The sequence below is a fragment of the Magnolia sinica genome, chromosome 12 (genome assembly GCF_029962835.1).
Source record: "Magnolia sinica isolate HGM2019 chromosome 12, MsV1, whole genome shotgun sequence".
Taxonomy (NCBI): domain Eukaryota; kingdom Viridiplantae; phylum Streptophyta; class Magnoliopsida; order Magnoliales; family Magnoliaceae; genus Magnolia; species Magnolia sinica.
Window position 1 is genome coordinate 19118771 of NC_080584.1, and position 72089 is coordinate 19190859.

At 39.8% G+C, this 72089-nt stretch overlaps 1 pseudogene; it reads left to right on the plus strand.

Annotated features, from left to right (window-relative positions):
• The first annotated feature begins 17987 nt into the window (after positions 1-17987).
• On the plus strand, positions 17988-27185 carry LOC131221056 (metal tolerance protein 10-like; annotated as a pseudogene).
• The last annotated feature ends 44904 nt before the right edge of the window (positions 27186-72089 follow it).

Below are 72089 nucleotides of genomic sequence, written 5' to 3' on the forward strand. Positions count from 1 at the left end.
TTAGAGAAGCGATGGGACATTTTGTTAGATTGATTAGAATGTCGCGACAACCTGGAAGACTGTTGTGAAATATTTCAGTTGGTGGAAGAGCGGAGTAGACCAAACACATGTTATGTAGCTGTAAAAATGTTGATGGGGTAACCCTTGATGCAGTGGGTGCCTTAGGGGGGGTGAGCTGGTGGCGTCGGATTCCTCAATTTGGTCGAAATTAGAAGCATGTGGTGCATGGGGGCGACTTTAATGTCACTCGATTCTCTTCAAAGAAATTGAACGGAGTAACATAGGATGCCCAAGCTGTTGGTGTCAAATATCCACGGAGGTCTGCTCGCCAATGATGGCTGATGGAGATGAAATTATTGGAGGAACATCATGACATTGGTCTAATCAGTAGAGTCCACCTTCAGTCAGCCCGTGCAAAACCATCTTCCCCTTGTGACGGTCCTTCACAAGAAAAAAGTTGAGGTGAAATTCTATGAAGACGTCATTATCATGAGTAAATTGTGAGACTGATAGAAGATTAGCTAAAATCTCAAGACCATGAAAAATATTATGATGACTAAATGTGTGAAGAGCATTGGAAAAGGTAGACATACCAATGTTGGAAATGGGAAGGCTAGAACCATTACCAATGCATAGTTAGTCTAGAACATTGTACTCTTTCTGAATGTAGAGGTTACTGATGTCACGAGTCACATGATTACCATGATTTTTGTTAGCATCATTAGTTGTTGGAGCTGATGTCACGAGTCACACGATTTTTGTTAGCATCATTAGTTGTTGTAGCTGTTGAGAAGACAACATTTTATGTCTCGAGTCTCATCTCAAAGGCTAGCAAGTGAGACTGAAAATCCTCTATGAGAATGTTCTTCAGCACGGTTGTGAGAGTGGTTATGATCGCATCCACCAAGTGCTTTTATATGTTTTAGGCATGTCTTCACGTAGTTTTAGATGGAATAGCCCACCTTAAATCTCTAGGTATGATTTTCATGGCACACCTCTATTCACACCCCCAAGCAGTAGTGGGATTTCACCTCCGATTGAATACTCAAAACTTTGATATGGTGTTGAAACACTTGTAAGTCTACCAACAGACCAATGGTTTAATCCTTGATCACGGTTTACCTATTTGTTATCTATATATATATATATATATATATATATATATATATATATAAAACCATGATGCCTATGTTCATGATGATCCAAACAATGAATTAGGTGTACTTGGCCACATTATTTTCACTAACCAAAACTTTTCAGGATCGGACTCTCAGTATGAATGGAGCTGTTGACATTCAATTCAAGGGTTAGGATCGTCCATACAGTAAGACTTTTGTTTGATGGCCTATCACCGAAAACCATAATAAATGGCTAGGATCTCATCCATGCATAGGTAGAGAATATCTCCTTAAACGGGTCACATGCATATGAACTCTGTGAAATATCAACATCAATCAAAACAGAATATAGCCATCCTTTCTGGGACCCAATATAAAAATGGATGCAAAGTAAGCAACACGCATTAGGCATGTAAACCTAAAATGGAGATGATACTTAAAAACAAGCTATGGTAGAGCCACTCTCTACAATACACATGGTATCATCATCCGTCAATCTTAGCCGCCCACTTAGTGGGACCCATCATGAGTAGAATTATTTTAAAAAATAACAGACATTAGAGAAATATTAGCGGTACTTTATGTAAACCATTTAACTATTTTTGTTTAACACCGTCCATTTGAAGACCACTGGTTATAACTAAGGAATCATATGATTGATGATTTCCATAAACCACTTTCCATCCACAGTGGGGAAAACTATAGGGACGGTTCTGATTGAAAATTTAGCCTACCACGTGTGCTATTGAAAGATGGATGTACTACATTAAGTGCTACCATATCTACCATATCAGACCCACGTGAAAATGAGAATCTTTATCTTCTGAATGAGAAATTTACGACTGTGGGGCCTACCTTTTATCCAGCGGTTTTTTGGATGCAATACAAACTTAAAATACGCATTTGGACCTCCTCGTACGGAGTCGCAATTTCAGGACGAAAATACCCCTCCTTTTCCTTTTGACGGAAACGGATTCGGTACTCCCACTGCCACAGCTAATGGCGGACGGTCGGTGGCCTGTGGACCCCACCATGATGTATACTTTTCACCCATGCCGTCCATATATTTTTCCAGATCATTTTATGGAATGAGACCAAAAATTAGGTATATCCAAATCTCAACTGTACCACATTACAGGAAACAATTTTGAATGAGCGTCAACCGTTAGAAACTCAGGTGGAGCCCACTGTGATGTTTGTGAGAAATCCTCCCAGTCTAAGTTCATTCATAGGGTTACAAAGACCCGGATGAAGAGGAAAAATAAATTTCATAATAATCCAAAACTTGTGTAACCCCTAAAAGGGTTTCAATGGTAGACGTTCAATTCCTTACTGCCTTTTACAGTGTGGTCCACTTGATAGTTAGATCTGCCTTATTTTTCACCTCAAGCCTTAATTTGAGTTTGCCAAATAGATGGACGGTTTGGATATAACACATACCTCATAATGGGATCCACAAAAATCAGTGGGGATTACAACAAAGAAAAAGAAGGAAAAAAAAAAGAAAAAGAAAAAAGGAAGCCAGCAAGTTGGGGTCGACCCGTTTGTGGTGGTTTAGAGCTGGGTCTATTGCTACGGATTATAACCGTACCCAAAACTGTAGTGCTATGCACTTTTTTTTTTTTTTTACATGGAGAACATTTTCCTCCTTATATTTTTCTATAATACATAATTATGTAAATATGTATATATAAGCATATAAAAATATTTTTCTATCTTTTAATTCATTTCTTTATCTATTTATTTAACAAGCATATCTCCTAAATTAGAATGATTTACTTAACTTACCACATATGATTTTGGGGTAGGAGAAGTTAATTTAGCCAATCAACCTAGTTATTTTTCAAGATTCCATCGGGTCATTGGTCGAAAATCCATTTCATTCAGTTCGTGGTCAATTTGAATCACTTCGTGGTCAAACTAGAAATTCAGCGGGGCAAACATGAAATTGAGTGGGGAAAACTAGAAAGAACTTCATTTTTGTTATATTTCAATATATGACTTATTACATTAGTTTATTATATTTCAATTACGTGCTAATATTTTTGTTATTACATTAGTTTGTTATTTCAATTACGTGCCAATCCATTACGTGCTAATATTTTTGTTATTACATTAGTTTATTATATTTCAATATAGGACTTATTTTTGTTATCTATGATTTTATTAATTATATACGTGATTATTCATCATAAAGAACTTTATTTTTTTCTTTAAAAAACTAAGCTAAAATATAGGACTACTCCTTTAGAAAGTCATGTAGCATAGCACGCAGTCTATTTGGGAGAGAGAGATCCGGCATATCTTGTTAGCTTGAGTCCTTGGAAATGACGTGGACAAATGAGACCCGACATTTGCCCCGTTGTTTTTCTTATTTGCCCCGCTATTTTTCTAGTTTGCCTCGCTCATATTTCAATTTGCCCCGCTCATATTTCAGTTTGCCCCGTTGTTTTTCTTGTTTGCCCTGCTCATGTTTCAGTTTGTCTCGCTGTTTTTCTAGTTTGCCCCGCTCATATTTTAGTTTGCCTCGCTGTTTTTCTAGTTTGCCCTGCTCATATTTCAGTTTGCCCCGCTATTTTTTTAGTTTGCCCCACTTATATTTCAATTTGCCCTGCTGATTTTCTAGTTTGCCCCGCTCATATTTCAGTTTGCCCCGCTGTTTTTCTAGTTTGTCCAGCTATTTTTCTAATTTGCCCCGCTCATATTTCAGTTTACCCCGCTGTTTTTCTAGTTTGCCCTGCTCATATTTCAATTTACCCCGTTATTTTTCTAGTTTGTCCCACTCATATTTTAATTTGCCCCGCTGTTTTTCTAGTTTGCCCCGTTGTTTTTCTAGTTTGCCCCGCTCATATTTCAATTTGCCCCACTATTTTTCTAGTTTGCACCGCTCATATTTCAGTTTGCCCCGCTGTTTTTCTAGTTTGCCCCGCTCATATTTCAATTTGCCCTACTATTTTTCTAGTTTGCCCCGCTATTTTTATGGTTGCCTAACTCATTTTCATGTTTACCCCGCTGAATTTTTAGTTTGCCCTGCTCAATTTCATGTACGGGTGAAAGTTGAGCGGGTTCAATCCGACCGACCCGATATTGGGTTGGGCTCGGGCAGGATATATCGGGTCCGATCTCCAGCTTGGGCTATACAAACACCAACCCGATAAAACTTAGGTTGGGTTGGGTTAGGGTTGAGCACCAGCCCAAACCAACCCGCCTGACTTTCAGCCCTAATTTCATGTTTGTCCTGCTCAATTTCATGTTTGCCTCGCTGAATTTCTAGTTTGCCTCGCTCAATTTCATGTTTGCCTCACTCAATTTCATGTTTGCCCCGCCAAATTTTCAGTTTGACCGCGAAGTGATTGAAATTGACTATGACTGAATGAAATGGATTTTCGACCATCGACCCGATGAAATCTTGGAAAATAACTAGGTTGGTTGGCTAAATTTGCTTCTCCTACCCCAAAATCATATGTGGTAAGTTAAGTAAATCATTCTAGTTTAGGAGTTATGCTTGTTAAATAAATAGACAAAGAAATGAATTAAAAGATAGAAAAATATTTTTATATACTTATATATACATATTTACATAATTATGTATTATAGAAAAATGTAAGGAGGAAAATGTTCTCCATGTAAAAAATAAAAATAAAAAAATAAAAAGAGAAAAGAGAAAAAAGTGCATAGCACTATAGCTATGGCTACGGTTATAATCCGTAGCGATAAGCCAAGCTCTGACCCCATCGACCCCAACTCGGTGGTTTTATTTTTAAGTAAGCTGGCCTATGGCTACAGATTTAGCAACCTCTATGGCTATGGATTATAACCGTAGCTATAGGTACCGCGAATCCGTAGCCATAGGTACCTTGGTCCAGGGACCTGATAAATTAGGTCAGCTAGTTGGGGTCGACCGGGTTAGGACCCGGTCGACCGGATCGGTTGTCTTGCCCACTTGTTTTTTTAGATTTGTCTCATTTTTTGTCTTATATCATAATCAGAGGAGTCAATTCATTTTTTTAGATTTATCTCATTTTTTGTCTTATATCATAACGAGAGTAGTCAAAATGAATTGACATGAGACCCACATAGCTTTCAATAGTAAGGAATTCCTACCCTAAGTTGTCGTGGGCAATCTGCATCCCTTTGGATTATAGGGAATTCATCTAACCCTAGGTTACAGGCAAGTTGCATAACTTTTAGACAATTTAGTTTGCATATGACTCAATTGAGTTTCAAAACTCAAGATAAACTCGACTCGACTCGAACCACTAGCTCGAGTCGAAAGCTTTGGCAAACAAGCCAAGCCTAAATGTTGAGCTCGAGGGCAAGCTCGAGCTCGAGCTCAAACTCAAGTATAGCATGGATGAGTCAAGCCGAGCTTGGCCCACCTCGACTCGACTCGGCTTGATGTACAGCCCTATTTACAAATAATGTGCAATAGTTAGGCCTCAAGTCCAGTTTAGGCATGATTTTGCTGGCATTTGAGTGGTGTAATCATGCATCAGTGAGCTATGCCCTATTCTCGGCAATAAATACTCGAACATGTCCTATTTCACTCGGTATTGGATAGTGGCATATTTGCATGCATGCTTAGCGGGCTCATCTAGCACTACAAGCTTTAGATGTCCTGCTTGTGTAATTCAGATAAGGTATGGATACGAGGAACAAGACATGTAAACTAGACATGACCCATTCATGACGGTTTCCTCCATATCAATGACTTGGATAAATATACAGGGTCAGGTGGAATAGATGGTTCTTGTGAGCTATTTTGGATGCTTAGCTAAAAGCATAGACTTCTTTAACTTAGCCACAAAATGTTGTGGTTAGACTTCTTTCGTTCGTTGGAATTCCTGAAGAAGAGTTTTAATGGATAATTGAAGTCTAAACATTGTAAACCCCATGAAATCAGATTTTTCAAGAAATCATTTTAAAAAAATCTGTTTTATTGAAAGATCAAAACATCTCATTTCCCATTTCCCATGAAATATGAGCGAGGCAAACTAGAAAATCAGCGGGGGAAACTAGAAAATGAGCAGGGCAAACTAGAAGATCAGCGGGGCAAGCATGAAAATGAGTGGGTTAATCATGAAAGTGAGCAGGTCAAGCATGAAAATGAGCGAACCAAACTAGAAAATCAGCGGGGCAAGCATGAAAATGAGCGGGTCAATCATAAAAATGAGCGGGTCAAGCATGAAAATGAGCGGGGCAAAGTAGAAAATCAGCGGGGCAAACTAAAATATGAGCAGGCAAACTGAATTATGAGCGGGGCAAACTAGAAAAATAGCAGGGCAAACTAGAAGATCAGCGGGGTAAGCATGAAAATGAACCGGGCAAACTAGAAAATCAGCGAGGCAAACATGAAAATCAGCAGGGAAAACATGAAATTAAGCGGGGCAAACATGGAATTGAGCGGGGAAAACTAGAAATTGAGCGGGGCAAACTATAAAATCAGCAGGGGAAACATGAAATTGAGTGGGACAAGTATGAAATGCATGGAAATGACCATGAATGAAGTGGATGAAAATGTGGGTTAGCAAGCTAGTAAACCCCCATGCCAGTACACGCCCTCCATGTTAGCCACCCCCACTAGAGATCGATACCAAGGAAAACGTACCTAAATAAGACTTTAATTTCACTACTAAACTATAGAGGTGTCCTAAAAGAATACTTTATGAATCTTTTGAGGAATACTTTGAATCATACTCGAATTATTCGTTTCAATAAGCACATTGCATTGAGATGTATGTTTTCTACTTAAGACTTATTAGATGTTGTAGCTTTAGCTGTTGCATTATTACCAAGCAAGCAAACCATGAGAACATGTTTTTTCCGATAGAAAAAAGTGCAGCAATGCAAGACATTGGGGTAGACTGGAAATTGAGTGGGGCAAACATGAAATTCAGCAGGGCAAACTGAAAATTCAGTGGGGTAAGCATGAAATTCAGCGAGGCAAACTGGAAATTCACATGGTTGGCTTTGGTAGTTCAGTGGGGTAACTTCCATCTGCCTGGCTTCGATAAATGTCCTATGTGATGAATGTTGCTCTGGTTGCTTTGGTAGTTCATATGGTTGGAGTTGGTTATAAAGAGTGCTCCATGTAGAAACCTCTGCCATGTACTTCCTAAAAGCCAACCTAAATTCTTAGGAGAAGACTAAGATAATAATGGTGATGATGATGCATTTGTAAATTCATACACATATACAAACATACATACTTATAGAAATATATAGATATGCATATGCATATACAGATACAGATACAAGCATGTGGTTTTGATTGTATATGGCGATCACACAATGCAATTCTTGAGATTCCGGAGAAGTCCATCTTTTTCATAGCCAACAATCATGGCCACCTAAGACCTATCACTTGCCATGAAAGAGAAAAAGTCCTCAATTTATTTTCAAAATTGCAACAAATCCAAGACATCATTTCAGTAGCAATAGTGTAGGATACGATGTAAAGTAAAAACCCACTACACCTCGTGAATTAATGTAATTTCAAAATGAAATTACGCATGCATATAGGACTGATTTAGATAGTGGACTCAATCCAATTTCAAACAACACATTCCATCCAATTCCATTGCAAAATTCTTTTAAAAAATTTCAAATCAAGTTGAGAAGTATTAACAATATCCACTAATCAATGCAAAAATGATACCTATCAAGTTGAGATGTGACATGCCAAAGTATGCATATGTAACGCCCTGAAAATTGGGGGTCGCGCATACGCTCGACTCCGGAGTTCTCGAGAGTCACTTTTAACTGATTTCATTAATGCATTTAATCAGGTTTAGTTGCGCAGCCTGAAGGTTCCTGGAGCATGAAACATAACCATGTCAGTCTACTGAAATGAGCGAAAAACCAACATACATTCATATACATGTCCAAAAATATGAAAGGGTCGCATATGACGCTATCCAACAAAATTTCAAAAGAATAGCAAGCGCAAAAGAATAGAACTGAGCCCCCTGCTCAGTGATCCAAATCCTGCCTCTCAAGCTGGCGGTGAGCCCTCCATCAACTGGTAGTAGGATAGCTCGTCTTCCTCATCGAAGCTCGCCTCACCAGGCTCCTCTGCCCCTGAACCACCTGCATCTATAAACGGGTCTGGTTGGTGTTTTAAAACACCGTCCCAGAGTGGGAGTGAGTGATCAACTCAGTGGGTACTATTAGTCTCAAGTTATCACAAGCATCAATTATAATATGGTCTTAACGAAAAGCAGACAATCACATACGTCTAAGTAATCTTATTAATGCGCATGTGTGCAACATGACATGATGCATGCCCTCACCACAACGCTCCCTCAAGCGACACCATCTAACGATCGCAAATGACAACACTTCCTCAGTGCGACCTCAACTGCCGAGTCGCCACCCTAACTAGTGCGATGCAATGCGATCGTGTTAGCCGAGTTATTAGTTATGTCCATTCATCTAGCCGATTTGGCAATCTGGTACACCCCACGTATCAACGCCCTAAACGGGTTGCGAGGCCAAGACCCCCCAATGTGTGAAGTCGAGACCCCGCGGTCCGTGATCCCGTCGGGTTCATCATCCCCGACTTCAAGCACATGAGGAGTGCCGTGAGAAAGGGATCGCTCGCGGTCACTACGGGGAGGCGCAGTACCCCAGCATAGGCTGACAGCTCGGACACAGTGTCCCATTCCACAATGCCCGGCTCACGAGGCTATGGACCAATTTCAAGTGGGTTATTGATGCGCTACCACGGTTGTAGGGTATTTCAGGTTCCAAACATGTGTGAGCAAACAGGAAAAAATCAAGATTGGTCAGACGGTAGGCCAGACCTTACGAGTCAGGCGAGCGTGAGGCGTGTGACATCGGGCACGAGGGTCTCATGTAGTCGAACTACAGCCAACCGATCACACCCGCCTAAACCCACAAGTCCAACCATAGCGTAGTCCTACTGATGGGACTACCGTCTCTCCTCATGTTCTTGACCAACCCAAGGGTAGGAATAGTGATTCATAGCATGCCAACAACCAATGCAACATCAAGCATATTCAACACCATGTTCTCATGTTGCTCAACATACCATTCAAATTCCTCTAACAAGCAACTATTAATATCATGAGTAAAATGTAGGTGTGTGGTGTGGGTTTGTGAGGAAGTTAAACGCTTCCTCCATCTCAAGAAATCATATGCACAAGGGTAATAAATCATACACACAATGAAACACTACATGTGAGGAAAAGAATCAAGCAAACATGGGTATACTATCATCCATACATTAAATCATGTGAGAGACAAGATCAACACTATTTTGAGAGCTAACATGCACATCCATACAATTCCAATGAACATATAACTCCTAGGGTTTTCTCTAGAGTTTCAAATACAACATCCGAGCAATCAAAATCATTAAGCTCCTACTAAAATTGGTGCTAGGCCACCTAAAAGTAATAGTCCGTACCTATGGTTCGTTGGAGATTCAGAAAATGCCCTAGGAAAGAGGGCTTTCGGGTCGATCGGCCGGAATCCCTAAAACAAGCTCTTGCATGTTAGAATTCCAAGCCAAACCCACCTTTCTACATGAATTTTAAGAAGAATGGGTGAAAACCTTACCTAGGTAACCCACGGACGGTTGTTGAAGTCAAGGAGGAGAGTTTCTCCTTATAAGAGAGGTAGGGAGTTGGAAGGGTTGACTCTCTTGGGCCCCACTTCGATCTAGGGTCCACCTTAAATCTCCTTCTCTCACACTATCTTCTCCTCTTAGCTCCTTCACTCTCTTTCTCTCTTGGTAGTTGTAGCAATTGAGAGAGAGTTATGAGAGATAGGGTTTATTTCCTAGACTTGGGCCCTTTGGCCTTGAGTTTTCCCAAATTTCCAAAATAGCCTTCTAGGACTCATTTTGGAGTTGGTGTGGCTCTAACTCCCCTTTGGCCACCAAATTTGGTGGGTAGGTGCCTTATAGACTGATTAGGGCCTGTGTAAAATTTGAGAACGAACGGATGGACGGTTGTGGGGTTTGAGTCAACGGTTCTGATCTTTAAACTGCCCTGAGGGGTCCGTTCTGGTGATTGGAGTGGTTCTGGTGGCCCTCTGGCTATGAAATTTCTAGGATAGATGCTGCATGGCCCGATGAAGGGCCATGTGAAATTTGGGGACGATCGGGTCTGAGGTTTGGTCGTACGGGTCCGATTTGTGATCGAAGGTCACCGTTCCACGATCGGGTCCCAGAGTTGGTGGATGGGAGTAGGAAAATTCATTAGACCTCCATCGTAAATGTGGAAGAGATCTGACGGTTGGATAGCCTGGTATCTCGGTTTCATTTGCAAGCGCCAGATTTCGGTCCTGGCATTGGTGGGGTGCATTCAGTCAGTGCTAGATCCCGCTTCTGGGTGTCCGCTGGGTCCATGATCCGCGATTGTCCACAAGCCCAGTGAGATTTATGGTTCCCTTTATTTTTAGAATTTTTTGACCTCCCTGTGTCACGGTGTAGCCCGTACGGGCTGTCGCTAAGGGCAAATGAGCCATTTGGCTCGACAGCCCGCACCGGGTCCTGTCATGATCCGACCGGTTTACTCTAATGGGCTAATCCTAGGTTGATTTGCTTGTGGTACCTCACCGCGCATGGTTTAAATAATCGGTCCTGTGAAAAATTCTACGTGGATGCCCCAGGACACTGTACTAGTTGGACGGGTTATTACAGCATATTACACCATAACTCTTTCAAGTTATTTTGAATTTTCAGTAGCATTCCTCTATATTATCATGCAACAAGAAAGGCTTGTTATTTGATTAGTTGCTCTTGAATTTAATAGGGCCTCAACATTTTAATCATTTTATGAACATGTTTGATCACAAACAAACATCACTGTTGGGCCTAATATGGTTTCAACGGTGGAAATCGTTATGCCCACGGTTTCCCATGGTATGATCCACTTGATCTCTTTATATGCTTCAATTTGGGGCTCAACCCTTTAAATTAGATGGAAAAACGGATGGACGATATGGATATACTACATACATTCAATGTGGGCGTAATTGAGTTTACTCAGTACGATGGGAGCGTACTGACTAACTCAGTATGCAATCCGATTACGCTTGTTACGCCCCACAATGGTGTTTTATTTGTAATACATCATGTTCATCGAATTATATAATACCCCTCCGTTTTCATTGCGATATGTATACACCAAAACCCCATATGTGGAAGGGAACTTAGACATTGAGGGAGGGAACCTAGATTCAGCGGGACAAACATGAAATTCAGTGGGGGAGACATTAAATTCAGCGGGGAAAACATGAAATTCAGTGGGGAAAACATGAAATTGATCGGGGTAAACTTGATATTCAGCAGGGGAAACATGAGATTCAGTAGGGCAAATCATTAAATTCAGCAGGGCAAACTGAAAAATCAGTGGGGGAAACTAGAAGATCAGTGGGGCAAACTAGAAAATCGGCGGGGTAAACGAGAAATTCAGCAGGGCAAACTGAAAAATCAGCGGGGAAAATTAAAAAATCAACGGGGCAAACTAGAAAATCAGTGGGGGAAACTGAAAAATCAGCGGGGCAAACTTAACAAATAATTTTGTGGCTTGAGCCGAAAAATCTAAACATATCCAATGTTCAAATGAACCACACCACATGGAATTTTGAATTGAACTTCTAACGTTAATCATTTCTTAGGAGCCACAGAAGGTTTGAATCAAGCTTATAATTGTGTTTTCTATTAATCCATATCTGTATGATCTTATGAATAGGTTTGATAACAAACAAACGTCACTGTTGGGCCGACTATGGTTTCAGCGGTGGAAATCATTATGCCCATTGTTTCCCATCGTATGATCCACTTGATCTTTTGATATGCTTCAATTTGGGGGCTAAACCCCTTAAAATAAATGGAAAAACAGATGGACGGCGTGGATATACTACATACATTCAATGTGGGCCCAACTGAGTTTACTTAGTACAATGGGAGCATACTGACTAGCTCAGTACGCAATCCGATTATGCTTGCTACGCCCCACAATGGTGTTTTATTTGTAATATATCATGTTCATCGGATTATGTAATACCCTTCCGTTTTCATCGCAATATGTATATACCAAAACCCCATATGTGGAAGGGAACCTAGACATTGAGGGAGGGAACTTAGACTTTCAGTGGGACAAACATGAAATTCAGCGGGGGAGACATTAAATTCAGCGGAAAAAACATGAAATTCAGTGGGGAAAACATGAAATTGATCAGGGTAAACTTGATATTCAGCAGGGGAAACATGAGATTCAGTAGAGCAAATCATTAAATTCAGCGGAGCAAACTGGAAAATCAGCAGGGGAAACTAGAAGATCAGCGGGGCAAACTAGGAAATCAGCGGGGCAAACTGGAAAATCAGTGGGAGAAACTAGAAAATCAGCGGGGCAAACTAGAAAATCAGTGGGGCAAACTGAAAAATCAGCCGGGCAAACTAGGATATCAGCGGGGCAAACTTAATAAATAATTTTGTGGCTTCAGCGGGGCAAACTTAATAAATAATTTTGTGGCTTGAGCCGAAAAATCTAAACATATCCAATGTTCAAATGGACCATATGAAATTTTGAATTGAACTTCTAATGTTAATCATTTCTTAGGGGCCACAGAAGTTTTAAATCAAGCTTATAATTGTGTTTTCTATTAATCCATATCTGTATGATCTTATGAATAGGTTTGATAACAAACAAACGTCACTGTTGGGCCGACTATGGTTTCAGCGGTGGAAATCATTATGCCCATTGTTTCCCATCGTATGATCCACTTGATCTTTTGATATGCTTCAATTTGGGGGCTAAACCCCTTAAAATAAATGGAAAAATGGATGGACGGCGTGGATATACTACATACATTCAATGTGGGCCCAACTGAGTTTACTTAGTGCAATGGGAGCGTACTGACTAGCTTAGTACGCAATCTGATTACGCTTGCTACGCCCCACAATGGTGTTTTATTTGTAATACATCATGTTCATCGGATTATGTAATACCCCTTCGTTTTCATCACAATATGTATACACCAAAACCCCATATGTTGAAGGAAACCTAGACATTGAGGGAGGGAACTTAGACATTCAGCGGGACAAACATGAAATTCAGCGGGGGAGACATTAAATTCAGCGGGGAAAATATGAAATTCAGTGGGGAAAACATGAAATTGATCGGGGTAAACTTGATATTCAGCGGGGGAAACATGAGATTCAGTAGGGCAAATCATTAAATTCAGCAGGGCAAACTGGAAAATCAGCGGGGGAAACTAGAAGATCAGCGGGGTAAACTGAAAAATCAGCAGGGTAAACTGAAAAATCAGCGGGGGAAACTGGAAAATCAGCAGTTCAAATTAGAAAATCAACGGGGCAAACTAGAAAATCAGCGAGGCAAACTGAAAAATCAGCAGGGCAGACTAGGATATCAGCGGGGCAAACATGAAAATGAGCGGGACAAACATGAAAATCATTCCGCCTACTGTTTCTCATAGTATGATCCACTTGATCTTTTGATATGCTTCAATTTGGGGCTCAACCCCTTAAAATAGATGAAAAAACGGATGGCTTAGATATCAAACTTATCTGCCATATAGGCTCTTGTGGGGGTGTGTTGATGGGTGGCCAAAGTACTCGGGGACCTAGGAATTAATAATACAATTGCCTCTACATACTCGATGGTTACTATGGTGTGGTGGTTAGGATTTGATCTAGCATGTAGTGTTACCTGGTTTCTACTCCCAGCAACCCCTATAACAGCAATAACGATAATTTTTATTAGTATATACTGTAAAACACTTATATATACAATATTCATATTAAACTAATCAGGTATCCAATGGGTAGCCAATTAAGTATTGTACCTGACCAAATTTACAGTGTTCTAAAAGTGATGGACTGAAATCCGACCAAATCTTTAAGTAGGTCTAGAAAGTGGATCTAGATCTGTTTAAATTGGGTTGGGTCCTTTAGGTACTTGAGTTTAGGGTACCTGCTGACAGCCGGGTTCTCTACCATATCCTAGGCTCAAAGGGACAAATGCATGGAGGGGCAGTTTTTTGGATGATATCCTTCTGACTATGGCTCGAAGCAAAACAGGTAAGGCTATCCCTATCTGAGTGGGAAGAAATTTCAGTGGACTTCAAGGAGTATTTTGCACAAATTAAACCCCCAGGACAAAGGAGGTCACCTGGAAGATCCAAAAAGCTCAGAATTTCATTGCGTGGAGAGGAATCGATGGTTACTATGGTGTGGTGGTTAGGATTTGATCCAGCATGTAGTGTTACTTGGTTTCTACTTTGTAATTTATTTAGTGTTTTAATGTATAACATACTTTGTAATCTTGGTGGACGATGAATGAATTTTCTGCTTTGTAATCTCATTCACAACCTCATAAATTTCATGATATTCTTCATCAAATTAGACCAATTAATCATGGAATATCATCAAATTTCATCCAAACAACAATTGCCTATAAAATTGAATTTCTATAACTAAGTTTTTAAATTGCTTTAAAAACCCAGGAGTGGCTACCATATAGGGCCTTATTCTTTTTTTATTCAATAGAAAAAGAAGCTTTGAACAAATCTTTCTCTGTGTTTTTGCAAGTTAAAAACAAGCCCATGTCTTACCAAACCAAATATTTTTTTAAAAAATAAAGCCCTTGTTTTATCTTGACAAAGAAATGCATTCTGCCGTAGCAACCTCAAACAGGCAATTACTAGTTTGCCCCGATCATATTTCAGTTTGCCCCGCTGTTTTTCTAGTTTGCCTAGCTCATATTTCAGTTTGCCCCGCTGTTTTTCTAGTTTGCCCTGCTCATATTTCAGTTTGCCCCGCTGCTTTTTTAGTTTGCCCCGCTCATATTTCAATTTGCCTCGCTGTTTTTCTAGTTTGTCCTGCTCATATTTCCATGCATTTTACGGTCATTTCGCTTCACTTCAAGGTCAATTCAATGCATTTCACGGTCAATTCCCTTCACTTCACTCTCAGGTACCCAAAAATGATGTAGATCCAAAGCTCAATGGGCCACATGATAGAAAACAGTGGAGAATGAATGCCATCACCATAAAAAATAGTCGGGGTCGACCGGGTCTGACCCAGTTGACCCCAACTCGCTGGACAGTTACCCAGTCGACCCCATTTAGATAAATTTCACATAAATGGGGTCGATTGGGTCACAACTAGGTCGACCGGGTAACTGTCCAGCAATTTGGGGTCGACCGGGTTAGACCCGGTTGACCCCGACTGTTTTCCATTTTGACAGCTTTCAATCTGCACTGTTTTCTAACATGTGGCCCACTTGAGCTTCTTATTTTGAAGCGAATTTGGAGACATCATTTTTATCAATAGAGAAAGGGCCAGTTTCATCATCTGGTGGAAGATCTGAAGTGGAAGAGGTGGGCCACCATCTTCCAATTGAGAATCTCTATTTGCATGAAGGGGGAGGAGACAGTAGTGATTTAGATGGTATGTTATTCCACCAATCAAGAGTCTTGATTTTCTTGAAGGGGCAGAAGAAAATAGTAATGTACTGGAGGGTATGTTACTCCATCGATTCAAAGATAAAGGGTCGCCATCATGTTCTAGTGAAGGATTCCAAGTGGAGGAGGTGGGCCACTAGCTGCCTAGCAAGGATCTCGATTTACATACAGATGGGTGTGCAAGAGATGTTAATGGACGAGAGACCACATGTATGTGTGGACATGTAAGTCTTAATCTTGAAAATCCCCGCATCATTCACCCTAGGTGGGAAAAATTTGGTTCACTCACAAAGACCAACCCTATGACCATTTAACATTTTAACACTCTATTAGCACCAATATGCATTCTCATGCATGCATCCTGTTGGGAAATGGATGTTGCTGTTCGTTTCTGATTTTGTAGTTATACAGGTTGTAACATGGACAATAAACAATTTTAGATCACGATTGAATGTTTTGGGTCTGCACTACTACATGCACATTTACAGTTTTCTCGATAGTGGTGACTCATCTGCCATACCTCGACATACATCTACGTCAATCTAAACAATTCAGGTTGTGAGCTCAATGTCAATGGAGCCTTAGAATCCCAAAATCATGCTGATCTGATCTCAGCTATTGACTTTGGACTGTTGATCATTTTCTTTCTGACGATCCATCTAATGATTACCAATTTAGATGGTAAGGATTGTCCAATGAGTGTAATATTGGAGATGTTGTCCATTCAGATTTTGTGCTCATGATTTGGATAGTCTAGATTGACATACGTGTAGACCAAAGTTATGGTGGAAACTCCTCTACTACCTGAGGATGGTCTTGGTTTGGATCAAAAGAGCGGGTCAAACTAGAAAATCAGTGAGGGAAACATGAAAATGAGCGGGGCAAGCTCAGCGGGGCAAGCATGAAATTGAGCTGGGCAAACTAGAAAATCAGCGGGGCAAACTGGAAAATCAGCGAGACAAACTAAAAAATCAATGGGGCAAACTGGAAAATCAGCGGGTCAAACTAGGAAATCAGCGGGGCAAACATGAAAATCAGTGGGACAAACTTAACAAATAATTTTATGGCTTAAGCCGAAAAATCTAAACATATCCAGTGTTCAAATGGACCACACCACATGAAATTTTAAATTGAACTTCTAATGTCGATCATTTCTTAGAGGCCACAGAAGTTTTGGATCAAGCTTATAATTGTGTTTTTCTGGCTTAATCCATGTCTGTATGATCTTATGAATAGGTTTGATAACAAACAAACATCACTGTTGGGCCGACTATGGTTTCAACGGTGGAAATCATTATGCCCACTGTTTCCCGTGGTATGATCCACTTAATCTTTTGATATGCATTAATTTGGGGCTAAATCGCTAAAATTAGATGAATTATGAGCGGGGCAAACTAGAAAATCAGCGGGGCAAACTAAATTATGAGCGGGACAAACTAGAAAATCAGCGGGGAAAACTAGAAAATGAGTGGGGCATATATACGTGTGTGTGGGATACCCATGAGGTCAAGCTGTGTGGGCGCTATCATGAAGTATGTCAAATATCTACCCCATCAGTCAGATGCACCATTCCATGGTGAGCCTAGAGCTTAAAAATCAAATTAATCCGTGACTTTTGTAGGCCACACCACGTACAAAACTTGAGAGGGGTTACCTTCCATTAAAACATTCATATTTAATTTTTGGGCCCACCGAGATGTGTTTCACAAATCCAGCCCATCCATAATGTGTGTCCCACTTGGATGAGGGGTTAGACCAACTTTTAGACATATCCAAATTTCAGGTTGGCCCCACCAAGTAATTTTATATGTTTTAAGAATGTCTTTACATGATTTTAGATGGTATGGCCCACCTGAGTTCCGTATACAACTGATTTTTTTGCTATCCCATAATTTACAGGGGACCTATCAAGTTCACGGTGTTGATGTTCGACATACATCATGGTGGGGCCCACACAGCTCAACCTCATGGGGAGTTCCCATGAGCTTGACCGTATAGAACCTTTTCGTCTAGTACAAAAATAAAAATGAAACTATATACATTCAATGTGGGCCCAACTAAGTTTAAAATATACTTGTGCTGCGTGCTTTCTTCACTGGACCGACCATTTTAAGAAGAAGATAAAATGCTGATGAGGGTCTATAAAAAGGGTTTCTTGGGTCTTTCTGCCGGAAACGCAGCAAGGAAAGGGGGTGAAAGCAACGGCAGTGAAAGGGAGAGGAAAAGCCACAGCAGTGAAAGGAGGGGTGTTTTCGTCCTAAAATTTTCACTCCGTACGAGGAGGTCCAAGTGCGTATTCTAAGTTTGTATTGCATCAACAAAAACCGCTGGATAAAAGGTGGAGTCCACAGTCGTAAATTTCTCTCTCCCGAATCCGTTCGGATCCTCTGCTCGCCACAGTCAGCAAAGTCTTGCTTTTTTAATCTAATAATTCGACCACATCCTGGAAGCGGTCGTCTTCGCACGAGGATCCTGGAAGCGGTCGTCTTCCCCACATCATCAAACACTGCATTTATACAACAGGAAATGCAGGATTTTCTGCAAAGAGGAGTGGAGAGCTATTGATTGTTCAAAACAAGTGCTCGGACGAAAGGTGAGGAGGTGATGGATCTACGGACAGATTCATCTGATTATAGTGCAGAGCTTCCCTCTCCAAACCCAGATGGACGGAGCATGTTCATGTCTGATGAGCCATCATGGCGTCTCAATTTCAATGGTTTTCAGCTACCTGAGAGGCCCAAAGACCCTTCTTTCATTTTGAGAACTCTAAGTCCGTTCTCTCTCTGTCTCTGTCTCTGTCTCTGTCTCTCTCTCTCTCTGTCTGTCTGTCTCTGTCTCTGTCTCTGTCTCTTTCTGATCTTAATGTTAGATAGAAAGATGATTTCTCAAAGCTAGGAATGCGACTTTTTTGTTTTTTAATTATCAGGAAGAAAAGGAAAGGTTGCACAGTATTACAAGAAGCAGGAGAAGCTACTAGAAGGATTCAACGAAATGGAGACCTTTACTAGTTGGGTTGCTTGCCTGGAGCTCTTACCGAGGTTTCTTTACTTCTACTCTGTTTTTTTTTTCATGGGTTGTATTGCTTATCTTATCTCTTTTTCCTTTTTACTTTTTGGATGAAGTGATTGCTCAAAGCCAAAGAAAAACTTTACCTTTTTACTTTTTCATGGGCCGATTCCTTTGTAATTTTCATTGAATGTTGATAATTTCTTTACCTTCTCCTTCATCGTACATTTGCAAACCTCTAATCAAAGGGTTTGGGTCTGCCATCGTGGGATTATTTATTTATTTATTTGGGGGGGAGGGAGGGAATCCATTGATGGACCCCTAAACGATGGATTTAACTTATATGAACCCTATTTTAAAACCCAACCACTTTATTTGAACAGTCTAATATGGGCTACTGCAAGACTCTACCTGACTTGACTAGGTAGTTAACAATCACAAAATTAAAAATAATACGAAATATTTAAAAATATTTAAACTAGTTTTTTTTTTTTTTTCTTTTCTTTTCTTTTCTTTTTTAAAATAGATTTTTTCTTTTCTTTTTTTCTCATTTAAAATACTGTACAATACCAAAACATTTTAAATCGAACTCATTTAAAATAGTTTTGTTTGGTATAAATACTGTAAAATACCAAAACATTCTAGTATTGTATAGTTTGCGAGTTAAGAGCATATTTACACCACTGAGTTCGATTCTCCTCTACTCTTTAATCTTAATAATAATAATAAAAAAAAAAATTCAAAAAAGCAGATTGACAAGAGTTGCTCGAGTCACGAGTTAGCGAGTTGACTCAGTGAGTCTTCCTGAGTCAGGGAACAGATTAACCATGAAGATTAAAGTCATCGTCTCCCCACCGCTCCTCTTTAATTTTAATAAAAACCCAGATAAAAAAGAGTCGCAATGAATTACATCAAGTTGACTGAGTTAGCGATTTGACTCAGTGAGTCTTCCCGAATGAAAGAACAGATTAAAACGATTCAGATCCAAGTCGGACGTCCCCCCCTGGTGCTCTTTAATTAAAAATATTAATTTACAAGAGTAATCACGAGTTAGTGATTTGACTCAGCGAGTCTTCCTGAATCAGAGAACAGGTTAAAACCAGGCAGATCCAAGTCGGACATTCCCCCGTGGTGCTCTTTAATTTTATTTTTAAAAATTATTTACATGAGTAATCATGAGTAGCATCAAGTCCACCAAGTTAGCGAGTTGATTTGGCGACTCTTCCCGATTCAGGGCCAAGTAACTCTTGGAACCAACTTTCTTAATAACTTCGTTTGAAATCTCTCTTAACACAAATAACTCAGCAAGAACTCTATCCACTTCAAGCTAACTCAGCCGAGTCTCAAGTGGACTCAGCGAGTTTTAGAACTATGGTCAAGGATCATGTGCTTCCTGTTTAATTCCTTGTTTGGTTGAATCTTTCTATATGTGGATGCCTCCCTTTGTATAAATGAATTAGATTCCTAGTCATAATCAAATAATAGCTGATATTTTCACTTAATTAAGAGATATATTTCTCATCTTCTTTTTCCTTTTTCTTTTTCTTTTTTTTCCTTTGTATAGGATGACTCGAAGAAGCTTGCAAAGAGCGAAACACTGGCGATTCGCATCTCTAACGCGGCTAACCTAATCCTTTTTGCTGCTAAAGTCTATGCTTCTTTGGAGAGCAGATCTTTGGCTGTGATCGCATCGACGCTGGACTCTCTATTGGATCTTTTATCAGGTTTTATTCTATGGTTTACTTCATATGCCATGCAAAAGCCGAACCAGTATCGGTATCCAGTTGGGAAGAAGCGAATGCAGCCAGTGGTGAGTCACTTACAAGGTTGAACAATGTCGCATTTAGAATATACACTGAAACTCAGTGCATAATCAGTTCCCTATGTCTTCTCTAGTGTACCTACGTGATTAAAAGACTCGACGATTTGGATTGATTCATTCAGCCCTGAGTCAATTTAAGACTTGCCTGAGTTGGGGCTGAATCGGCCAGACTTGCCCGAGTCGGGGGTGACTTGGGGGAAATGACTTGTGGTATCGAATTTGATTGGGTCCCACTGAGAGTCTGGTTTGACTCGTTCAAATCCCATCAGACTTGGACGAATCTTAAAACCATGTGTGGCTACTAATTGAGTGATCCAAAACATGAAATTGGTGGGCCATCTCTTGGTTTGGCCAAAATAGCATAATTGCATTATGGACACAATTTTCTAAATTGTGGGATTGACATATTAATTTTGAATTATCAGTGTCGGCAATGGTTGGCTGTTCAAGATGTTGATGATAGGAGTGATGGTTTGGATCAATGGATGTATGTCTGATTGGATGTTAGAGATAGTTTATACACCAAATCTGGATGTAATTCTCTCAGTCTCGTGATCTGAGTCTACCCTACTGAGTGAATGATCTAGTGTGTAAGCTATTATCCAATCAACCTGCTGGCCAGTTGATCTAAACCATGCTATTGATGGCCAACTTATGTATTGGCCATCAAGTAACTATGGGGTTGGTAGATTGCTTTTGGACTTCAGCAAATATAATGGGCAGTGGCCCATTTAATCTCTCAACTATCAATTGGACGATCCAGATTGATGGCCATGTGCAGCATTGGATGGTAGAGATAGTCTATGCACACCGTACAAGCCTTTTTCAACTTCATATAAGATGAAATTTTCATCTTCTTCTTCTTTTATTTTTTATTTTTTATTTTTGTAAACAATACATTTAGACTGGATCTATGGGCCATCTCTACTTTCTGATCAGTCCACATATAAGATCCGATCCCTTCAATCGATCGGTCACCTCTTGGATGGGTCATCACCTAAAATTGTGCATTGATAAAATGTTCATATTATTGGATTATTATTATTATTATTTTTTCTATATTTTCTCTGAAGGGATTTTAGTGTCAATAAATTGGGTTAATCCAATCCATCCATTAGCAGGTAAATTGAAATTATTGTGACTTAATCTGCAGGGCATCATTGTTTTTGCTTCAGTAATGGCGACTCTTGGATTCCAAATACTACTCGAGTCTGTTCGAGAACTCATTTCAAGGGTAAGTATATTTGTTTTTTCTTCTTTTTCTTAATTAAGTCAAAATTTATTTTTCTATAATTTTGACAAATATGCATCTTATCACACTTCAAAACACTAAAACCCGACATGAATAGATCTCCAGCCGTGTTGGGTTGACTCAGAAGACTCGATTGACCCTTCACTTGATTTTACTCGGTATTTACTAAATTAAGAACTTTGCTGAGCCCACATGCGTGTGTAGCTGACAAATGCAATATCTAAGCTGTCCATGAGGTGGGTCTAAACCAGTAGATGTTCTCACCCAAAAATAAATCTAATCCATTCAGCAGGGTCACAACATCGGAAATAATTAAATCAGATAACACTTCGATGATGATGATGACAATGATGACAATTTTGTTTCATAAACTGTGGGACATCTGATAAATGGACGGCTAATTCCTGGGAAAGAGCATCTATTGGACCCGCTCTAATGAATGGATTAGATCTCAACCAATGTGTCAATGCAGCTGATACATGCCACCTCATGCACCATATGGGCTGAGAAATGCCCTTAAATTAAAAATATATTTAGAGTAGTTATGAATATTTAAGATAGTGGTAGAATTAAAATAGATACAATAAACAAATGGATGGTTATTGGTAAGGTGGTTACATGTGTTTGGCCCACTTGTTGATCAAACTGGCCTGATTTAGGGCTGAACACATGAGACCCTCTTGATGAACGGCCGAAATCATGCACACAGCTTAAACAATTGATATAATAGTCTAGAATATTAGATACCACTTGATTGTAATCAACCTATGTAATAGTCATCTGCAACCCTATGGTTCAGTGGTGGACTCACAAGGGTTTCAACACGAGGGCATGGGTTTGAGCACCCACTGTGGTGTGAGCGTGCAGGCGTGTGTGAGTGTGTGAAAAAAAAACCTATATAATATATAGTCTATTATGTCGCGCGTATGGGAGTTTTATATTCTCATTGCCGGTCCCAATCAAACTTACACCGTAACATTCATCATGAATCCGAATAACATGACATTCCAAAACTCATGCTAAGGTATTATGAAAGTATAGCCTTTGGTAGAGTGGAAGTGATGGAATATGATTCATGCAGGAGACCCTAAGTAATTCGGATAAAGCTTAAATGAGGATGATTATGATGATAAATGCCATATTGGATCACAAGAGAGTCTGTCCATATGTCTACTTGAATAAGAAGTGATAAACATGAGTCTTGTGGTACATGTGTATGAGATTCAGGACTATTCATCAGGTGGGGCAGACCTCAGCAGTCCTCAACTAGCACTCATTAACAGTCCTCCAATCAATGGCCAAGATCACCTGATTCAGCATGATTTTTGGGGGAAACTCCCTCCAGGGGAGGGCCCAACAGATGAAAGGTCCTGACCTGGATGTTCCCTTCTTCTTTTTAGTTATCAACATTATCAAGTCCAGTCTGGCCCACTTTTGAAGGGTCCCATGTGAGAATTACACTGATGGGGTGACTCGAGCTATTCAAAACTACCTTTTTATTATAATAATCTCTTCTCGCTGATGATCCACCGATCCAAAATTGAATCTTGACCATGGTTTTAAGACTAGAAAAGTCCCATGCAAACTCAGTCAGGCTCATTCTGATTAGATACTACACACCACGAGTTGCCTAGAAGCTAATCAGCCCCGACTCGGACGAGTCAGGTGATTCACCCCATATTTTGTGCATCCTGGCTCAACTTGTGAAAGAACAAGATGACCCAAGTCTCAGAGTCTGTTAACCATGTTCTTTGTAGACATAACCAATCCAAGGTGTGGTCCATCATATAGATTCCATATTTACAACTAAAGTCATTTGATTAGAATGAATCTCAACTGTCCATTTTGCAAGCGATGATGATGGTTAGGTGGGTGGTCCAAATGGTTAAAGTTCTTTGAAGAATGTCCCCATGACACTGATTTTTATTGAACATTTTTTACTCAACAATCTCCTATATTGTCTTCCACCAATCCCAAGCCTGTCTAAAAAGAAGAGAGTCGACGTTAGGAGCTGGTTGTCAAACTTTTGCTGACTACTGCCAAGCTTCCTATGATTTAGGCAGTTGGTCTTTTGGGATCCAAGACTCAATCATGCCCATAGAATGTGGACCATTATATTAGGAAAAATTATTCTCATGGGCCTAAATCATGGACTTAGTCAAATTTATACTTATTTTATATGTTGGATAGGTTTTGTACGTAAGTGTAGAGATTTTAAAAATGGAGTACGAGTGTGTAAAGAGTTACAGAGAATTGTATAAGGTTCTAAAGTTGTGTAGAATGAAATAAAGTTGCGTAAAAATCTCTTTTAGTGTCTAGAAAACTCTAGTGAGGCCTTGTATGGAAAAGCATCGAACATTTTAGATATGTTTAAATATTTTTTGGCTGTTCGATGAATATCATGTGACAAAATCCTAACCATACATGTATAGCTTATAGTTTCTTCAGAATTCTATATAAGGAGGAATTCTCATTTATAAAGCAACCAAGAGTTGTAGTTTTGAGTGTTCTTCCATGCACTTGTACCTCTTGCATTCTAGTGAAATTTAATGCTTAGCATGTGGGGGTGTGCACTTGGTAAAGGCCGACTTGTTCGTGACGAGACTGTGAGATGAGTGCTAGACAGTCTATGCTTGAGGAAGCACTTAGGTCGCAGCGTTTGGTTAAACCATAAATTCAATTGCAACTCATAGAGCGCTAAGATAGTCTAGAAATTATGGTACTTTTTTATTTGTTTGCATTTTACATTGAGAATTAGTGTGCACCTGAAGTATGAGTGGAATCCGAAAACATTTCAAAACTGGATCTGAAAATTCCACTTTGAGAGACGTGGATTCCCATCCATCATTGTATTCTAACATGATTGTGTACTGTATACTGTGGGCATTGGTGTGGAGCTAACATAGAACAATAATATGATTCTTAAATCTAGTAAACCCTCATTTATTTAGGGTAATATATTTTCTGTACGTTGTGAAAGAGAGCCGTTATTGTATTGATAGCTGCTTGTTTATTTATTATTTTCATTATTTTACCTTTGAGTATAGTGGATCAGTGTGAATCCATGGACATACGGAGAGGGAACCATGTAAATCTCTTTGTTGTGGTTTGCATGTTTTTTTTAATTCTTTTAATTTTTTATTTTTATCTTTTCGATATTGCTCTGTGTGTAGTCGAGAAGGGATCTCTTCTCCTAATAGTAATGTCTTCGAGCACCACAAAGTCTTGGGTGTGGGGCAGCATTTCCACCTAGTGTGGCCTACCTGCAACATAAACAAGCTATTAATCAAGTGTGTCCCACGACGTAGATGCCTTTTTCCAAAATCAGGATGATCTAATAATCAGGTGGGTGATACACGTACAAATCAATGGATAAAAGGAGAGAAAGTAACTAATGGTCTGTGATCGATTTACATGTGTGGTCTACTTGATGATCAGATCAGTTTGATCTTGTAGACAAGGAATCTATACAGTAGATGATAAGAGATGCTTCAAGTTTCAAAGTTTTTTTTTTTCCCATGATAACAATGTTTTTATTTATTGCTTTCATTTATCACAGACTCGCCCATCAATGGATCCTGTGAAGCAAAAATGGACAATCGGGATCATGGTTTCAGTTACAATAGTGAAGTTCGTGCTCATGATTTATTGTCGACAGTTCAAAAATGAGATCGTAAGAGCCTATGCTCTGGATCACTTCTTCGATGTCATCACCAATTCAACAGGTCTAGTCACGACAGTCCTAGCTGTCAGATACTATTGGTGGATGGATCCTGCTGGTGCCATACTGGTAAGTTCACACAAGCTTAAGATCTGTAGTTCTTGTAGGTTGGGGCCAACCGTGAACATTCCCTGGCCCAAAAATCAATTGGTCAGTAGGCTAGCAAATATGCTTCCATAATATATTCTCCATGGGGTTAGGAAAATCGAGCCCGGCCTGTCTATCGTGTGAGTGTCCCTCCACCCTTTTCCAGTATATTTTCATGTGGAGTTCCACCCCACACGTGTGGGGGAGTGTTAAGGTCCCTTGATATAAATTGATACACCATCCTCTAACCGCTCGAGCTTTTAGAGGATTGTGTATCAATGTATATCAAGGGACTTTAACGGGCACATGTGCAATGTGGACCACTGGGCAGAGAACTGAAACTGAGTATTTATTTCACAGACGCATTGCTCACATAACGAGCATATCATTCTGATTTTTGGGCCAGGGCCTTTCTGAGTTAATCAGATTGAGGGATTTTTCCAATCAATATGAGAGAGAAACAACCAATTTGGTAAGTGGAATTATCTAGTCTATAATCCACGACCCATGTATTGGAACATTTCAACTGCCAAACTAAACATGGACTGTCCAGTTGGTGGACCATCTCTTTGATTGGAATTGGACGGCCTTAACAAACTGGAGATGGTGGAGAAGCTATGCACCCAGTTCAAGTGTATATTGATATGCATGGTTGTTCTTCATTTGCAATCGGTTTTTCCTTGTGTGTGGGGATGGATTGGGTCTGCTCCATGGGTCAATTGGTTAAACCGAGTTTCTAAACTGGGTTGGGGCTAAGTCAAACAGGTTGGGCTGTGGTCGAACCATACCTGACCTGACCCTATCCAGCTCAACGAGTTGCTCGGTTCGAGCCACGTCGAGTCAGTTCAGCTGGCCTGAATACAATTGAAGGATCCTGCAGGTTGGGTGCAGTGACTTTTAATCTTAACTGGGTCGAGTGGGCTGTTAGGTAATGGGTTGTGGGTCAGGTTCAAGCCTAAATTCTCAGCTCATTAACAGACGTGTGAGGCAACTTGTCTGAGTTGACTCGGACTTGGTCGGAACCGATCAGGTTTGTTACCACGTGGACTACTCACTGTTGACTCGGCCGAGTCACGATCTGACTCGAGACCAGATGAGTTGATCTGAGTTGCCAAGTCTTGAATCCATTTCACATCTTCCAAGTTGAACTAGGTTTTATTAACCATGATTCATCCAACTAAAATGTAAAACTAAGGATGCTCTGATGGAATGCTGCTGCAGATAGCTCTATACACAATGGGCACATGGGCCAGGACAGTCGTCGAGAACATATGGTCACTGATCGGGAGATCAGCACCACCGGATTTCTTGACCAAGATGACATACCTCATTTGGAACCACCATGAACAGATCAAGCTCATCGACACCGTTAGAGCATATGCTTTCGGTTCGCAGTATTTTGTAGAGGTGGACATAGTCTTACCTGGGGACATGCCCCTGAGTGAGGCACATAACATCGGCGAGACCCTCCAAGAGAAGATTGAACAACTTCCTGAAGTCGAGCGAGCCTTTGTACATGTAGATTTTGAATCAAGTCACAGCCCAGAACACAAACAGAAGGCCTGATGGCATCAGAGATGACCATGATGGGGACATGAAATTTTAGGTGATTTTTTTTTTTTTTTGGGTGTGTGCACACAATTTTATTTTTATTGTTGTTTTTAATTTTTGGACAGTAGAGATGAGTTCTTATGTATATGGATTAATTTTCTACAATCACTTAATCGGTACTTAGAATTTGAAATTGATTTTCCATTGCATGGAGAAACCCAGATATCCTAGCCTTGCTGAGACTACTGATCTGGGTGAAACTGAAAGGGACATTTTGGATGTTGTTCCTTTGCATGTGGTCGCACTATCAGAACAGGCTCTTCTATTGGTGAACGACAGGCTGAGAGGTAAGAAATGGATTAGAGCAGTGATGGGACATTTTGTTAGATTGATTAGAATGTCCTTGGCGACTTCCCGAAAGACTGCTGTGAAATATTTCAGTTTGGTGGAAGAGTGCAGTAGACCAAACACATGTTCTAAGTCCCCCCCAAAAAATCTATTAGATCTTCCGCAAGCTGCAGAGAATTGGCCAGATTATCTTCGGATGTTATAGTCCAAATTGGTGGCTCAGATGGTGGTTACAGAAAGGGCAGACGGGGCGTATTTGCTCTGAAATGAAGTTTCTTACTTGGAATGTTTGGGAATTGGGGAATAAAAGGAAGAGAAATCAAATAATATGCCCTGAAATGAAGTTTCTTGCTTGGAATGTTTGGGAATTGGGGAATAAAAAGAAGAGAAATCAAATAAAGGATGTCTGTAAATGGTACAAGGCTCGGCTTCTCACAAAGGTGCAAAACTTCAACTCTTAAGTTTCTGGGATCTCTCCGGAGCTGTAAAAATGCTGATTGGGTAACTCTTGATGCAGTAGGTACCTTAGGGGGTGAGTTGGTGGTGTAGGATTCCTCAATTTGGTTGAAATTAAAAGCATGGTCCGGTTCCGTAGAGCACTTCCGGAGGGTTAATCGTAGGGATATTTCAGATGAGTCAAGCTTCGGCAATGAGGACATCGATGGTGGCTTTAACCGACGATCGGTTCATGGAGGCGATTGACTAAATTGTGCTGAAAGAGACTCTTGAGGCAGGGCTAAATTTTCTAGTTTTAATGACTTATTGTGTATAGAAGATTTCCTCGATTGGTTAGCCAAAGTAGAACGATATTTTGATTACAGGATGTGCTAGAATATAAAAAAGTAAAATTAGTAGCATTCAAATTAAAATCCGGTACTTTTGTATGGTGGGAGCAATTACAACTCTCATGTGTCTGACAGAACAAGGCGCCCATCCGATCATAGCCACGGATGAGACGCCTTCTTCGATCACGATTCCTCTATAGTGATTATGAGCAAGTATTATTTCAACAATACCAAAATTGTCAACAAAGGAATCGAACTATCATAAATTACAGCGAAGAATTCCAACGGTTGATAATGCAAAATGACTTGTCGGAAACAAAATCGCAGAAGGTAGTATGGTTCATAGGCGGGTTACGATCGACAATTCAAGATCGAGTTTAGATGCACCTGGTCGGGACCGTGGATGAAGTGGTTTAGTTGACAGGAAGGGAGGAAACACATCTTGCAAGAGTCTCTACTTAGGCTTATCCTTCGACTCGGTCCCCCCATGACGGGTCCCATGCAGGATTCAACTCTAGCCAAAGGAACCAGTAGGAGAATGTCCTCAACCTCTTATAACCGCAAATTGTGACATGAGAAGCGGTCTATCTAGGCCTCAACGTGCGACACCCATAACAACGGGTCTGAGTAGGATTCCAAATCCTTATGGTTGGCCAAGGCCAAACAATTGTTACCACTGCGACCAACCAAACCACTTATTAAATACTTGCCCTCAACGCCTCGCAGCCCACTTGACCATTAACGATGAAGGCACTAAAGGTGATGCAGAGGAAGAAAGCCTTGTATTTGATGAAGATGAACAAGCCGTTGAGGAAGGAGTTGGTGATAAAAAATGGTTGGCTGAGGATCATGGCGAATTTTTGGTCGGGAGGCGATTATTGTACACTCCAAGGAACGAGGTGCATTTGCAGTTGCATAATATATTATGTACGCGGTGTACCATCAGCGACGAGGTCTGTGATGTAATCATAAATAGTAGTATTATCGAGAACATCATCTCGAAGGTGATGGTGGATAAGTTGCGGCTACCTACAACAAAACATCCTTCATCATACTCGATTGGCTGGATAAAGAAGGTGAATGAGATCAAGGTAATAGAATAATGCACCATCTCGTTTTCAATTGGTAAGAATTATAAGGATCAAGTACTTTGTGACGTGGTCAACATGGAAGCATGTCATATATTACTCGATTGACTATGGTAAACGGAACTTGCTGTGATCCACTAAGGACAAGAAAACATTTACGTATTTGTTAAGGATGATCGAAAGATGATCTTTGCCCTTATGGTCCCAGAGAACCACCCTAAAGTTTCTAAAGTGGAGGGAGCTCCCTCTTGACTATTTGAAATTTCTTGGAGGAATCCAAGGAAGTTGGTGAGGTGTACATTGTGGTGGTAAAGGGCGAGGAATTGGAATTCTTAGACATTAATCTAAGTTTAAGGTTTTTTCTTAACGAATTCAAAGAAATCTAGACCAAAGATTTACCCTATGGATTACCTCTCCCAAAGATTTACCCTATGGATTGCCTCAACATCACTTATACATCATCCATAGGCCTAGCTTGCCCAACCGCTCTCACAATCGGATGAGTCTAAAAGAGTGTGCGGTACTTTAGGGGTAGGTGTAGGAATTGATGTGTAAGGATCTTCTGATAGAGCATGAGCCCATGTGCTATACCAACATTGTTAACGCCTAAGAAAGATGGGAGCTGGCGCATGTGTGTCGACAGTTGAGCAATTAACAAGATTTCCATTAAATATTGGTTTCCAATGTTGCTGTTAGATGACATGCTCGATATGCTAAAAGGTGTCAAGGTGTTCTTTAAACTAGATTTGAGGAGTAGGTACCATCAGATTCATATCAGGCTCGGTGATGAGTGGAAAACGACATTCAAGACCAAGGGAGGGTTATATGAGTGGCTGGTCATGTACTTCGGTTTATCGAATGGACTAAGCACTTTTATGCATCTGATGAATTATGTGCTGAAGTCATTTATTGGCTGGTTTGTGATAGTATATTTTGATGACATCTTGATATATAACCAGGGTGAGACGCACCACATGGTACATTTCAGGCAGGTGCTATAGGTCCTGGCAGTTAACAAGTTGTACCTCAACTTAAAGAAGTGTAGTTTTTTAATGGGCAACCTATTGTTCTTAGGGTTTATTGTGACATCCATGTGCATTCGTTTGGACGATGTAAATGTGCGGACTATCAGGGAATGGCCAATCCCGACGAATACTCAAGAAGTGAGGAGTTTCAACGGGTTGGCGACCTTCTATCGTCGATTTGTGCAGAATTTCAGTATTATAATCGCACCCATTACAGATTGTATGAAAAAAAGGCTTGTTTCAGTGGACCGATAAGGCTGACAAGAGCTTTGCTAAAACCAAGCATTGATTGTCCACAACACCGATCTTGGTTCTTCCCAGTTTTGACAAACTGTTTAAAGTTGAGTATGATGCCTCATATGTCAGAATTGGAGGAGTCTTGTCATAGAAAGGAAGATTGATAACTTTCTACAACGAGAAGCTCAACGAAGCCCGAAAGAAGTGGTCAACATATGAGCTTGAGTTATATATAGTTGCTCAAGCGCTATGACATTAACGTCATTATCTGATTCAGAGAGAGAGAGAGAGAGAGAGAGAGAGAGTTTATTCTCTACACTGACCATCAAGCCTTAGTTTATTAGTCGTCAGGCTAACGTGAATTGCGTGCATGGTAGATGGGTTGCATTTTTGCAGGAATCCATGTTCGTTTTGAAGCACAAGTCAGGGCAGCAGAACAAGATGGCTGATGCACTTAGCCGCCGTGCATCACTGCTTGTTATAATGAGTGGCTTCGACTTTCTTAAGGAGCTATATGTTGAAGACGATAACTTTAATGTTGTATGGATGAGGTGCCAAGAGGGTCATCCCAGTGACCTAAATATGCAAGACAATTTTCTTTTTAAAGGAATCAACTATGCATCCCCTAAAGTTCTCTAAGGGAGCAGATTATTTAAGAGCTACATGGAGGTGGCCATGGTCCCGGGCTCCCAGGCATGAGCATTGCAATAGAACATATGGCTGACCGAATCATGATCATTCATGCAGATTTGTAAGCCAAGTTGCATGCCTCGAACGACAAGTACAAGGAGCAAGCCAATAAGCATTTGCGACAAAAGATGTTTGAGATTGGCGACCATGTTATGGTTTATCTAAATAAGGAGAGATTTCTAACTCGGACCTACAACAAGTTAAAGAATAAGAAGATTGAACCGGTATTGATCCTTAAAAATATCAATGATAACGCTTATGTTGTTGATTTTCCAGATGACATGGAGATCTCGCGTACTTTCAACGTCGCAGACCTGATCAAGTATCATGAATCGAAACGGGACAAGAACTTGAGGACGCACTCTTTTGAAGTGGAGGGGACTGATGTAGAGTGGGTCGCGACACTTTCATGGCCAAGATGGACCAAAGAAGGCCCGATCGAGGTGGAGGTGATCAGGACCGTCAGAATCTTAAAACGATCGAGGTGGAGGTGATCAGGGCTATCAGATCCTTAAAACAATCGTATCGTATAAACCGGGATGAGTTTTTTAACATATCATATATGATTATGGGGAAGGAGAAGCTACTTTAGCCAACCAACTTGACTAGGTGGGTTGCCTATGCTAGATTTGCAAGATTCCTTTAGATCAATGGTCAAAAGTCCATTTTATTTCCATTTTTACTATAAATAGTAAGTTTTAATTTGATGATAACTTTGGATCCTTTGAGTTTTAGGAGCCGTGCCCAACATGAAAAGGGCTTTAAAAAATTAGGAGAATAATGTGGTTAGGCAAAAATTAGATACTTATTATGTTTAGTCGAAAACCATGAAGTCTAGTAGGAATCATGACCGTCTATAAATATTAAGTTTACTATTTGTAGTAAGTCATGTTTTTAGGGAGTTTGAGTTTGAAACTTCATCCTTAGGTTTGAGTTCATTATTTAAATGATTGTAAATTCATTTTTTTATCAATTAATTTATTTTAAATTATTAGAAATTATTTATGTATTCATCTCCTCTCTGTGAGGATTTTAGCGAAGCTTCGTGGATTCGAAGTAGTTATCCCTGAGGAAGACGATGATCGACCTCATCACGTCCTTCCCTGCGTCAGATTGGTAGCCATGAACTTTTTGATCTCCCTATGGAAAGAGGTAAATTTACATGGTCCATTGGTTAGAACAAGCCAATTCTATCCAAATTGAATTGTTTTTTAGTCTATTCGGAATGGGTTAAGTGCTTTCCTCTTGTCTTTCAAATGGCAGTCCCGAGACTTACATCTGATCATTTCCCTTTGTTACTGTCAATTGATAACGAGAATTGGGGAACATAACCATTAATTTAACTCTACTGGTTCGAAGTTGATGGTTTGAAGCAAAAGATTATACATTGGTGGTCTTCCTTCTAGGTAGATGGCTTCGTGGGTTTTAAGATCTCATGTAAACTTAAATTATTGGAGGAAAAAAATTAGATATGGGAAGAGATAATATATCCTTAAAAGGGATGTAAAAATGGGTGATATTCTTCTCCAGCTCTAGGCTTTAGATGCTAAAGCATAAGAAAATATGCTATTTCTAGATGAATCTTCAGTTTGGGCAAAACTTATTCAAGATTATTCCAGGAGGATCAAGGAAGAGGAGATAAAATGGAGATAGTCATGGAGTACTTCGGTCAAGGAAGGAAATAGAAATATGAGAAGAGAATAATTTGTTTGTTAAAATTTCCACCACACTTGATGTGGTGAATTTCTTATCCATTCATAGAGTGTACAATCCCTTTGCACAGACAACCATTATAAATGCTTTAAAGATTGAATTTAAATATTTCAATGAATATCACACGGTTACAAATGCTTTGAAATTTGAATTCAATTAAGATCCTACATTACGATTTTTTATTGGGTGAGGTTTGAATTTCAAATTGTCTCCATATGATCCCTCAAGTTAAGAAATCTCCATATGATCCCTCAAGTTAAGAAATCTATTTTTTACAGTTATCTCGAAGAAATCCAAACAGTTGGGAAGAGAGGTCTTTTGTGAAGATGTCTACAATCTGATCTTTAGATGAAATAAACTAAACATCAAGACCTTTTTGAGCTACTTTTTTTTTTTACACAAAATGATAGTCGATCTCAATATGCTAAGTGAGCGAGTGGAAGATCGGATTGGCAGTGAAGTACGTGGTACTGAGATTATCACACCAAAGGTTTGGTGTGGGAGAGGTACTCATGACAAGCTCGTGGAGAAGAGATTGGATCCACGTTAGTTCAGCTAGACTGTCATTTGTTTCCTAGCACTCCGAGAGATGAGATTCGGGCCCAGGAAGATACAGTAGCCACTTGTTGACCATCGATCATCCAAGCAACCTGCCCAATCTGCATATGAAAAGCCATTTAAAGTGATTGATGAGGATGCTTTGAGATGAAGACCATAGTATTCATTTGATTGCCATCCAATGTTCATCGGTGGGATTGTGCATAAAATGGCAGACCTTATTGACTGCAAATGTAACATCAAGGCAAGTAAGAGTGAGGTATTATAAACCAGCAACAAAGATCCAATATAAAGTTGGATCGAAGAAGTGGGATCCACTAAACATGGACAGCTTGGACTAGTTGCAAATTGGAGTTGACTGAGGTTCCGAACCGTCCATTTTGGTTTTTCTAAGAAAATCTAGAGTATATTTTCTTTGAGATAGAAATAGCCCTGTAGAACTTTGGTGGGCCTTGACGCCATGGAAGAAATTTAAGGGGCCAAGATCCTTAATAGCAAATTGAGATTGAAGTTGTCCAATAATTTCTTAAATATAACTTGAGTGAGATCTAGTGATAATGATGTCATCAATGTAAGCAAATATATACATCGTGAACTCTGAAGTGTGCATGATGAAAAGCGAGGCATCGGTCTTGGAGTCCAAAAAACCAATATCAGGAAGAAATTTGCTAAGCCCATATAATGACTTGTGCAAGCGACAAACATGATTAAGAAAACAAGTTTCGGAAACCCGGTGGTTGTTTCATATAAAGCTCCTCTTTCGTAATACCATGAAGAAATGTGTTTTGAACATCAAGTTGGTGGAGTGGCCACTTATTAGAAATGACAATGCCTAAAACCACGTGAATTATGCAAGGCTTGACTACGGGACTAAAAGTTTTACTGTATGTAGTCCATCCCTTCTTGTTGGTTGAACCCTTTGGCTACAAGGCGAGCTTTGTAGCGTTCTATGGTGCCAACTTTCTATTTTATCTTGAACACCCATTTACAACCCACAATATTCATGTGGTTGAGGTGGAACCAATGTCCATGTGTCGTTTTAAAGAAGGGCATTTATTTCATGACAAATAGCTTCGCACCAAAGAGGATCCTTGTTGGCTTGAGAAAAACAAATGGCTTCCTCAACTTCATCAAGGAGGATAGGATGGATAGTAGTGGATAAAACCTTGGATTTAAAGATGCCATCCTTTGCCTGTGTGAGCATAGTGGTGCACACATCGATGTAAATAATTTGCGGGCGCATATTACATCACCTTCCTAGGATTGGATATTGCAATTAGTCGCTCCATGAACAAATCGTGTTATGTAATTCTTCTAATTCATGTGTTGTACCGTCTCGAGCTGTTACTTAAATCCACGATAGTGTTGGATAGGTTGATGAAACTTTGTAATTAAAATAATTTGCATGTGCTAAATGGCTAAGCAAGCATGGAATGCACTAGAAACCACCCATGAAGGGACGAGCACAATAAAGCGTTCTAAACTCCATCTCCTAACAACTTAATTTGAAAACATAAAGATGGAAGAGCATAAGACATTTATGGATTTTTACATCAAACTGAGTGACATATGTAACTCTATGTGGGAGTTAGGAGAAAGAGTTCCGGTACCACGTATAGGAAAATATTGAGATCATTACTAGAGCGATTCTCCTCTAAAGTCACGACAATAGAAGAATGTAGGAACATGGACAAAATGAAAGTAGAAGAACTATTAGATTCACTACAAACATATGAACTACATTTCAAAACTCCCGCAAAATCCAAAAATATTGTTCTAAAAGCCTCATATAAAAGACATGAATCTGAGGATGACAATGATGACAATGAAGAAGATGAAGAAATAGCCTTGTTTGCCAAAATGTTCAATTTTTTTGTTAATAAGAATAAAGGAAAAACCTTCTACAAATAGGGGAAGAAGTATGACATGAAACACCAACTAGGTAAATCTCCCAAATGGTCAAAAGATCCCCAATGCAACAATTGTAGAGGGTATGGTCACCTTACTTTTGAATGTCCTACCATAAACAAATCAAAAGGGAAGGTAATGGCTACCACATGGGATGACTGTGGGGATTTAAACTTAGACTTAGATAAATCCCAAAGTGATGGATACCAAGGCTTATTGAGAATACTCATCGCCTCCACTTCCATAGACATCTCTAAGTTAAGGGACATAGGAAACAATGATGAACATATGAAAGAAAAGTCTTCCTTTGAAGAAGAAGAGGAGGAAGTTGACAATACCGATCTGCAAGAAGCCTATGACCAACGTTACAGTGAAAGCTTACAAGTTCTTAAAAAGCTTGGTTAAGCTAAGATCGAAAATAAGCAGTTGAGCAAGGATTTTGGAAAAAGACAATTCTTACAAAGAATGGTTGGCAAATGAGATTGAAGAACTCACTAGAGATAATGCCAACTACGTCATGGAAAACACCTCATACGAAAGCGACTTGGTTGAATTAACAAGGAAGAACAAAGACCTAGAAACTGAACTAAGGAAGACAAAAACAATTAATCAATGTCTGAAATTAGAGTTAGAAAAATCAACAGCTCACTTCAACATAAATCATAGATTTACCCAGAGTGAGAAAAAAATAAAAAGACTTCTACGAATGGATAAGAGTTTGAGGGATAAAAGAGGATTATGATATGATAGCATCAAAACAAGTCCGACCTTTGTTCCCCATGTGATTAGGGAAAAATAGGTGGCTTAAGGAAGAAAATCGCAAACATCTCCATTCTGTCATGCATGTGGTGACATGAGACATTTGAAATTTGAATGTCTAACATTTAGACACTCATGAACCACCCTAGGTACAAGCATCATAGGTAAATATATACCAACTGAGAAAATGCTACAGACTATGAGAAGTCTGTCTAAAAAGTCACATTAGAAGAAAAATGAGAGGAGGAAGTATCCCACTCCTCCTAAAATGAATATGAGAATGAAGGAACTGTTCAAACAAGTTATCCAGCTAAATCAAAAAACAAAAGAGATGATGATTCAAGTGAATTAGGGCAATGACAAGTTTGCTACGAAAATCCATTCTCCTACAAAGAACTTTCCCTTGAGAGATGAGTCTAAGAAAGATACTCTCTCTCTCTCTCTCTCTCTCTCTCTAAAACCCAATACTGGCCTAAGGAAAGTTTCTCTAAATGGGTCATACAGAACAAAGCAAACTGCTTAGTAATACATATTCCTCTTAAGGCTGGTAGTAATGCTAGATGGTATCTAGATAGCGGGTGCTCGAGATACATGACAGATGACCGGATCCATTTATGCCATTACACTGATTTTAATGGTAGGTTAGTCACTTTTGGGGATGGGAGCGTCACTAAGATAATTGGATGAGGGACAATTGCTGAGTCAGGATTGTCCAAAATTGATAATGTTCTTTACTTAGAGGGATTAAAGTATAACATCTTAAACATATCACAAATTTGTGACAAGGAACATTCGGTTAGGTTCTCAAAAGAAATATGCGAGATCTCTGATTCTATAGGTAAACTTATTAAGAGTCTTCGCACAAGTGGTAATTATTATGTTATTGAGAGTAGTGGTGTATTTGTATTCCAACTGTATGCCACATGGCTCGAGATAATGCGGCTGAACTTTAGCACCAAAGATTCAGCCATGTCCACTATAGAAATTTGTCTTGCCTAAGCTCAAAAATCTGGTAAGAGGGTGTAGACACCCCACCCAGGCTGATATCTTGAGAATGCTAGAACAATTTGAGAACCATAGTCTAATCCAAACCAAACCCTAATCCTAGGACCAAACCCTGATCTAAAACCTTAATCCTGACCTGAGCCATCCCCAGCCATCATTCAAAGTCAAAGAACACCTACTTGAGCTTAAGAGATCGAAAAGTGGACTACTGGACAAAGCGAAATATCAGATAAAACCCACCAGTCAAGGCCCAGCCCAAACCAGGCCCTGGCAATAGTCTGACTACCACCGGCGGTAATCCAATTACCTCCACATGCGAGACATATGTGTCCTCCGAGCAACAACTATCTCTCATCCTAAAGTCAACTTTCATATGAATTTACCCCCCCAGCCCACCTTATTTACCATTTTACCAACCCACGAGAGCCAATGAGAGCACGCCATGTGGCATTTCTCTCTCCTCAACCAATCCCAAGATGCCATGTCAGCTTTTACCCTTTATAAGCCCAATAATTATCACATTGCAACAGAAAAGGCTATAAATAGCCCTCTCCTCTTCACAAAAAAGACAACAACTCCTCATCCTTTAAGAAAGAGGAGAGAGAGAGAGAGAGAGAGAGAGAGAGAGAAGAGAGTGAGGGTAGGAAAGAGCTCCCAAGCCTCCATGTCCATATTTTTAGCTACTCCTTAGCCCCCCTCTCAACCTTTCCAACCCATAAGCCTAACCCGGATCGATCATGGTTCTATCCATGTTCTAGCCGTCTTAAGAGCAAGCCAAAGATCATCTCATTTACATACAAGCACTCATCATGACACCTATTCCCTTCTCAACCCCCTTGCTTCTCTAGATCTCTAGTGAACTTATGCTATGTGACTTGCCATACATCGGATCCTGTCACATCAGAAATTCCTGGCAATCTAGTTCACTTTTCTTCATCTTTTGGCATAAACATCATTACATCCACCCTTTGGACACATCATTGGACGTATGCTCTGTGGCTTGCCGAAATCTCGGATTTTACCGCATCAGAAAGCCGTGTGTGCTTAGTCCTAATCTGACCATATCATTCATCCCTTTAGATTTCTTACCACACTAAGTAGAGATCATACATTTGTACGGGTAGAGAGGGTGCCTAACACCTTCCTTCTCTGTAATCGCGATCCCTCACTCGGAATCCTGAATCGCATACCAGGAGTTAATCTAAGGGAGAAGAGTCTTCGAATTTTTCTAACCTTACGTATTCCGAGGGTTCTAGCCGACTGAAGGATTTTGAGATTAAGTGGCTAGTGGTGACTCCAACATCTACGAATCAGCCTAATCACCCTCACCACCAAACTACTTTAAAATATTGCCAGATCAGCGTGGGCGCCAATCACTAGCGTTCACAGAATGATGACTCCACCAGGGACTTTACTAGAGCACACTAGCTGAGACCCAACTCGAAAATGTGTGGTATTCCAATCTCAAGGGACATTCATCACTACATTCATATATAAACAAAAAAAAACATATTTGGCTTACACTTGTTTGGACATCAATCCGAGTTATGACTAGTTGATCCCGAGTAGCTTTTGCAGCTGGCGGCTCTGCCAGCTCCTGAAGCATCAACATTTGCACCGATACTAGCACCGGCACCGGTGTCGACACCTCCTGCAGCTCTAACAGACTCACTAGCTAACATAACCATGAATGAGATGGCCCAAAGTCTTCAAGTAATGTAGCAGATATTACTTTGCCTGGTGCCAGGCGCCATACCAAACATGTAGGTGACACAGCCTAGTGTGGAAAATAGCTTCATCCCGCAAACTCCTTCTACCTTCTCCCTTATTCCTCCAGCGAATCTTGTTCTTCCTCTTCTAGAGGAGTCAGCACAAGATCAATAGCGACCAACAAACAGGAGCAACCCTCCCACACATCATTACTAAGTAAATCTCCTTGGAAATAAGAACATCAATCAACTCACAACACAGGTTCCCCCTAACGGGAATCGCAAACAAGAGTTGGTGGATGCCCACAAAGGGGACCAGTTTCGAGTCCAACTCACTCCCTCTAACGGGAGTAACATTCCGGATTTGGTAGATACCCCAGGCGGGAGCCATTTTCGTACACCACAACCTTTCTCAAAAGGGAGTAGGTTCAATTCCAGTTACCTCCCGCCACTGGGAGTCCATCTTCTTTCCAGCAACCCCCCATTATCAGAAATCAAAGAGTCAAAGAAATTGACCCTTATGAGAAGGAAGCAGCACAAGCCCTACATCAAGGGGGAAGATATCCACAGCCCAACAAATCAGAAATGGATGAAATGCGAGAGCAGCTGCAAATGGTACAAAATCAGCTGCAGAGGCAGCAAGGAGTGGATCTTCCGTCCACTAAATTCAAGGATTTGTGTCCCTTCTCAGATGCTTGGGTACCTCCGAATTTTGAGGTACCAAAAATTTAAAAGATATGATGGTGGCGGGTGCCCCACAACACATCTGAAAGCCTTTTGTGGGGAACTCAATGCGACAACAGGGAATGATGGAGCCTTGATACGACTTTTTCAGAAAATTTTAAAGAGTGACACTTTAGACTGGTACACATCATTAGACAGCCATCAAATTAGGACTTGGGAGAGGCTCTCATAGGCATTCATTGATTGATTTTCCTACAATATAAACATGGCTTCGAGAAGAGCCGATTGGCTTCCTTGAGGCAAAAAAGCGACGAGTCATTATCAGCTTATGTGGGACGATGGCGGGCTATGGCAGCCCGAATGAGAAACTCCATCAACGACAAGGAACAAATATCCATGATTGTTCATTCAGCTAACCCAAACATCTTTGGATATCTGATCTCATACCCGTATGTGAACTTTCCTAGCTCATCCAAGTTGGAGAACAAGTAGAAGCCATGATAAGAGCCGGAACCATTTCCCCATGGCCGCATCAAGCCCCCTCAATAAAAAAAATAAAGTCGAGGGGAAGCCCATCAGATATGGGAATGGAAACAACATTGCTCGCATGCAATGAACCATAGAAGTTAACAAGATTGTCGCCAACACTCAAGGCAACCAGTATGCTCCGCAACCGGGGCCACAACAAAATGGGTAGTACTAGCCACAACCAAACAGACAGTATCAACCACAGCAAGCCCAACAGGGATATCAGGCACAACCACCTCAACAACAATAGCAACAGCCTAGGGTAAATGCACAAAACCTGTTCAAGCAAGGGATGCTAGGCAAGAAGTTCACCCCTCTAGCACAAACATATAGTCAGGTCATGACTATGTTGGTGTAAAAGCAACTTCTGACTCCACTCCGACCTCGGCCTCCGCCGAACCCCCCTGCCGCCAAGATACAATGAAAACCAGTACTGTGCATATCACCAGGCTCCTGGCCATCTAACAGACCACTGTTTCACCTTGAAACATGCAGTCTGAGATTTGATTGAAAGCCAGAAAATTGCAATCACCCCACAGGCTAACAATACGACTCAAGCCAATATTCTCCAAAATCCTCTGCCATCACATCAAGAAGGACCTAGCACATCTGGCACCTCTACCGTCAACAACATTGAGGAAGAACGTCCCGCATGCTCCTCCCCACACCATTCCATACAAATGGTCATGCTCGATACAACAAATCGGACATGGGGATACCAACAGGCGCCTCCGCCTAAGCCACAGGTATTCCTTGAAGCAGCACCAATAGTACAATCTCTCATCCTACGAGGAAGACCGACAACATCGAGCAGGTCAAACTCCCAGCCTCTCATTCTCCAAGAGGTACTCCCAACTTCATCTCCCACATATCCAAACAAGTCAAACTCTGAACCTCCTCTCATTTTACCAGTGGGCCTCCCCAATCTAGCTCCGTTAACCATGCAAGGGGCACCCTCGGTCTAATTTCCAAGCTTCCTCCTACCTCACCAGTTGGCACATGCTCAACGGGTCCCTCCTTCACAAAATATGCACCAAAAAGAGGAGGAAAAACCCACCCGCGAGGATTTAGTCATACTTCAAGAAAAATCCTTGAGTTCGCCACAAACAAAACTGGTAACAACTCCGCCACCTCAAGAACCGGTGATATACCTGGAAGGGAGGATGGTTCCCTCCTACAACACCAAGGCAGTCCCATGGCATTACCCTAAGTGCGCCAAGGTGGGCAATAACGGCAGGTATTTCAGGAAAGATAATCAGAATCTAAAAGAAACCCAAGGAACTTTGTCAAGAACGACCCACAAAGCTGATGCTGCTTTCGACATAACAGCTCAGCTTAAAACCAATCTTGTACAAATTTTCATCTGGGAACTCCTGTGCACATCGAGATCGCATCGAGAAATCTTTGTGAAAACTCTGAATGATGCACATATCTCTCCTGATGTACCACCTGAAATGGTGGCAAGCATGATCGGACAACTTCTCGCGCCATAAGCCATCACATTCTTTGATGATTAGTTGCCACCTGAAGGCTGTAAACATGAGTGCTCACTCAATATAGCTATCTGTTACAAGGATTTGAAGGTCCCACTCGTACTTATTGATGACAGATCAAGCTTAAATGATTGCCCCTTAAGGACCATCGAATGTTTGGGGATTGAACCATCATCTTTCCGGCCAAGTACCATGAGTGTCAGAGCTTTTGACAATTTTTGAAAGCATGTCGAGGCAGAAATAGACATCGAGATACAAATCGGACCCGACATGACTCTTGTCACATTTCAGGTCATCGATATCCCTGCCTCATTTAACCTTCTATTGGGGTGACCATGAGTTCATGCTGTTGGAGCTATCCCGTCCACCCTCCATCAAAGGGTTAAATTCCCGTTGGGAAACCGAATCATCTCTGTTCTAGCCAAGCCTGAGATTATCTTACCTGTGGCATTCGCTACTCCAGAGCCTGATATCCCAGTGATTGATATCCAGCACTTCGAGGGTGACATACCATATCATAGTTTCGAGTTTGAAATTATGAACTCCATCACCAACCCACACCCACTCGCTGCTGAATATGTCATCCCCCCAGCTGAACGACTAATCTTGAACTATCGTACCAAGTTCCATGAAAAAGTTATGGTGGTAAAGCAAGCTAGTGCCAATGAGTGAGGACAGGGATTGGGATATCAACCGACACCAGAGGACCTGGCCGCAAGGCCTAGAAAGAGGCAACCGTTCAAATGTACACCCATCGAATTCATAAAATTCGGTACAGTTTGTGGCGACACAGTGATCTCTCTCGAGGATCACCTCCAACGTCTCAAACTCATGGAAAACTCTAGCCAGGAGTCCATTTGGCCGCCCATATGGTGGGATAAAATCCTCAAAACTCCAGAAGCACATTCAGTGCCAGGGGAAAAACCCCTGGACCCATTAAACAAAGTTAGGGGCAACGAAGTAGGTCCGCCCATGAAGGACCTAGGACCAAAGGTGCCCATTACAAGACAAATAGACAAGAGCAGGGAGGCACTCATCCCCACAAACAGCCAAGGGGGGGACACCCCTGAAAAGGCCGAGCTATATGTCCTTAGGGGGGGGGGGGGGGTGAATAGGACTATGCCAAATAAAAATTAATAAGCGGAATATAAACAATAGATAGCCAAATGAAATGCAAATAACCAAAGGAAATAACAACCTCAAAAATCAAGTATTGAGAGGTTGATACAAACTTGGTTCTAAGGACAACCTGACACCAAAAACCAATGGTTTATGGCAGGACAACCTTACTAGAACGTGGGTGAGTATCAAAAACTCAAATTGAAGAGGAAATGAAAGAAATAGAAACTAATCTATTACAACATTCACCACACAATGCTGAAATTTATAGATTACAATATTCACATCTACAAATACATCCCACAATCTTAAATCATAAAAGATAAAGAAATAAACTACACATCCACCAAACACAAAGAATTATAGTGGTTCGCTTGTGATGGTTTACCTTAATATGACCTTCTTTAGTTGAGATATTAAATGTTAAATCATCTTGAGAGAACTTAGTAATGCAAGCGTACATGCCCTGCGCAATGGATCGGTATGCAGGACCACCCCAAGATAGTATGTTATCCCATCCTACAGCTTGAAGGAGAGGGATAATGTTGAAGTGCTTAACATGATCAACAAGGACAACACGCTCAACAATAACATTTCTAAGACAGAAATCCTGCATACTCTCGGGATCTTGTTCGGGAGGCCGAAAATGACGCACGATAATGGGTGTTGAACGGGAAGAAGAGGGACTGCGAGTGGTTTTCTTACTATTTCTTCCTTCCATTGTCACAAGAAAACAAGAAAACAAAGGGTTGCAAAAAAGAATGAAAGGATTCCAAGCGAAAGAAATACTTTCAAACCACCATAAATCTTGAAACAAGAAACAAAATCAAGATTAAGGATGATCAAACAACTAAAATCCAGAAGAAAATAAAAAATGAAGCACTAACCGGAGAGTTATCGGATGATGGGTTCGACCGATCATGGTTGGGCTTAATGGAGAAGAAGAAAGAAATGAAGAAAAATTACTTTTCCTTAAATGAAAACCCAATTCACGAGTTACACGATTGGTCGTGTACATACTCGATCGGTCGTGCCACGACTGGTTGAGTGTGTACTCAACTGGTCGTGCAATACTGAAAATGTATAATTTTGCATATATTTAAATAAAATAAAAATGTAAAATAATATATATAAACATTATGATACAAATGAGCACAAATCATCAGTTCATATTGCACACACTAAGATCAAATTTTAAGTTTGCAAATTGATTTTTGTCGAGCGATTTTATGAATACATCAGCTAGTTGATTCTCGGTCTGAATATATTCTAATGAAATTATTTTTTCTTCCACCAATTCACGAATATAATGATACTTAGTGTCAATGTACTTAGTACGTGAATGCTGAATAGGATTTTTAGATATATTAATTGTGCTTGTGTTATCATAATATAACTTCATAGATTCTTTCACAATTTCGTAATTGCTTAGCATTCTCTTCATCCATACTAGCTGAGTGCATGTATTACCTAGAGGAATATATTCAGCCTCAACAGTGGAGAGCGATACGGAATTTTATTTCTTACCTAGCCAAGAAACTAGACAGTTTGTGACATAAAAACAACCACCATTGGTTAATTTGCGATCCTCAATGTTACCAGCCCAATCAGCATCTGTGTAACTAGCTAATTACACACTAGTATCATGTGGATACCAGAGACCAAGATTAGCTGAACTAGCTACATATCGCAAAATTCGCTTAACAGCAATCAAGTGGGACTCTTTAGGGTCCGATTGGTATCTGACATAAATTCCAACACTAAAAGCATTATCCGGTCGACTCGTAGTTAAATAAAGTAAACTTCCTATCATACTGCGATATACCTTAGGATCCACACTCTTACCTGTTAAATCCTTAGAGAGTTTTAGAGTGATACTCATTGGGATATCACAATTCTTTCCTCTCTCAAATCCGAACCTTTTAACTAAGTTTAGAGCATATTTGGTTTGAGAGATGAAGAATCCATCAAGAAGCTGTTTGACTTAAGACCCTAGGAAATAATTTAGTTATCCAACCAGGCTCATTTCGAATTTGGACTTCATAAGATCTATAAACTCAACAGTCATGTTAGCACAGGTAGATCCATAGATAATATCAGCAACATAGATTTGCACAATTAAAATATGATCTTTATGTTTCTTAACAAATAATGTTTTATCTACACTTCCCATAACAAATTCATGAATTAACAAGAATTTAGTTAATTTCTCATACCATGCCTTGGGAGCCTATTTCAATCCATAGAGTGCCTTTTTTTAGGCAATAAACATGATTAGCATGCTTAGGGTCGTCAAAACCCTTTGGTTGTTCAACGTATACTTCTTAATACAAATCACCATTTAAAAATGCACTCTTAACATCTATTTGATATATTTTAAATTTTTTAAAGCACACAATGGATATAAATAGTCTGATTGATTCAAGACGAGCTACTGGGGCAAAGGTTTCATCATAATCAATACCTTCAATTTGAGTGTACCCTTGTACGACCATCTTAGCCCTGTTTCTAATTATGTTACCAAGTTCATTAGACTTATTCTTGAAAATCTATTTTGTTCCGATAATATGTTTATTAGTTGGTCTTGAAACTAAATACTAGACATCATTTCTTACACACTGATTAAGCTCTTCTTATATAGCTACAATCAGTTTTCATCAGTAAGGGCTTCTTTTATGTTAGCCGGTTCCATTTGAGATGTAAAACACACGTAGTTATATATATCTTCTAATTGTTTACGAGTGCGTACACTAGTGAGGGGATTTTTAAGGATTTGATTAGTAGGATGATCTTTATTTGTTCGTAGTTTAGTGTTATTTTGATTAGATGAAGAGTCTGGTTTATCAATTAGAAAAGCCTTATCATCTTTTGAACTTGAGAGAGGTATATTCAAATGATCATCAATGACCATATTAATAGATTCTTGTATTACACCGGTCCTCTTATTAAGTACCCGATATGCTCGACTATTTAGAACATATCCTAAAAATATCCCTTCATCACTTTTGGTGTCAAATCTACCCAGATGTTCTCGGTCACGCAAGATATAGCATTTACTATCGAAAACTCGAAAGTATTTGACAAAAGGTTTCTTATCAAACCACATCTCATAAGCCGTTTTATTATTAGATTTTCTAATATAAACACGGTTAATTATATAGCAAGCAGTATTTACGGCTTCAGCCCAGAGATTTTTAAGAAGCTTCATACTATTTAACATTACATTAGCCATTTCTTGAAGCACCTAATTTTTTCTTTCTACTACCCCATTTTGTTGTGGTATTTTGGGAGCAGAATATTCATGTGATATTCCTTGGTCACAACAAAATTTCTCAAAACTACTATTTTCAAACTTAGATTCATGATCACTACGGATCTTAGTGACTTATAATTCTTTTTCATTTTGGATACATTTAAGTACCCTTTTTACTTCATCGAGAGTTTCAGATTTCTCTCTTAAGAAGACTACTCAAGTATACCTGGTAAATTCATCTACAATGACCAGAATATACTTCTTGCCACCTCGACTCTTCGTTTTAGTTGGTCCAATAAGATCCATGTGGGGAAGTTCGAGTGGTTTAGATGTGACATTAGAGTTTATCTTTTTGTGAACACTCCTGGTTTGTTTACCAATTTGGCACTCGCCACATATCTTATCCATTTTCTTTATTTTGGGTAGACCTCTTACCAAATCACTTTTGCTCAATCTATACAAGTTGTGGTAATGTACATGTCCTAGTCACTTATGCCATAGATTAGTCTCATTGGTATGGACCATGTAACACGATAGCTTAGATGAGCTTGAGTCACTAACTATATAGCAGTTCTCAGAAGTTCTGTGACCAGTTAAATTACAGAACAATTCTTATTTAAAATTCCACACTTTTGGTTTGAAAATTTTACACTGTGATCATTATCACAAATTTAAGAAATGTTTAATAAATTATGTTTTAAACCTTCTACATATAAAACATTCTCAAATAGAGGGAGGTTAAGGAGTTGAACCGTACCTTGGCCAACAATTTTGCAGTTGTTACCATCACCGAATGTGGCTGAACCATCAGTTATGTCTTTAAGACTGGTGAGCAAACTTTTGTTGCCTGTCATATGTCTGGAGCATCCACTATCCAGGTACCACTTTGAATGGCTCATGTCTTTGAATGCAGTGTGGGCAACCAAACAAGCAATCTTAGGGACCCATTTCATAACAGTTTCGGTTTAGGAACATAGTTGGTCTTCTTTTGATTATAATTGTTATACGTCCTACCCACTGAGTTAGATTTTAAGAGCTCCTTAAGCAAGTCTACAATTTTCTCAGCTAAAGGATTATGGTTCTGATTTATATAGTTGATATGGTGCTTTTTAGGATTTAAGGACTGAAAAGTTTTAGTTGTTTTACAAATATTTTGATTCAGACTTTTCCCTTTTGAGTTAGAAGACTCTCCTTTAACAAATTTAGGAGGAGTATTCTTATATTTGGGAGGAGTATTTTTATTGTAGCCCAATCCAAATCGATTACCACATTTTCTGGATCCAGATAGAAGTTTTTCTAATTTGGGGTCGCATTGGGCATACCTTTATGTGTCCTTCAAACTTAAAAGTGAAGAGACTTCTAGTTTTAAGTTTTCATTTTCAGATTTTAAGTTTTCAACTTGGGACGTTTTGAAATCTAAGTCACAGTTAGTTTTTTCAAAGCAATCTGAAAGGTGTGATTTTTTCAAAACCAGATTATCAAAATTCTCTTTCAATCTTGTAAAACTTTTTAGCTAGAAGGGCCATATCTTATTCAGAAGTTTCTAAATTAGAATTGTTATTTTATGAGAAATACATTTAGAAGACTTAAGGGCGATAGATTTACCTTTCATAGCTTTAAAGTTTAACTCGTCGGTTTGTAAAGAACCAACCAGTTCTTCAACCTGCATATGGTCTATATCTCGAAGTTCCTAAATGGTCATGACTTTTGAATTGAACCTTTTAGGTAGTGAGCGTAGTATCTTTGCACAGACTTTACTTTCTAGGATGCTATCTCCAAGACCCCACATAGAGTTGACTATGTCATTCAACTTAGTATAGAAGTCTATGAATGTTTCACTTTCTTCTATACGAATTTCTTCAAACCTAGTGGTGAGGATTTGTAGTTTAGATTTCTTGACAGTAGTCGTACCCCTCGTGTGTCATTTCTAAGATATTCCAAGCTTGTTTCGTAGTATCACAAGATATAATTCTCTTGAATTCATCTGGTGATAGTGTGCAAGTAATTGCATTTAAAGCCTTAGCATTAGCACTACACTCAATTCTCTGAAGAGTGGTCTAAGTGCTATAAGGAGCAACTTTTAGAGTTTTAGTTCCATCAAGGCCTAGAATTTCAACAGTAGGTGGAGTCCATTTAGTTACTATGGCTTGCCACACATTCTCATCAATAGACCTCAAGAATATTCTCATTCTGGCTTTCCAATAAGCATAATTAGAGCCATCAAAAGGTGGAGGCCTAGTGATAGAAAGGCTATCAAAATTTGACATCTTAAAAGTTCAGATCAGTTAACTCAGGAATTAAATCCAAATAAATAAGCTATTAGGCTTTGATACTACTTAAAAAGGCCGAGTTATATGTCCTAGAAGGGGGTGGGGGGTGGGGTGGGGGTGTTGAATAGGATTATGCCAAATAAAAATTAATATGTGGAATATAAATAATAGATAGCCAAATGAAATGGAAATAACCAAAGGAAATAACAACCTCAAAAATCAAGTATTGAGAGGTTGATACAAACTTAGTTCTAAGGACAACCTGACACCACAAACCAATGGTTTATGACCAACCTTACTAGAACGTGGGTGAGTATCAAAAACTTAAACTGAAGAGGAAATGAAAGAAATAGAAACTAATCTATTACAACATTCACCACACAATGCTGAAATTTAAAGATTACAGCATTCACATCCACAAATACATCCCACAATCTTAAATCATAAAAGATAAAGAAATAAACAACACATCCACCAAACATAAACAATTATAGTGGTTCACTTATGTGTACACCAACTGTTAAACAATAGCCACACAACTACTCCACTCCTAATAACTACTCCCTCAGGATATTAGCGTTCACTAATCAAAATAGGTTTTTCAAGGTTCACTTAAAACCTTCACAATTGTGTCTTTCAAGTGGGCTTACACAATTCAAAAACCCCACGTTCTTAGTTTTTTGGAACACCTCAGACAAACCAAAAATGAGATTTTCTGGAACAATCTCACAAACCAAAAAGAATTGAATTACAGAAAAGTAAAAACTTATCTGTATGACATTCTAAAGCAGCCTGGTAGAACCAACTTGATGACGACGTAGATATTCAACGTTCAGTCTCACAAGTATATAAGGTTCTAAGTCGAGATGATTTTTAATTAAATCAGCAAGGGCTTAGTATTGATTTTGATCTTAATAAAGGGTAAATCAAAATCCCTTTTCAATATAAGAATGGAATAGAGATTCAAAATCAACTTACAAGAGCTACTTTAAAGAATCTAAAATATGCACAAAATAGCTTAGAATGTATTAAAAATAAGCTCAGAGTGATTACTTAAGAATGATAAGAATTAAATAGAAAACTCCGAAATTCGAGCACAATTTATAGGTGAAAAATTGGTTCGCATGACTGGCCTTTGGTTAGCTACGACTGACCTTATCCAAATAGATTTTCAAAAAATTCGTGCGCGATAAGATTTTTTAGTTACATGATTGGCCTTGTGGGTCCCACGACTGGTCGAGTGGCCTGCTCGATTGGTCGTGGACACCACACGACTGGTCGTGGGAGTCTAGATTATACACTGGAAAATGAGTCGAGCACTGCACGACTGGTTGAGCAGTTTCTAGGATTGGTCGTAGACCAACAGAAAAATTTCAAAAATTCATAACAAATCCTGAACTGGTCGAGCCAGTGCTAGGGCTAGTCGAAAGAATAGGCTTTTACACTTATAAAATGACCAAAATGACTGACCGAAAGTACGAAATGATCTAATCATGATCTAAGGTCAATTTAGGTCAATCATACTTTACTTGTGAGATAGAACATATGAACACTTAATATATTGATTACTTCAGTAGCTTTAATTCTTGCGATCTTCAAAATTTGAACCAGACATACCAAACATGATCTTCAAGTAGGTCTTGAGTTCTTGGACTTTTTTGGTTCCAGATCTTGAACCGTAATGTTCTTGAAAACTAAGTCTTTACTCAATATATGAAAGTCTTCACTTTCTTCCAGTTTGAAGATCTTAGTAAGTTCGTCGTAGATATCGGTAAGATAGATTCAACATGAACATAACGAACGTCAAAGATTCAATGTGAACAGATGCACAAGCAATTAAGATACAAACTTGAATTGGTTTGACACACTAAAATTTGACAATACTTAGGGTTTATCAACATAGCACTTTCAACCCCCACCAATAGCTCAACTGCACAAGGGGTAGAGCGGCCCCTCCATTGGATCAAGAAAGGGAAGTGGCCTTCCCTTGACTGGACAGACATTAGGATCCCACCACAATGTGAACTTGAGGAGCCTAAGGAGCTCTAATTTCTGAGAGAAGAGATCGGGTCAGACACAAACTCTGAACTCGGACCAGCTGACATCGTGGTCATCAGGACGGATGACCGACAAGTACATATAGATCAGGGTAACAGGATCAGAAGGGGGAATGAACCAAGATGGATAGCCATCCCCTTAACAATCAAATCGGCTGGTAAGCCATCCACGGATGCCGACCTAAAAAAAACACCAATGTAAATAGCAGTTGATACCCCGAATCAGGACATGATCAATCATGGTTTGCAACATCGTCCTGTTCGGGATCCCTTGGTGATACAAAAAAAAAGAAAGCCTTCAAAACACAAAAACACCAGATATTCCAAAAGTCACAAAAACATCAAATATTTCTTAAAATCACAAAACATCAAAAAATCTTCAAAAATAAAAAATAAAATAAAGTCCTTTAAAACTCACTGTGCTAAAAATATCACTCATAGCACCAGAGTTCGAGGTCGACTCATATGATTTCGATCTAGAGTTTGACTTTGAATTCATGGGTTTGGATGAAGCCCAGGATGAGAGAAATGATGATACAACTCTCGAACTTGAGGATTCCCTCAAAAGGTTTGAAACAAAGGCCAACATTGTGGCAGATGACTTCGAAGTTGTGAACTTGGGATCACTGGAACTCCCTAGAGAAGTGCACATTGGTAGATCACTGCCTCCGAAGTACAAGCAGAGGATGATGGAATTCTTGAAGCCAAGGTTGTCCAAATTTTCTTTCTTTTATGAAGATATGCCAGGGCTCGATGAAGATTTGGTGGTACACCACTTGCTAATAAAGCCGGACATGAAGCCTGTCAAGCAGAAGCTCCGAAGAATGAAGCCAAAATGGGCCCTAAAGGTCCGTAATGAAGTCATTAAGCAATACAACACGGGATTCCTGGTAGTCTCCAACTATCCAGAATGGCTCGCAAATATTGTACCAGTTCCGAAGAAGGACGGTAAAGTCAAGATGTGCATCGACTTTAGGGACCTCAACAAAGCAAGTTCTAAAGACGATTTCCCTCTGCCTCACATCGATACACTGGTAGATAATACTACTGGACACAAGATCTTCTCCTTTATAGACGGCTTATCTGGCTACAATGAAATTAAGATGGTCGTTGAAGATCGTGAGAAGACTTCTTTCATCACACTGTGGGGAACCTTCTGCTATCGGGTTATGCCTTTCGGGCTGAAGAATGCAGGAGGTACATATCAGCGAGCCATGACCGCCTTGTTCCACGACATGATAAACAAGGAAATGGAGGTCTACGTGGATGACGTGATTGTCAAATCTCGCACGATCGAAGGGAATTTTAAAGACCTCAAGAAGCTCTTTGATAGACTGAAAAAGTTCAAGCTCCACCTCAACCCGTAAAAGTGCATCTTCGGTGCAACTAGATGCAAACTGCTAAGCTTCATCGTCAGCAAAGATGACATTCGGGTGGACGAGCCCAAGATCAAAGCAATCATCGAGATGCCACCACCTAGCATCGAAAAAGAGATTCAAGGTTTCCTCAGAAGGATCCAGTACATCAGCCGATTCGTCGCACAACTCATGCTCATTTGTGAGCCCATATTCAAGCTTTTAAGGAAGAACTCACCAAAGGAATAGAACGACGACTACCAAGCGGCTTTCGATAAAATCAAGAAGTATCTGCTAAACCCTCTAGTGCTCATGCCACCTAAACTAGGTAGGCCACTGCTTTTGTACATTTTTGTCGCAGCGGAAGCAATTGATATAGGAAGAAAAGAACAAGCGATCTGCTATCTAAGCCGACGATTTACAAGCTATGAAGCCAAATACTCCAGCTTAGAGAAAACATGTCTCGCCCTAGTCTGGACGACACAATGGCTACGACAATACATGATCACTCTCGCTCATCCAATCCTTCTGCTCGCTCGCATACACTTGTTAAAGTACTTGTTCGAGAAACTGGCACTAATGGGAAGAATCGCAAAATAGCAACTACTGCTTTCCGAGTTCAACATCACCTATGTCACTCAAAAAGCGATCAAGGGGCAAGCACTGGCCGACTACTTAACAACACACTCTCTGCCTGATTACTAACCACTGAAGACCTTTCTCGATGAGGACATCCTCTTGATCAAAGAAGAAGAAGAAAGAAAGGCAGGAGAGTGGACTCTTCTTCGACGGAGCTGCAAACTCGAAAGGAAGTGGGGTAGAAGCAATACTCTACTCCCCCGACGATGTCCCAATTCCCATCTCCAGCGATTGACATTTCAATGCACCAACAATGTGGCTGAATATGATGCATGCATCGCCGGTCTAAGAGAAGCCATCATCCTCAATATGAAGAAGTTGCGGGTTTTCGGACACTTACAGCTCATCATCAATCCGACAAATGGCAACTGAAAGACCAAGGATGAAAAGCTGATCCCATATCACATCTATCTGGAGATTTTGATCGAGAAATTTGAAGAGATCACATTCTCTTATATGCCTCAAGCCAAGAATCAGTTTGCGGACGCTCTAGCTACCCTTGCTTCCATGTTACAGATCTCGAGGGGAATTGCTGAATGGGAACTCACCGTCAAACTCCAGGAGCAACCTGCATTTTGCCTGCAAATCAACGAAGCCAAAACCTCCTCGAATGATTAGTCGTGATATACTGACATCAAAGAATATCTCGAGCATCAAAAATATCTAGAAGGAGCGACATTAACCGACATCGCACTATCCAACGGCTAGCGGCCCAGTTCACGATCACTAGGGGCATCCTCTACAAGTAAGCCTTCAATCAAGTCCTTCTTTGTTGCGTGGATGAAACAGAAGCTACTCAGATCATGTAAGAAATCCATGAAGGACTATGCGGCCCACATATAAATGGACATATGATGGCAAAAAAATCCTACGGCTTGGCTACTATTGGCTAACGATGGAGACAGATTACTGCAAACATGTCAGGAAATGCTTCAAGTGCCAGGAGCATGCAAACCAGATCCATGCTCCTGCTTCTGAGCTATATAATCTGACAACACCATAACCATTCTCTATATGGGGACTTGACATCATCAGCAAAGTCAATCCCAAAGCTTTAAACAGACATGAATACATCCTGGTGGTAGTAGACAACTCACCAAATGGATAGAGGCAGCATCCTACACTACCATTGCAGCATCTCACGTGATAAAGTTCATGAAGAGCAATATCATCAGTCGGTATGGAATTCCTCAGGCCATCATTACAGACAATGGAACCCCATTCGTCAATAAAAGGATGGGCGATTTCCTCGACAAATTTAAGATCAAGCGTCATCCGTCAAGCCCCTATCATCCTCAAATGAATGGTGGGGTCGAAGTTGTAAATAAGACTATCATCCGTATACTGGAGAAAATGGTCAAAACGTATCGTGATTGGTCAGAAATGCTTCCTTACGCACTCTGGGCTTATTAAAAGTCTGTATGGTCTGCTATAGGCGTAACTCCATACGAGCTCGAGATCGAGATCCCATCACTTTGAGTACTGTTGGAAAGCGAAGTCGAGGAAGGTGAGTGACAACAAGCAAGATACAATCAACTGCATCTGGCAAACGAAAAGCACATGCGTACGCTAAGCCACTCGCAATGCTACCAAAGAAGGATCTCATGGGCTTACAACAAGAGGGTCCGAAAAAGGAGCTTCACAATCGGTGACATGGTTATGAAGCGCATCCTACCACTGTACTTGCCAGATCCCAGAGGAAAGTTCAAACCATCGTGGGATGGACTACTAATCATTCGGGAGGTACTCCCAGTAGATGCTCTCCGGCTCACCAGTTTAAGAGGAGAAGATCTTCTCAAACCCATCAACGCCGACAACGTGAAAATCTATCACGGGTAGCCACAGCTAACTTTGTCAATGTTAGTTTATACACGGGTGATACCAGTAAAGAACTGCACAAATTCAATAAATCAATCGTAGAAAGCCGATGAACCCGCCCGAATATGAAGTATCGAGTTTAGCCTTATGATTTGTTCATATAGGGCCCAAATCTAACCGAACTACCACTGATTAAAAATAACCCCTGGACCGCATTACATGCACTATACTCAACTTAGAGATGAAACAGATACATTTAAGGGGACTTAGGGGTCCCATGGAGCAAAAATAAAAACCCAGGGGAGTGGCCACCGCCGAAAGGTCTAGAGGAGCACGGTGGCACCGACATGACGGTGGCACGCCACCAGCGGCCTGACCATGTGGGTCCCTCCCACGTCTGGGGGTCCCCTCTACACGACCCTACACCCATTTTAACACATTTTACCCATTTTTAACTCATTTTCACTCCCCATAAACCCTCCTTCACTCTCAGATCTACCCGAAGCCAAGTCAGATAAGGCCCAGATCTTGACTAATAGACCAAATCAACCCCGTTACTCTTTTAGCTTAAAACTGATGGTTTAGAGTAATCATGACCAAATCTCCACTTTCATAAATTATAAATAGGCCACTCTATGAACATAGTTAATCCAAACCCTAATCATTGCTCACGAGAAATCTTGATACCTAATTCATTTAAAAAATGCTCTGATTTTTTGAACAAGCTTTAAACCACTTATTAGTGTGCCCCTAGTTTCGAAACTATATAATAATGTCCGTCTCACTGGGCTTTACGCCCATCGTGGGTGGCGAACAAAGAAAGTGCTTAGAACAGCTCAACTTGGGCTGAAAGCTAAGTGCTTGCAACGCGCGAATCCCCTAAGCTGAAATCTGAAACTTAAGTGAAATAGACTTTCCGCTCTTTCGCGAAGTTGTATCTTTCCGACCGTTAGATCGCAACCAAACTCGAGGTATGAGTTAAGGGTATTTCCCTTTCTATATCCATATAACTGTGGCCCTGATCGACTATCGGTGACCATTGAACAGATTTCTAATCATATCTATTGATTGGCGCATCCAAATGGCGGGCCGATCATATCCATACGTAGATCATCATTAGGACTAAATATTTTACGGTGTATATTGGCATGTATACTCCATAAAGGGTGCTAAAGGTTAGAAAAACTCCCCCATAAGGCTAGTATAGTAAAAACCCATCTCTTGGGGCCAGTTACACCAAATTTGGTACTATATAAGGGCTTCATTTGGGCACCCCATCTCTCCATACGAGTTTGCATTTTCTAAAGGAAAGAAAGAGAGAAAGAGAAAGAGAAAGAAGAAGAAGAAGAAGAGTGGGAGTAGGAGTTGAAGGTTTTGGTGCTTCCTTTCATCGATCTCCTCCAACCAAGGCTCTAGCCTCGACCATTTTCCTCCACCGAATCACCCTACTCGCGATTGGGAGGTAAGAAACAAATCTTACTTCTTAACCTAGGTTTTTTTTTTTTAAAATGAATTACATAAATCTCATATAGTTCTCGGTATTTATATAGGAATTTGTGATTTTTCCCAAATCCCTAACTGTAGGAGCTCAAAAATCGGATATTCCTTCTTAAGGTGCGGACCATTATTTCTAGATTGCCATTTATCGACCTTTGAGGGTCTTAGTTAATGATGTCTCATGTTGAATGGGTTATAATATATAGCATGTTCATTTTTACATTTACTTATATTATATGTTATTGGTTGGATATGGATGCTCATGTGTTCGATGAAATGTCTAAGTGGTAGAACGTGTTGATTTGTCAATGTTCGCATGCTTGATTTTGTGCCTAAGTGATTGTATTACTTTATGGATGCCAACATGTTTGATTTAATATTTTAGTGAATGTAATACCTTATGGATACTTATGTGTTCGATGAAATGCCTAAGTGATTGCGTAGTGAAATTTATGTTATAATTGTTGATATAAAGTTTAATCTTTAGAAATACTTAAGATTGCTAAGATGTTGGGTCAATAAATCACCCAAATCAAAGGGTGACCCAAGTTAAGGCGGCCACCCTAGGCTTGTTCGATCGACCCGGGTTGAACACGGATGACCGACAGTAGTTGGATTACACGGGCTGCTTGCACCCAATGCTGGTTGTGTCGTAGTTCTCCTAGGTCAATCAAATTATTCCACTAGCCGACTGATCATATATGTTCATAATGTATGACATGACTAAATGGAATCTAAGATACGTCGTTCCCAATGGATGTGTCCATTCATAACCGTTAGTGCGATACAATCCTACTAAGACTCATGAGCCAAGTATGGTGGTATGGGACACCGTGTCTCAGCTGTCGGCTTACATTGGTGTGACAAGCCTCCCCGTAGTAACCAGTGAGCAACTAAGACTCATGAACCAGGCATGGTAGTATGGGACACCTTGTTCGAGCTGTCGGCCTATGCTTGGGTGACGAGCCGCCCCATAGTGACTATTGAACACTAATGGAGGTGATATATCATTGTTCGAACAGCCCCCGTCAAATTACCTGGCCGATGGTTGCGTGCCAGAGTACTGTTCGAACGACCTGGGTTTGAATAGAATTGAGTGATGAGCCCTTCTCCTTTATGTATTTTGATTTTATGTGACAAGCTCGCACCTCAGAACTAAGTGATCATACCCAGTAATGGGTGATGATTCATACCGGGTTGATCCTCATATGTTTAAGCACAATATCGTATTTTTAAAATTATTGATTTGTGATATAAATGAGTGGTACTTAAATTTGGATCAAGGGACATTTATAAGGAGTCGCTACGTGCGGCAACGAGCCACATAATCCGGATAAGGACTCGAGATATAACGTCGGTATCCTAGTTTCACCAATTTGCTGGATGAATTGAACTTAATAATTACTCGGCTAATATGATTATTCACCGCATTACATTAGCTTAGAATATGGTGAACGAGCGTTGTTGTCACATGATGAGGAAGTGTTGTCATTTACGAAACAAGTGGTCGGAGTCGTGTGTGAGGGAGTGTTGTTTGGAAAGGGCATGCATCTTGTTATATCTTTATATGTACATTTAAAAGAGAATTTAAAAAATGTTTGATTTCTTGTTTTATCATTACCTGCGCTAATTGTGTCGATAGCATGTGTAACTTAGAACTAGTGGAACCACTGAGTTAGCTACTCACTCTTACTTGGGACAGTGTTTTAAAACACCAACCAGGCATATCATTGATACAGGTACTAGTGAATCCTTAAACATGTAGGCTTATATCGGGTTGTGCCAACACTATCACATTTTGGAGAATTGAGAGTAAACTGAAAGCTTTACACTTTAATAATCTTGGGTATGTATATTGTGGCTTGTATAATCTCATTTGGGCGATCATCACAATTGAAATTGTATTTTTTTCTCTTAACCCTATATTTTTGAATCTATTGTTATTTCTACCTCGCTTTGGATCCGCTAATTCGAATTACGCTACTTTGATTATCTGTGTGCAAAATGAATTTGAATCTAAATAAGTATACACGTGCGTTTTTATTTAATTAACTCCTGAGAACTCGGGATCGGAGTCTATGTACTCGGGTGCCGATTTTTAGGGCGTTACAAGTTGGTATTAGAGCGCGCGAAGTATTGAGAGAACCTAGACCTTGGGAATGCGGACTATACAAACCACGATAAGTTGGGTTGAGACACTTAGAATCAGAAGTTGGTCCTATAGGGGATCTTCCTGATTTTAGGATTATCCGTTAGTGTAGAAAATCCAATAAATTAGATATTACGAACCCTAGGACCAAACTCCCCTGTTTGCTATGATTTGAAACTTGAAACTCAGAAATTGGAGTCTAGGATTTAACTCCTTATTGTGTTGATGGTTTTGAATTTAAACTTAGAAATGATGAACTATAGGATCAAATTTTCGATTTTGTAATACTTTCAAACTTTAACTTAGAAATTAGAAACTTAGGATTGGCCTGGTTAATTTGTTCGCGTACGAAGTGTTTATGTATGTATGATTTCGACTTGGAATGAATAAATACAGTAAACCCTGTAGGGAGTAAGATTTAGCATAAGGGTTCAAGGACTTGGTAGGATGAGTGATTCGGGCTTACTAGAAACTCCATTAACAAGTACAATTTTAAAGTTTTATAGAATATGGATAGTGGAGCTCTGTTTCTCGAAGTAATAGTTAAGAGTTGTTTGACACCATGGATTTGGAGGGATTTGAGGAGATTTCAATTCCCCTGGTTGTTTGACACCATAAAGGGGCGCTTGGTGCAGGGTGTTAGATGGAATTAGGTGGGATGGAATTGCATTTAGTCTCATGGAATTGCATTTGGTCCCAGATCAGGATTTTCTTGATTTTAAAATTCATTACACATGTGGGCCCCACATTGATGCATGTGTTTATCCATGCCGTCCATCCATATAACCCGTTTATACGTGACATTCTCGTTATACATATGTATAAGTGAATGACATCTATTGTGAATTTGCTCTGTTGTTTACAATTCCATGGTCCACCAAACATGATTTGGCTTAGTTTGGTGTTTTCCTATAGCAATTTTTTATATCCCAAGCATGGGATTAGATGGCTACTATACCACGGTATTTCTAGACGTACAATCATTATGCGATAATGATGTTCATCCCATCTAATACAATTCAATACCATTCAGTTCTACAAATCAAACACGCCCTAAAGTAATTGGGAATTTCAAATCTCTTCAAAGAGAAGGTTTGAAATCCTCAAGAGTTGCATGTGTAATATGTGTGTACTAGACTATTAAACCATTGGGTACATGGCCCACTAATGATATCCTAAAACAAGTGGATTATCAATTGCATCACTATAATTACTTTAATATAATGATTAGTGACATCCATACATTGTCCATGTAAATCAACAGTTAAAAGTTGTTTGTTTGTCACTCGGACATGATCTTATGCTTGTGGCCCATCCGATACTTGGAATTTCAGCATTTTCGAGCAAAGTACATATTTCAGTAGGCTTAGTACATCTATTAGGTCAAACATTACATACATTCACTAATTAGAAATATTACAGTTGATTTAGTAATTAAATTCAAACCCTTTTAAATATACAATGTATAACTACTTTTGGATTAAAGTTGATTCCAAATCAATGGTTTCATACACAATAGGAGTATTTCAAACCCATGAGGTTCCAAGTCTAGAGGGTTCCAAATCCACCCTCCTAAATGAGCCTTAAGAAAATGGAAGGCCTAAGAAATAAAGAAAAGGAATGGGGTAATAAGGTCGATCACTGTCTTCCTCAAGGAGACAACTACTTTGAATCCACGGAGCTTCTCTGAACCCCTCACAGAGATAGCTCGAATTCACAAGGAAAAATAAGAAAATAGAAATAAATTCTTGAAAATTTGAAATCTCATTAGTAGATAATAAAAATGAATTTACAACCCTTTAAATAGTCATACCAAACCTTGTAAGAAGTTTCAAAATCAAACTTCAACTCAAACTCCCTAGAATTCATAACTTAATACAAATAGTAAATTTGTTATTTATAGTGTCCTATCTGGCTTAACCATTCTATTCTTCAAATCTTTCTAAATACTTTCATATTAGGCACAAATCCTAAAGCTCAAAGGATAAAGAGCTATAATTAAAATAAAATTTACTATAAATAGTAAAAATATAAATAAAATAGAAATTTGACCATTAAGCAAATGGAATTTCATAAAATAACTAGGTTATTTGGATAGATCAGCTTCTCTTACCCCTAATTCATATATGGCATGTCGAGTAACTCATTATGGATTGAGAGATACACTTGTTTCAAATATCAAGTGGGAGAACCACCAGAGGATTGTGGCGGCATTGCCAAATCGGCGGCGCACTACCTTCGACACCACCGCCCAGTCGGCAGCGCGCCGCCAGCTACCCTAGTCCGCTGGATATTCTATGATTTTTTTTACCTTTTTAGACCATCTTCAAAAAGTCATATCTCCCTCAATATAACTCCGATTGAGGTGATTCGAAAGCCAAATTGAAGCTTAATAAGTATATTTTCATATAAAAATAAATAAAAAATAAAATAAAAATATTAATATAGTTAAATTTAGGGTGATTTGATAACTGTTCAAAAAAAATCATCAGGCAGTGGTTACTTCTAGAATTTTAATAATTTATCTACAACTCCAAATAAGATGAAATTTTGTAAGATGACTTTAAACTTAATGATAAATTATTATAAAAATTTTAAAAATAATTTAATTACTAAAAGTATAAGAAACGTTACAAGAATTAGATACGTTTTAGTATTTTACAGAAAATCGTCAGTTTCGAAAAACTTATGCTTCTAAATATTTTTATAATTTTTATGGAACTTGAAATATATTGAAATTTTGTAGAAAAGGGTCAACTTAATGATGAATTACCATAAAATTATAAAAATTATCTAGTAATTAAAAGTGATAAATACATTATGAACAAAAGATGTATTGAAACCAAAAGTTTCTACAACTAAAAGTTGCCGATGGACCAGATGTATCTCTTTTATCATAGAGTTTTAGGATTCGAAGTCTAATTAGGAATTGCTTTCAAAGATCATAGGAATCATCCTGTGTAATTAAATTAAATTCTTATTTTTAGTATATTTTACTATTTCAAATAATTTATAACTTAGACGAATTAGACTTCTTAAGTAGGGTCTCGTTTCATTGCTTAAGACTTTGTGAGTTCGTATTCAAAGCGGACTTTATTAAAATATTTTGGGTTCTTATTCTATTATGGATTTAAAATTCATACCACTTTGAGGAGATAATGTTCTTCATTTTTCCTTTTCTACGCATTCCTTGCGTCACCATCACCCAAAACCTCCAGAATACCTTAAAACTTTCGATTCTTCATTCCTTGTTAAAATTTATAAAACCAAAGTGTGATTTGCTCATAACTCACTGACCATAGGATCAAAATGGTAATGTCGAGAGGAACCTTAAGTTCCTGAAAACCTTTATAGGATAGTCATTTGATCATAGGCACCATGAGAGACTCACCACCCACTAAAATATTATAAATGTGAAACTTGAACTTTTTAAGAAATTTTGATATCTTCTAAATGTTAAGAATAATTGGATTATTGTAGTATGGAACCATACATTTACTAAATATTTGTAGCTTAACCTAATTCTCGATCCTGGGTGACTACCAATGAACTCACTACTTTGACCGAGCAGAAGACCATGATCCACCTGGACTAGGAAGGGATATAACGATCTTTCTGCCCTGGTCAGGTAGAGGATCGACGTATGGGATCAAAGCCTACCACAACTGTCTTTCCGTATTAGCCCAATTGTAAAATATACCACCCACAGGTAAACTTTATCATCAAATCCTTAGTATGATAATGATGATTTTGACATTTGTTTTCAAACCTCAAAGGTGAAAAATTTTAAAGGGGGTATATCACAATGAGCTAGGCTAGTGTAGTTATTATATACCCTAAAATATATATAAACTCGCAACCAACAAAACTTAAGCAAATGAAATGATAATATCTTTACTTATTACCCTTAGACAATTTCGATGACGAAATTGTTTTTAAGGGGGGTAGATTGTAACGTCTTAGATTTTCGCTGTTTTGGATTTCCAAAAATCCATGAATTTTTTATATAATTAACTTATATTTTCACTTATTAACCATTAATACTCAATGTTAGTTTATACACGGGTGGTACTAGTAAAGAACTGCACAAATTCAATAAATCAACCGTAGAAAGCCGATGAACTTGCCCGATCACTAAATATCGAGTTTAGCCTCGTGATTTGTTCACATAGGGCCCAAATCTAACCAACCTACCACCGATTAAAAACAGCCCCTGGACAGCAGTACATGCACCATACTCAACTTAGAGATGAAATAAACACATTTAGGGAGACCTAGGGGGTCCCACAGAGGGAAAACACAAATCCTAGGGGAATGGCCACTGCCGAATGGCAGAAGGCTCCAGAGGAGTGCGGTGGCACTGCCATGACGGCGGCGGGCCGCCGCCGGCCAGACCATGTGGGTCCCTTCCACGTGTGCGGGTCCCCTCTACACGACCCTACATCCCTTTAAACCCCCTTTTACTAATTTTTAACTAATTTTTACTCTCCATAAACCCTCCTTCACTCTCAGATCTACCCGAAGCCGAGTCAGATAAGGCCCAGATCTTATATAATAGGCCAAATCAACCCCATTACTCTTTTAGCTTAAAACCAACGGTTTAGAGTAATCATGACCAAATCTCCACTTTCACTAATTATAAATAGGCCACACTATGAACATAGTTAATCTAAATCCTAATCATTTCTCACGAGAAATCTCGATACCTAATTCATTTAAAAAATGCCCCGATTTTTCGAACAAGATTTAGACCGCTCGTTAGTGGGCCATTAGTTCTAAAACTATAGAATAATGTCCGTCTCATTGGGCTTTATGCCCATCGCGGGTGGAAAACCAAGAAAGTTCCTAGAATGGCTCAACTTGAGCTGGAAGTTAAGTGCTTGCAACGCGCGAATCCCCTAGGCTGAAATCTGAAACTTAAGTGAAATAGACTTTCCGCTCTTTCGCCAGGTTGTGACTTTCTGACCGTTAGATCACAACCAAACTCAAGGTATGAGCTAAGGATATTTTTCTTTCTATATCCATATAACCACGGCCCCAATCGACTATCAGTGACCGTCGAATAGATTTCTAATCATATCTATCGATCGGCGCATCCAAATGGCGGACCGATCATATCCATACGCAGATCATCATTAGGACTAAATATTCTATAGTGTATATCAGCATATACATCCCATAATGAGCCCTAGAGGTTAGAAAAACCCTCCCATAAGGCTAGTATAGTAAAAACCCAGCTCTTGGGGCCATTTACACTAAATCTGGCACTATATAAGGGCTTCATTTGGGCACCCCATCTCTCCATACGAATTTACATTTTCTAAAGGAAAGAAATAGGGAAAGAAAAAGAGAAAGAAGAAGAAGAAGAAGAGTGGGAGTGGGAGTTGAAAGTTTTGGTGCTTCCTTTCATCGGTCTCCTCCAACCAAGGCCCTAACTTCGAGCATTTTCCTCCATCGAATCCACCCTACTTGCGATTGGGAGGTAAAAAACAAATTTTACTTCCTAACCTAAGTTTTTTTTAAAATGAATTACATAAATCTCATATGGTTCTTGGTGTTTATATATGAATTTATGATTTCCCCCAAATCCCTAACCCTAGAAGCTCAAAAATTGGATATTCCTTCTTAAGGTGCGAACCATTATTTCTTGGTTTTCATTTATTGACCCTTGAGGGTCTTGGTTAATGATGTCTCATGTTGAATGGGTTGTAATAGCTAGCATGTTCATTTTCACATTTGATTGTATTATGTTATTGGTAGGATATAAATGCTCATGTGCTTGATGAAATGTCTAAGTGGTAGAACGTGTTGATTTGTCGATGTTCACATGCTTGATTTATTGCCTAAGTGATTGTATTACTTTATGCATGCTAGCATATTTGATTTAATGCTTTAGTGAATGTAATACCCTATGGATACTCATGTGTTCGATGAAATGTCTAAGTGGTAGAACGTGTTAATTTGTCAATGTTCACATGCTTGATTTATTGCCTAAGTGATTGTATTACTTTATACATACCAACATGTTTTATTTAATGCTTTATTGAATGTAATACCCTATGGATACTCATGTGTTCGATGAAATGCCTAAGTGGTTGCGTAGTAAAATTTATGTTATAACTGTTGATATAAAGTTTAGTCCTTAGAAACACTTAAGATTGCTAAGATATTGGGTCAGTGTAACGTCCCGAACATTTCAATACCCAAGTATTGAAAGTTCTCGAGCGTTACCTAGAAATTAACTTATATGTACATGTGTACGATACCAATCCAACTATCCTAGCCTTACATCCTTGCCTTGACACAAATCTGGCCGTTGATTTCAAGGCAAGATCACCCATTACGTGGTGTGATGTAAGTACTTTTTCCTGAATGACACGACGAATAACTCCCTATCCGTAATGATTTAAATATACATTCTTTTGTAAGAATTTCTTAGAAACGTGCCTAGAACCATGTGAAGTTATTAGATTTCACAAAACTCTTATATTCGTAATAATTATGAAAATGCCACTAAACTAAACCCTGAATTCAAGATCACATGATTCCCACAATCTTCTTAGGGCCTGTTTGGATTCGCGGTTAAGGGTGTATTGCATTGTATTAACAGGTCTGATGTGACATTAGCAATGTTTGGTTAAGAGTAGCTGACCTTGGTATAGAAGTGCGCAAATACATCGCAGAGCCAATATTTCTGACTGGCGATATTGTACTGTCAATGCTGTCCGCTCCCATTTGTACAATGTCTTCATTGATTTGTAAACGCGGACGACTTTCAAACATGCCCTTACATTGCATACTTTTGGGGGAAGAGGGTGGGGAAGGTGAAGGGTGGGCCAGGGATGATGAACGGTGATGTAGATGGTTCTGTTGTGCTGTCCTCATCTCCATCGTCATCTTCTTCTTTTGGTGAGAGATATGAGAATCCAAAGGTGAAGATCACGAGGTTTAGAAGGAATGGGAGCTTGTTGAATATTTCCAGCGCCACCACTCACTTTTAGGTAAGTCAGATGCACCTATCTTCCAGTTTATACGACTAGGGGCCCATTTTTCAATGATCCAAACCGCCGATCTAATTGGCCTCAACAAGGATTACGTGTACACTAATTTCTCTTAGATTGGGCAATTCTAGATTTTCATGATGGGCATAGGCCTTCTATCGGTTAAATCTATACAGTGGATTATTTTTAGCCATCCATGTAGGACCGACATTGTGAGGGTTTACCTTCTCGAGGATTTTATCCTTTGAACGGTTTGGATCACTGGATGATGGATCCACTCGTACGAACTAGAAACCTGGACGATATTCTACTAACTTCACATAGGTTTGCTAATGCCACACGGCTGGGGATGTGGCCCACATACCTTATACGCGAAGGAACACGTGCTAATATGGAATGCGTGTTTATGATCAGAGCTTTTCATCGGCAGGCTGCTTTATTCCTTAGATAGGTCACATTGGACAGTAAATGGACGGTTACAACATATTCCAGCCGTCCATTTGCTGTGTGTGATATCAGATATGGCACGCCTGAGGTGTGAAATGGCCAGAAAATCTAAATCGTGTAGTGTAGACCATGTGATGGAAAGATCTGATTCTGATCTAGCATACGTGTTCTATGGTGGCACGTGCGTGTGGATGGTCAGGGTTGTTGCATGCTTTAGTTGACAATATGTTATGGATAAGCTGTAGTTGACAATATGCCCTCGTATCCAAACATTTATCTATACAAGATATTGTATACTTGCCCGCACAATACCTCCTATCCAAACATTGAATAATGGCATGGTGATAAGGATGTATTCTGACAACTGTCCAGTGTATACATGAAAAGTACTCAAATACAATACAATACAATACAATACAATACACGAATCCAAACAAGCCCTTAGCATGAAACTCGATATCAGGCCTAAACATCATGAATGAACTTTACATAACGAAGATCAGCCGTCAAATCAGCTGGTTTGGTGTTAAAACAGATGTTCAATCAAAACAAGAGCCACCCTATCCTTGGATGCAACTCACACTTAGGCTCAGCCCTTGAAAGTAGATGGAAGAACGATTAGACGGCATGGATTCCTTCGGAACACCACCGTGGACCCCACATGCAGGGTGCGTGTGCACAACACACACGCACCCGCACTGTACAGCAAATAGGAGAACGGGTCAAAGCACGTTAGACCGTGTTCTCGTGAAGAGAGAGAGAGAGAGTCCTCGCTCCAGAGGGCGTCCGCTGCGAGAATCCGGACGAGGGAACCACGGACGGTTCTGATGGGTCACCCACGCTGATCAAACGGCAGATCCGGACCGTCCATTCCAGCGTAGGATGAATCCGCCCAGGATTTTGGTGATCTTGGTCAGAAACACGGCAAGAATCACCCTCCATCTTGCTGGACGATGGAGCAATTTCTGCACAGTTCATCAGGTGGGCCACCCTAAATGAAGATCGAAGTGTGCGATCCCAGACCAAAGCCCCATTACGCAGATGATGGAAGGCAGGGATTTCTCAAACGCCAGGGGGTACGGGCCCCACAGACACCACCGCAGTCTTCCTAACGTACAAGAACTTGCGTCCGATCATTTCGGACGAACCGATGAGAAGCAGGAACGAATCTGGAATCAAGACGATGATCCAGACCGTCCATACATTGGGAAAGAGAGTTTCGACCGTCCCCATGAAGTCATATTGGTCAGCTTGGTAGGCCATCCACGCCAAATGCGGATCAAACGCAGGTCTGTTCACGGCGCAAGAACAGAGTTGCGTAAAGAAGCGACCTGCGAAAGGTCTAGTCGGAAGAATCTGGAACAAGCACCCCACCCTATAAAAGGGCGTGCTGTCCAGCGGCTAGAGGAGGCCTGAGAAGAAGAGAAGAAACAGGAGAGAGATCGTCCGTAGGAGAAGAAACGTGAGAGGGAGAGCAGCGGCCAGCCGTTTGCTGGACGTGGCAGTAAGAAAAGAAAGAAGAAAGAAAGGAAGAAAAGAAAAGAGGAAGAAAAGAGAAGAGAAAAGAAAGAAACGAAAAGAAAAGAAAGAGATAGGAAGAAGGAAATAGAAGGAGAGAGAGAGAGTTCGCCTGGTGGTCGAGTCAAACCGAGTGAACTCGGCTGAGACTTGCTGTAGTGCTGCCCCGAGTTCAGTTTAGGTTCGAATTCTTCCATCACCTTCCTTTTTCCCTTCCTTTTGGACCTTTCTTCTCTTTTCCCAGTAATAGAGGTGGAGAATTCCACAGAGACGAACTGAGTCGACTCGGTGAAATAACACTTGTATAACTTATATATATATATATATATATATATATATATATATATATATATATATATATATATATATATATATATATATATTCTAAGTTGAAACATATAAAGCCAGAACTTTAATGTACTAAACTAAATTGAATCCAATAGTGTTATGAATCAAGCCTTAATCTTAATCGTTTGGGCCTTGTGAATTAGGTCAAGATTTAATCCTAAAGTGTGCTTTTGAACGTCTAACCTTGGTAGTAGGCAAATAGATAACTAAGGCGAGGGTTTCATCCTTTAAGTTTACACTAATTTAAGTTATTATATTTATCCTGCCTTTCCATGCTTTTAAAGATGCCAATTATCGTATCTTTTCATTCCTTTAATGATGTGAATTATCTTATCTTTCTATACTTTTATTGATGTGAATCCTCCTGCCTCTCATGTTTATATTTTTCTAGAAAGTATCCTATCAATTGATTCAGTTATTATCATTACAATTATTGGCCCTGCAGGGATTATGACATCATGTCAATGATAATGGATTTATCTAAATTTATGTGAGGCCATGGATACAAGCCTCGCCCTGCCTTTTCAAATTTATTGAGTCAGCCCTGCCACTTGTCTCTTTATTTGAGTTGGCCCTTGCCACTCTTCTTGTTATTACGTTGGCCATTGCTACATTTGTTGAGTTGACTATTGTCACTCTTCTTTTTATTATTTTGGCCTCGTGCCGTCTATCTTTACAGCTTGGGCATGTGTCTTGTTATTCCAGAACTTCCATATTTCAGTTGATATTCTTTATGATTTAGATTCAATTATATTCGTTATGATTCAGTTTATACTTTTCATAAATGTAAGTGATGTATAAAATGTATCACAACTAGTGATTCAAATATTATATCATGGACGTAATGCGCTTTGGGTAGAGACCCTCTTGGGGCACGTAAGTCCTTGAGCCTTCGGGTAGTGGTGCACAAATCGATGTGTGTAAGTCGCAACAGCGTCACATCACCCCGAGATTGGATGTCGCAAATAGTCGCTCCATGAACAAGTCGTGTCACGTAAATCACCCAGTCCATATGTTGTGCACTCTGAGGAGTTCTCGTAAATTCACGGTAGTGTTGGCCATGCCGGCGAATATCCGTATAGTGAGAGTGCGAGTCGAGCTGGTTATCTATAAATGGTATTCCACAATGTGATGATCACTATGTATGATGAGCCTGACATACTTTGCTAGTCATGCATCTCATGTAGGTTGTTTGCGCATTCTGATATCTTCGTATTAGTGGACTACAGGATATATCGGAACCCTTTACATTACTTGTATGAATCTCTTGAATTAATGTTAATATAAAAGGATAACCATCACTATGAGTAGGGCATTGACCCTCTTCCAACCGTACAGTTGATGCAGGTGATGTACAAATTGAAGACTTAGAGAACTACTTTCCTATAGAAGGTTACACTAAAGGAATATGACGATAAATTATTTAGTTTTATACTTCCACTGCGAACTCAATGATTGTAATAAGCTTCCATTAGGAAGACATTTGATTATTCATTTTACTCTGATGATATACAATCAATACAGTTGATTTTATTCTTGTGAATGTTACCTTCATGAATGTATCTGGATGTAAAAAAAAAAGAGTGCGATTTTCTAAAGCATCCAATTTATACATCATTAACACCCGGTTTCCTCGGGCACGAGTACATACTCTGGCTGTGAAAATTCGAGATGTCACACACCCTCTTGACTCATTGGTCGTATTTGTCTGAACTCTTCGAAGTTGCTCCATGTGAGGACGACCGACAGTAGTTGGACTACACGGGATGCTTGCACCCATTACCGGTTGTGTCATGGTTCTCCCAAGTCAATCAAATTAGTCCACTAGCCGACTGATCATGTATGTTCACAATGTATAATACGACTAAATGGAATCTGGATACCCCGTTCCCAATGGATGTGTTCATTCATAACTGTTAGTACGATACAATCCTATTAAGACTCATGAGTCGAGCATGGTGGTATGGGACACCGTGTCTGAGCTATCGGCCTACACTGGCATGACGAGCCTCCTCGTACTGACCAGTGAGCAACTAAGACTCATGAGTCGGGCATGGGACATCGTGTCCGAGCCGTCGGTGAATGCTTGGGTGACGAGCCTCCCCATAGTGACCAATGGGCACTAACAGAGGTGATATATCATTGTTTGAATGACCCCCGTCAAATTACCCAGCTGATGGTTGCATGCTAGAGTACGGTTCGAATGACCCGGGCATGAATGGAATTGGGTGACGAGCCCTTCTCCTTTATGTGTTTTGGTTTTATGTGATAAGCCCGTACCTCAGAATTGAGTGATCATACCTGGTATTGGGTGACGATTCATACCGGATTGATCCTCATACGTTTAGGCACCATATCGTATCTTTGAAATTATTGAGTTATGATATAAACTAGTGGTACATAAATTTGGATCAAGGGACACTGGTAAGGAGTCGCTACGTGCGGCAACGAGTCACGTGATCTGGATAAGGACTCGTGATATAACGTCGGTATCCTAGCTTCGCCAATATGCTGGATGAATTAAACTTAATAATTACTCGGCTAATATGATCATTCACTGCATTACATTAGCTTAGAATGTGGCGAACGGACGTGGTTGTCACGTGATGAGGAAGTGTTGTTATTTGTGAAACAGGTGGTTAGAGTCGCGTGTGAGGGAGTGATGTTTGAAAAGGGCATGCATCATTTCATATCTTCATATGCACATTTAACAAGAAAATTTAGGAAATGTTTGATTTCTTGTTTTATCATTACCTGCGTTGATTGTGTTGATAGCATGTGTAACTTAGAACTAATGGAACCACTGAGTTAGCTACTCACTCCCACTTGGGACAGTGTTTTATAACACCAACCGGGCATATCATTGATGTAGGTATTAGTGAATCCTCAAACAGGTAGGCTTATATCGGGTTGTACCAACGCCGTCACGTTTTGGAGAATTAGGAGTAAACTGAAAGCTTTACACTTTAATAATCTTGGGTATGTATATTGTGGCTTGTATAATCCCATTTTGAACGATCATCATAATTGAAATTGTATTTTTTTCTCTTAGCACTATATTTCTGAATCTATTGTTATTTCTACCTCACTTTGGATTCGCTAATTTGAATTGCGCTACTTTGATTATCTTTGTGTGAAATGAATTTGAATTTGAATAAGGACACACGTGCGTTTTCATTTGGCTAACACCTGGGAACTTGAGATCGGAGTCTATGTACTCGGGTGTCAATTTTCAAGGCGTTACACACCTTCCGGCTCACCAGTCTGAGAGGAGAAGATCTTCCCGAGCCCATCAACGCTGACAATGTGAAAATCTATCACAGGTAATGACACCTAACTTTGTCAGTAGTTATAATCGCTAAGCTGAGACAAATAACAAAAAAAGAAGAGAGTGTTCACCCATTATTTCCCCCACAAAAAGAAAAACTCCAAAAAGAATGCAAAAAAAAAAAGAAAGAAAAGAAAAGAGAGAAAAAAAAAGAATAGAAAAAAAAAGAAGAGAAAACAAGGAAGGAAAAAGAAGAAAAAAAGACAAACATCAAAAAAAAATCTGACAAAAAAACAGCTTGCGATCGTAATGAAAGACAAGGACAAGAGGGTAGCCAGTCAGCCAGCTATGAAGGAAGTTTCCCCATCTCTCCCCACACTTGAAAAAAAAGAAGAAGAAGTGAAAGACATGCCTAATCAAAAAGGGTGAGTTGAAAACCCAAAAGGGTGGCTTGAGTAAAAACAACGAGCATGTAGCAGACTTGGTGAAAACCCAAAAGGGCGCCAAGGGTGGAAAAAGAACAGCTGCCAAGGGGCAGGCAAGAACAAAGACCCAGGACGTAGTGAAAATCTGAAAGGACGTTGTGGGCAAAAATGATGAGAAAGCCAGTCGTAGTGAAAACCTGAAAAGGCTCTTCAGGCAAAAATGGCAAGAAACAATATATACTTTGCCAAACTCTAACCAAATCCAAGGGGCACGGTCTTAAATATGCACTTTTAGAGAATTAAGATCTCTAGTACACAACCTAGATAATGACCACAACGTGGGCTGAGTCCAACATTCTGATCCTAATCATTTAAAGCACAAATCCAAACACAAGTGAACATTGATAAATTCGACACAAACAAAAATTTCATTTCTTTCAAAAATCTTTTTGTATATCATTTTTCTTTCTTTATAAAATCAAAATAAAAACATGTATGCATATACACAACAAACTGCCATCAAAGGCAGGGATCCTAAGGTAAGCCTATATCCTATCTCTCGTACATCGACAATCTCAGTCTAAGTCGCTCTGCCTCCATGCACAGGTAGAAGACCTCGTCCCTCTCCAAGCGATGAGAAGCAATCATGCTCTCATCAAACTGCCGCCCCATCGCCAGTCGACGGGCCATATCCTCACAGGAGTGACGAAGAATGGCAAGCTCAGATATAAGATGGTCTGGCGTCGCAAGCAGAAATGATAGGTCAATAAAAGGCCGCTCCTCGAATGCCTTAAATGAATCATCAACGCCTGAGGAGGATGAAGCAGTATCGCCAGCTATATCTCGATCATCGGTCTCATCCGTCAAGTGCCAACCAGGGACCTGACAATAAAACGACTGCTCTGCCACCCATCGCTGGTACGACACTGTCGCTAAAGGAGGAGCCTAAGACTCGAACTCCAAAGCCACCGCATCTAAGTAGCCCTGCCAGGAAATCTAGACTCGTCGGTATAAAACAATCAGGCCAGAAGGAAGATGAGCATGTCCAAATCCAGAAAAGTCGAAGTCGGGAATATCTTGCCAGAAGCCGAACTGTTGGAGAAATCGTACTGGATGATAAGAGCAGTACCCCTGGAGGCCTAAAAACAACAAAGCAGTAAGAGCTGCGCTACAGATCAAGGGCGTACGACAGAGCCATGGAGCTTCCCAGCTAATCTTCCATCCTCAAAGCTGAGAAAGCATATGACGATAAAGTGACTCAGTGGCCTCAGCACCAAGAGGAAGGCCATCAAGCAATAAAGATAGCACATCGCCATGACGAGAGTCAGGCCACACAAGCAGAGGAGTCATATAAAGATGCTCCCACAGCCATACCTGG